The 72,089-nt window shown below is 36.6% G+C and overlaps 1 protein-coding gene across 1 annotated transcript; it reads right to left on the bottom strand.

Annotated features, from left to right (window-relative positions):
- Positions 1–37,546: 37,546 nt before the first annotated feature.
- Positions 37,547–45,719, bottom strand: LOC149198434 (cysteine-rich receptor-like protein kinase 10). Its single transcript, XM_089400296.1, has 6 exons — positions 44,768–45,719; positions 44,401–44,540; positions 44,106–44,316; positions 38,674–38,908; positions 38,281–38,431; positions 37,547–37,941 (listed from the first exon to the last, which is right to left on the bottom strand). Exons 1-6 carry the CDS (start codon positions 45,717–45,719, stop codon positions 37,564–37,566), a joined length of 2,067 nt encoding a protein of 688 aa, XP_089256422.1. The 3' UTR covers positions 37,547–37,563.
- Between the last annotated feature and the right edge of the window lie 26,370 nt (positions 45,720–72,089).

Genomic DNA, 72,089 nt, shown 5'->3' with positions numbered 1-72,089 from the left:
CCTCACACTTGAGGATTGTGGCATTACCACATACTCGACCATCATGATCAACTTGTGTCTGCGGGGTGTATGCGCTAGAACCAGCTCAAAGAGCTCAGGCTCCTTTAAGGATGTAGTTAAAGGTAAGGAAAAAGCACAAACCAAACCAACAACACTACCTGAGCTACTAGGGCCCTGCATTGCAAAACAAAAATCTAAGAATCTTGCTCTCACCATCGCAATGCCTGAGGTAAAAGACTTGTACACAAATCTCTATTCCAAATGAGTTATATTCAGATTTAATGGGTTTTGGCCTAAATTAGATGTTTTGCACCAATGGATATATGATGCCTGGTCACCAAATTGTGAAATATACTTATGCCCCAAAGGGTTTTTTATAGTCAGATTCAGAATAGTATAGGAAAGAGAACATATCCTCAATAAGGGACCATGGTTCTGGGGCAATGTAGGACTCTTCATGATGCCTTGGTTTCCAGAATTCGGCGCCAACACGATGGTTATAAGATATTAAAAATCTCATTAGATTATAGAACATATTAATAAATAATTTCACGATATACTATACATTTTAAGTAATTTCAAAATAACAAAGAAAAATCATAAAATTCATTTGCGATATTATAATTAACCATTGGGTATACAACAATTATCAAAACATATTAATTAAGCTAAATCAAGAGCCTCAATATAACATCCACAAATTCATTAATAAACTTATGTTGCATGGGATTATATATATTTGAGATATGTGATTGGAGTTGAGACTATGGTGTATTAATCAAAGTATATATAATATAAATCAATTGCGTGACTGTTATGTGAACATTAAAATAATCTATATATGCTGAACATTAAAATCCATATGGTTTTTTATGAAAAAAATATGAATAGATAAATATATTAATGGAGAAAATGTATGCTTTATAGCCCAAATAGTACATCAATCTATTTCTTTTTCTATGTTAGGTTATAAGATATTAAAAAATCTCATTACATTATAGCACATATTAATAAATAACTTCACGATATACTGTTCATTTTAAGCAACTTCAAAGTAATAAAGAAAATTCATAAAATTCATTTGCAACATGATAATTAACTGTTGGATACACAACAATTATCGAAATGTATTAATTAAGATAAATCAAGAGCCTCAATATAACATTCACAAATTCATTAATAAACTTATGCCGCATGGGATTATATATATTTGAGATATGTGATAAGAGTCGAGATTATGGTGTATTAGTCTGAGTTGTATTTAGTGAGACTTTTTGGAAGCTTTTCCAGTCTAATTTCTCTAAAATACAATAGGAATTTATTGAAGTCACAAGCGTGATAGGTAAACCCTGCACAATCACAATTCCCTAGGAGTTTTTCAGGGTGTTGAATCCATATATGTAGTCAAAAAACTAGTTTAAATAACACAAATCAAGAGTTTACCTCAAATTTTTCGGTTGGATTTCGCCACCGGAAGTCCAAAAAGTCACACTAAAGACAACTCTATATGTATTAGTCAAAGTGCATATAATATAAATCAATTGTGTGAATGTTATGTGAACATTAAAATAGTTTATATATGCTAAACATTACAATCCTTTGTAAATGTTATGTGTTAATTGTATCAAATTTTTTCACAGTAATATTCAAATGCTTTACGTATAAAGAGAAAAAAATTAAGTTGAAGTATTTGGTTGTGATAAATTCATCCTAACTTTGGATTTATCAAGTATTTGAAGAGATCAAATCCCTCTACCTACAAAATTTTCCTTAATTTTGAAGTTTGAAATTAAGATGAACCTTGACATTATATATATACAAAATGTGAAAAGAGATTAACCTTTAAAAAAATTACATATCACGAATATTATTAAAATATTTTTAAATAATAATAATGATAATAATATTCCCTTGGGTTTAATATTATTCTATTGGGTTTATAATCCCTCGGGTTTAAAATAATAATAATAATAGTAATAATAATCCTTTGGGTTTAATATTATTCTTGGGTTTATTATTCCCTTAGGTTTAATAGCAATCATGGTCAACTATGGTTGAATGTCGCATTGTGACAAGGATTGTATCAATATGAAAATCAACCATGGTCAACCACGTTCATTTAAGTGTTTATAATATTTATCTTAAGATTTATATACTTTGGGTTTATAATATTAGTCCCTTAGGTTTAATATTATTCCCTTGGTTCATAGTCTCTTGGGGTTTTAATATTAATCCCTTGGGTTTATTATTCACTTTAGTTTATAATACCAATCTCTTGGGTTTATAATATCAATCATGGTCAATCATTGTCAACAATGGTTAATCATGGTCAATGATGGTCAAATGTTGCATTGTGACAAAAATTGCCTTGATTTGAAAATCATGGACAATTATGAACAATCATAGTCAACCATGGTCAGTCATGGTTGATCATGGTCAACCATGTTTTATAGAATCAAACATGGTCATCCATGGCTGATCGTGGGCAACCATGGTCAAACATCGCATTGTGACAAAAATTGTCTCGATATGAAAAACGTCCATGGTAAACCATGGTTCAACATCACATTGTGACTAAGATTGTCTCGATATGAAAATCATCCATGGTCAACCATGGTCCAAAGTTGCATTGTGACAAGGATTGTCTTAATATGAAAATCAACCATGGTCAACCATATTTATTTTAGTGTTTATAATATTTATCCTAGGGTTTATATAACTTAGGTTTATGATATTAGTCCCCTCAGTTTAATATTATTCCCTTGGGTTCATAATCCCTTGGAGTTGTATTATTAATCCCTTGGGTTTATAATATCAATCCCTTGACTTTAATCATAGCCAACCATTGTCAGCCATGGTCGAATGTCGCATTGTGACAAAGATTGTCTCAATATGAAAATCAACCATGGTCAACCATGTTTATTTTAGTGTTTATAATATTTGTCGTAGGGTTTATATACCTTGGCTTTATAATATTAGTCCCTTGGATTTAATATTATTCCCTTAGGTTCATAATCCCTTGGGGTTTTCATATTAATTCTTTAGGTTTATTATTCTCTTTGGTTTATAATATCAGTCCCTTGGGTTTATTATTCTCTTAGGTTTATAATATCAATCATGGTCAACTGTTGTCATTCATAGCCAACCATGGTCAACCATCATTGAATGTCGCATTGTGACAAGGATTGCATCAATATGAAAATCAACCATGTTTATTTTAGTGTTTATAATATTTATCTTAGGGTTTATATACCTTGGGTTAATAATATTAGTCCCTTGGACTTAATATTATTCCCTTGGTTTCATAATAACTTGGGGTTTTAGTATTAATCCCTTGGGTTTATTATTCCCTTCGGTTTATAATATCAATCCCTTGAGTTTATTATTCCCTTGGGTTTATAATATCAATCATGGTTAATCATGGTCAATCATAATCAACCATGGTTAACCATGCTCAACCATGGTTAACCATGCTCAACCATGGTCAATTGTTCCATTGTGACAAAATTTGTTTCCATGTGAAAATCATGGAAAATCATGGACAATCATGGTCAAGCATGGTCAGCCATGGTTGATCATGGTCAACCATGTTTTATAGAATCAATCCCTTGGGTTTATTATTGCCTTAGGTTTATAATATCAATCATGGTCGAGCATCATTAATCATAGCCAACCATGGTCAACCATGGTCTAATGTCGTATTGTGACAAGGATTATCTCAATATAAAAATCAACCATGGTCAACCATGTTTATTTTAGTGTTTATAATATTTATCTTATGGTTTATATACCTTTGGTTTATAATACTAGTCCCTTGGGGTTTTGGCATTAATCCCTTAGGTTTTTTATTCTCTTTGGTTTATAATATCAATAGCTTGGGTTTATTATTCTCTTAGGTTTCTAGTATCAATCATGGTCAATTATCGTCAATCATAGCCAATCATGGTCAACCATCATCGAATGTCGCATTGTGATAAGGATTGTGTCAATATGAAAATCAACCATGGTCAACCATGTTTATTTTAGTGTTTATAATATTTATCTTAGGGTTTATATACCTTGGGTTCATAATATTATTCCCTTGGGTTTAATATTATTCCGTTGGTTTCATAATCACTTGGGGTTTTAATATTAATCCCTTGGGTTTATTATTCCCTTCGGTTTATAATATCAATCCCTTGATTTTATTATTCCCTTGGGTTTGTAATATCAATCATGGTCAATCATGGCCAATCATAGTCAACCATGGTTAACCATGGTTAACCGTGGTTAATTGTCGCATTGTGACAAAATTTGTCTCCATGTGAAAATCATGGAAAATCATGGTCAAGCATGGTCAGCCATGGTTGATCACGGTCAACCATGTTTTATAGAATCAATCCCTTGGGTTTATTATTCCCATAGGTTTATAATAAAATCATGGTGAACCATCATTAATCATAGCCAACCATGGGCAACAATGGTCAACCATGGTCTAATGTCGCATTGCGACAGTGATTATCTCAATATAAAAATCAACCATGGTCAACCATGTTTATTTTAGTGCTTATAATATTTATCTTAGGGTTTATATACCTTGGGTTTATAATATTAGTCCCTTTGGGTTTTGGCATTAATCCCTTAGGTTTATTATTATCTTTGGCTTATAATATCAATTGCTTGGGTTTATTGCTATCTTAGGTTTCTAATATCAATCATGGTCAATTATCATTAATCATAGCCAACCATGGTCAACCATCATCAAATGTCGCATTGTAACAAGGATTGTGTCAATATAAAAATCAACCATGGTCAACCATGTTTATTTTAGTGTTTATAATATTTATCTTATGGTTTATATACCTTGGGATTATAATATTAGTCCCTTGGGTTTAATATTATTCGCTTGGTTTCATAATCTCTCGGGGTTTTAGTATTAATCCATTGGGTTTATTATTCCCTTTAGTTTTTAATACCATTCCCTTAGGTTTGATATTCCCTTGGTTTTATAGTATCAATCATGGTCAATAATAGTAAAGCATGGTTAACCATGCTCAACCATGGTCAAATGTCGCATTGTGACAAAAATTGTCTCTGTGTGAAAATCATGGACAATCATGGGAAATCATGGTCAACCATGGTCAGTCATGGTTGATCATGGTCAACCGTGGTCAATAATGGTCAATCATGGTCGAATGTTGCACTGTGACAAAGATTGTCTCGATATGAAAAACATCCATGTTCAACCATGGTCCAACATTGCATTGTGACAAAGATTGTCTCGATATGAAAAACATTCATGGTCAACTATGGTCCATCGTCACATTGTGATAAGGATTTTCTTAATATGAAAAGCAACCATGTTTAGTCCCATGGTTTATAATTTTCAATATTAATCCCTTGGTTTATATTTTTCAAGGGACAGAACCATGGTTGACCATGATCAACCATGGTCAATCATAGCCAACCATGGTCAAATTTCCTATTGTGACAAAAAATGTTTCCATGTGAAAATAATGGAAAATCATGGTCAACCATGGTCAACCATGGTGAATCATGGTCGAACATCGCATTGTGACAAAGATTGTGTTGATATGAGAAACATCCATGGTCAACCATGGTCCAATGTTGCATTGTCACAATGATTGTCTCTATATAGAAAAAATCCATGGTCATTCATGGTCAACCATGGTCCATCATCACATTGTGATATAGATTGTCTCAATATGAAAGTCAACCATGGTCAACCATGTTTATTTTAGTGTTTATAATATTTATCTTAGGGTTTCATACCTTAGGTTTATAATATTAGTCCCTTGGGTTTAATATTATTCTCTTGGATTCATAATCCCTTGGGTTTATTATTCCCTTGAGTTTATAATATCAATCCCTTGGGTTTATTATTCCCTTGAGTTTATAATATCAATCATGGTCAAACGTCGCATTGTGACAAAGGTTGTCTTTATATGAAAAACAATAATGATCAACCATGGTCCAACGTTGCATTTTGACAAAGATTGTCTTGATATGAAAAATCCATGGTCAACCATGGTCCAACATCACATTGTGATAAGGATTGTCTCAACATGATAATCAACCATGGTCAACCATGTTTATTTTAGTGTTTATAATATTTATCTTAGGGTTTATATACCTTAGATTTATAATATTAGTCCCCTCGGTTTAGTATTATTCCCTTGGGTTCATAATCCTTAGGTTTATTACTCGCTTGTGTTTATAATATCAATTCCTTGGGTTTATAATATCAATCATGGTACCCGAATGCGGGTGAAATCCAAGATCATTAATGGCAACCCAACGGACCGCCGACGCTTAGACCTGCCAGACGGTGGGTAGTGCTTTGTTCCATGCTTACCTCAGATGAACGTAGGCCAGCCTGCACGCAGCATTAAATGGCCCCTCAAGTCGAGATTCAGATGCAGTTGGAAATAATATGGAGCCTCTCGACCCCTCTGTTTATCCTCCTTCCCTCAGCATCTGTCCGCCTCAGGCTGGAAATTCATGCAGCAGAACTACCACCGGGAGCCGATGTTGGCTTCTTTGCTGTATTGACCTTGGAAATGGGCACCATTACTCCCATTCCAGGCATTTCCCTTTGAAACCTGCACAGGAGCCCTCTGTTCACAACCTGTTCTCCTTCCCAGCCTCTTGTCCAGCTGAATTACATTCCAACCACACTGATATGGTCTGTCACCGCATGAGGAGTCGCAAAGGAGGCACCCGTGGTGGCAGTGCTCACCCACAAGCAATGCAGAGTTTTGTTCCTGCCTCTCCCCCTCATTCCCATGAGAATTCGCCGCTTCCCAGTTCACCTCACAGACACTATCCCCATACGCATAGTGGACGGGGGCAAGGGCAGGCCTCAATGGCTGCGCACAGTGATTTCCGGCTCCACACTGCAATTTCTCCTCTACATCCCAACTCTGTCCCTCACTTGACCCAGTTCAGGTTCCAGAGTAGCCTGAACAAGCCCATCATTACTACCAATGTGACCATAGTTTTCTCTAAAGAAAATGAGCAGAACAGTGCTCAGGTGAGAAATTTTGAAGCACCTTCTCAGGAGGAGAGAAATCAGGAAGTGGGTCATGATTCTGAGAAATGTCCGAAGGATGATAGCCGGGGAGTTAGGCATGGCTGTCTGCATGGTGAAGGCATTCACGCTGGTGACATTCAGCAAACTAGTGGCAGCTCAGCCAGAGCTTCAATTACGATGGAATTAGTTGGCAGTTCGAGCGGCATCCAGCATGCAAGGGAGCCTCCAGGTGGCGTAGCGAAAGGTGACGTGGCGGAGGAGGATGAAGACTGGGACCAGTATGCTTGCCTCATTATCGAGGAGACACTTGACCAAGATGATAACAAATGACGCCAAGTGTCATCCATTGCCACCCACACGCTAACTCAGAGTTCTGCTGCTGACAGGTTTGATCCAGTCACTTGTTGTTTTTGTTGTTTGTATGAATGATAAGTGGGTTTGTCATTTTGCAGTCGCATCAGGTGGTGCTGTGTTGAATCTTCTTCTGGTTTTTGCCTTAAAACATGGGTCCAGGTCTTATGTATGGTTTTCCTTTGGTGACGGTCTTGGGATATATGTATGGTCTTTTTGCCATGTCAAACTGGTTTCCCCAAATCTGGGGCAGTTTAGACCTTCTTGATGAACTTCAGTGACAACGGTTGAGGTGGGGCCTCTTTGTAATTATATTTTTGTTTTATTAATAGAATTAGCCTTACATAGAAAAAAAAATATCAATCATGGTGAATTATGGTCTAACGTTGCATTGTTATAAGGGTTGTCTCTATATGAAAATCAACCATGGTCAACCATGTTTATTTTAGTTTTTGCAACATTTATCTTGGGGTTTATATACCTCGAGTTTATAAGATTAGTGCCCTGGGTTTAATATTATTCCCTTGGGTTTATAATATCAATCCCTTGGGTTTATAATATAAATCATGGTCAACCATCATCAATCATAGCCAACCATAATCAACCATGGTCAAATGTTGTATTGTGACAAAGATTGTCTCAATATGAAAATCAACCATGGTCAGGCATGGTTCAATGTCGCATTGTGACAAATATTGTCTCGTTTAAAGTATTTATCTTAAGGTTTATATACCTTGAGTTTATAATATTAATCCATTAGGTTTAATATTACTCCCTTGGGTTTATAATGCCTTGGGTTTTTAGTATTAATCCCTTAGTTTTATTATTTCCTTGGGTTTATTAAATTGTGTTTAATTATTTTTTATAATATTTTCTTACGTGTGCTATTATTTATTTCTAAAACCATTTTATATTGTTATTCATTAATTTATATTTATTTATTATTATATGATATTATTAATATGTAATATTACTATTATCCAATTTTAAGGTCACAGCCAAGCCAGACACCAAATTAGGGAGACCCCCTTGTTTGTGGGACAAGGGACCCACCTCCGCACATCGATTTGACTGCTAAGTCTACGAAGGCATACATACTCTACCCCCTCTGGTTTTTAACTTATGACCTATTAGGAGTAAACTCATGCTCTTAACTATTAGGCCCACTCAAGCTGTATAATAATATTATATAATATTATTAAGAATAATATTATATAATATTATTAAGAATAATATTATAAATAATAGTATTAAATATAATATTGCATTATTAATAGTATTGATATTGGTTGATATAAGCCTATCAATGTTTATCAACCACATTTATATTAATATAAATGTGGTTGTGCTAGTAATAGCAAGAGCCATGTGGTGGCAATGCTACTGCTTTTGCCTTTTTGTACATTGCCACCATGAAGAATTTGTTGTATGGAAGCTCAAGCTAAGACTTAGACCCTTAAAGGAGTGCAGGAACCCCTACTCCCTACAACACTGCTACTGCCACAATGAACTCAAGCTCTTTGCCTCAACATATGGAATTGATAGAGCCCAAAAGCTTGTCCATCCAATGCAAAAATTCTTGCAAATAAAGAAATTCATAGAGAAGCAACTTCTTTAGAGAATGTTTCCTCTAACCAACATAGAAGTGAAGTGCAGAAAGCTCGTGGGAAAGGCCAAAAAATAGAAAAAGCAAAGAAGTAAACAACTACAAGGGAAAGAAACAATTGGTTCCTCATATTCCCAAACTAAAATAACAACAGACTATGATGGAGTCAAAGGGAAATGAATGTTTAGAGTCAGTCTTGCATTTAAAATTATGGGGCAAGAGTAATGATTGTTGTCATTTGGGCATGTCTACATAGGAGCAACATTAACTTCAAACAATTAGTTAAACCATTAACACATCCCACCTGAAACCATAAATGCCTAGAATTGTTTGCATGTTGAGCGCTAAGACATGATGGGGGAATGAGACGCCTTTAACACTTATCATCTCACGAGATGAAATAAATCATATTTACTATAACTTTTAATCACAATATAATTTTATTATTTAGGTTGAATGGTTTATAAATTATTTTAATATATTATTATAAATGAAATTTAAATAAATATATGAAAAAATTCAATTACATTTTTAAATAAGTGATTATATTAAGATAAATATAATCCTATTTTTTTATATTTTTGAAATAATAATTATCTAATAATTTAATTTTAACTAATATTAATTTTACTATTTTTATTAATTATAAATAATATACTACTTATATTTAAAATATGGCTATCAATATAATTTCATTAATTAACTTGAATGGTCAATATTTCATTTGAATTGTCTATAAGTTATTTTATATTAATTAAGTTTAATGGTCAATATTTCATTTGAATTGTCTATAAGTTATTTTAATATTTTATAATAAATGAAATATAGCAAAAGTATATAAAAAATTCAATCAAATGTTTCTAATAAGAAAATTATGATATTTAGTTTTGATATTTTCTAAATAATTAGTATTTGATGATTCGATGTTATTTGATTATTTTTATTTAATTATATATAATATAAAAAGTTATTAGAGTTTTAATTTTATAATCTTTATTTATTAATCATTAAAATTTGTATGAGATACAGTAATATATGAATTTTAGACTTAGATTTGTTTTCGATACACTAATATATATTTATTATTAGATGTATGTTATATATTATTAGATGTATGTTAGAAGGTTTCAAATTAATAACTTTTTTACTAAATTTTATGGAACATGTGTTTATCTAGGAGATGATAGATCACTTCAAGTTCAAGGACATGGAGTAATAGGTGTGATGTTACCTAATAGAAAAGAGAGACATATCCATGATGTGATGTATGTTCCTCGTATAAAAAAAGAATTTAATTTATGTTTTTATTATTGATGATCAAGATCTAAAGGTGGAATTTGTCAAATCACAGTGTGTTGCTAAAGGTATCTAGGATCGCTATAAGGTTATTGCCACAGGTACCAGAGTTGGAGGCTTGCATTAGCATCTACAACAATGTCAACAGAAAAGTTATGGCATCAAAGGTATGGGCATTTAAATCACAATGATTTAATGTTACTTCAAAGAAAAACAATGGTTGAAGGTTCTTGTTATGAAGAATAATCATGTTGAATGTGAAGCATGTGTACTTGGCAAGCAACATAGGCAGGAATTTCCTATACATGAAGAAAAAAGGCAAAGGGAAATAATTGAATTAATTTATACTGATGTATGTGGACCTACGCAAACTAGATCTCTTGGAGGAGCATTGTACTTTCTTGTTTTTGCTAATGACAGATCTAGATACACTTGGATCTATTTCATAAGAAAGAAAACGTGATGTTTTTGAATACTTTAAGGAATTCAAAAACATGGTGGAAAAACAAATTGGGAAATACATCAAAATTCTTAGATCTGATCAGGGGGGAGAATACAAATCAAGAGATTTTAATCAATATTGCAAAAGTCATGGGATTCTAAAACAATTTATTGTGTCTCATACACCTTAGAAAAATGGAGTTACTGAGAGGAAAAATAGAACACTAGTGGAATGTGCATGAAGTATGCTTCAAGGTAAAAATATCTCTGATAGTTTTTGGGATGAAGCCATTGATACTGTTGTTTATTTGAAACATAGGAGTCCAACCAAAATTTTAGATCTAAAAACACCTTTTGAAGCATTTTATGGATATACACCAAAAGTGAGCCATTTAAGAGTTTTTGGATGCAAGGCATTTGCAAATATTCCAAAAGATGAAAGAAGAAAACTTGATGCAAAATCAATTAAGTGCAGATTCATTGGTTATTGTGATGATCAAAAGGCATACAAGTTGTTTGAGGAATCGCAGATTGAGTAATTTTGAAAATAATCTAGTTACATAGTGAACATTACAGTAATTTTGAGTTACATAGGAAACATTACAGTAATTTTGAAAGTAATCTAGTTACATAGAAAACATTACACCAAGCTACCAGGGAGCTAATAGGGAGAAAACATTACACCAAGCTACTAGGGAGCTAATAGGGAGTAGACCTGTCATAACTTGAGAATTGAAACTGGAAAAGAAAAATAATTTATGACACTCAAGGTACGGTGGAGAGGATGGCACTTTGACAAGTGCACAATTAATGGTTACAGTGGTATATTAAAGTAATATTATTATAATTTGAGAATTAAAATTGAATAAGAAATATAACAACAATTTGCCATACTCACATAACAAAAGTAGTGTAGGGAGAATGACAAGAATCACTCCCACCACTCACAAAAGCTTGATAACACACTTAACTAGTGTAAAACGCACACACTTAACTATTACAATTGAATACTAAAGTAATATTATTACAGATTATGCACATCCGTATCTCTGAAGCCACTTACTTCATGACATTGAAAGACATACCATTTTTAAGGCCGAGAGATTGCAAGATGCACGTTATCAGCGTTTGATGGAGGAGCATGACATGCAGCAGATGATGGGAAAGGAATACTGGCATATTGTGAAACCCTAGAGCCACAACTGGTGTACTTGCTATTTTCATAAACATGAGATCTCACAAAAGCAGGCTGTGTGGGATCCGGTAATGTTACAAGATGATATGAAAGCATCAAATTGATTCGAGACATTGATGGACGAAGTGATGAGTCAACTTGTGTACATAAAAGTCCAATATGAATGCATCTCAATGCTTCCTCCACGTTGCATGTTCCAATGGTCATAGTGACTTCATATTTGAGAAAGATGTTGCCATCGATGGTCATAGTGACATTGATAAGGCAAGGAAGTTCATAGAGAAAATTCAATTGATACATGATACAGTGTAGGAACAGCTTGAGAAAAGTCAAAGTAGCTATAAGCGAAGGCCTGACAAACATGGGTTGATCATAAATTTCAAGTTGGTGATGAAGTTTGGTTATATATTAGCAAAGAGATACTTCAAGGGGAAGGTAAAAAGCTTAAGCCAATCCATTATGGTCCTTTTAAAATTCTGGAAAAGACTGGTAACAATGCATTTAAGCCTGATTTTCCTCCTTGTATTAAAATATACTCTGTTGTTAATGTTGAGAATTTGAGATTGTTTGAGCCTCCTTTTACTGATGATCAAGGAGAGAATGTTCAGTTGCCATCAAGAGATGATTTTTCACCAGAATATCTAGATGAGCTTCAACAAGATCTCATACTTCATAAAAGAATCAGAACTTCAAAGAGAGGGGATGTCGAATACCTTAGAGTGGGACTCAATGGACAAAATCCTTCTCAAGCCAAATGGTTACAGACTCAGAAGGTGAGGAAATTGTACCCTCACTTACTGAACAATTGAGAGTATCTTTTGGGGTCCAAAAGGCTTCTAGTGGGGAGGAATGATCAGGTGCTCAGTATTTAGCTCAAAAATCAAAGTTCTCGGAATGGCTTGAAATTTGAATGACCACATCCATATTGGAAATGATCCTAACGCAACTCATTTCGTCGAAAACTGGGTTCATATGATAAACTTATTGTGTTCTGATCACTTTGCTAAATAGGGGAAATTTAAAAAAAAAAAATGCCCAATCACTGCACAGACAGCAGTCCGTACTAGTGACGTGGCAGGTGACTAGGCATGGTCAACAGTGGTCAACAAGGAATGATAGGTGGACAAGTGGCATCGTTTGATTGGGTTGTACAGGCGATGTGTTGACGCATTTCTCTTGCTTTATTTATGGACCAATGGAAGAATGCCATGTGGCACCTCCCAAAGGCATTGACAATCGACACAATGGAGAAAAATATATTGGTGGAGATTGGGGTCGAACCCATGACCTCCGGCCTACCGTTCACGCAACTTTACCAACTTCTCTACACCGTGGTTCTTACCATATCAATTCGCCACATTAATTTGAAGCTAAATGGTTATTAGGTTGGCGGTTAGGCGAGGGCAAACCTGTAGGCTAGCCCTTCCCCTTGTGAACGCATTGTTATGAAATGCAAACGGTTGTATTCTACCGCGGTGGACAGTTCACCATACTCCAAATGTTTACCACATGTGAACGCAAGGGTTGTAACATAAAATGGTTAGCACGATGGACAGGTCACAAACCTACGACAGTAAGTGCTAGCCATCTTTGAAAATGGTTGTGTTAATGTTACGGTCAATCTTCGGACAAACCATTACCACGAGAGATATTGCAACGCTAACTCCACATGTGAATAGGCCAATATAACCACTGGATGTTACGGTTGTAGTTAATGCTAATTGTGGGATTTATGTTAACTAGTCCAGTTTTAAATTTAATTATTTACAATTTAGTCTGGCGGAGGATTTGGTGGTGCCCCCCAAATTCTGGCCTACCTCGAGATTTAGCAGGGCTAACTGGAGATATTCCAGAATTAGAGGAGAAATTGTAGGAAAAGTATGTATGAGTCATAGAGAAGGAAATTTTCGACCATGTGGACATTTTGAACACATTGCTGCAAGTATCAGGAACAATAGAGCTTTGTAAAACAACATTTTTCCATATTGAGCTAATACAGAGGCCCAAGCCATGGAAGTTGGACCAAGGAGATGTAGCCCAGGAGGGGTGAACTCCTTCATTAAAACACTGTGTTAAAGTGTCTCTTTAATGGTTTGTTTTACTTTGAATGTCTGATGTTTAGTATTTGTGTTTGAATCTATTTTTCTCATGAATTTCATTTTAAACTTAAGGAAATTTACCTGTTTACATGCACAAACAACTAAGGAAACCCCAGTACAAGAAGCAATAAGAAAGCACATGTTTAGAAATCTGTAATTGTTATTAACACAACAAAACTAATCATAAAAAAATAGATCAATATGTTATTGTATGGGTTATCCGAAAATTTTCATTTACAAGCCATATTCAACATATTCTGTAACTAATATATTTCTAATTTTCCCTAAATGCATTCATTTTACCTTGTGGTTAATTATTAATGGTTTCTTATATTTATAATGATTAAATGACTTTTTAATATAGTTTTATCAATGACAGTTTAATAATGTGGTTATGTGACCAAGGAGCATGTTCCACTACGAAAATATCTATCTTTGTATCAGTTCAGTAGTTCGGTACTTAATCCTCCGCTTGCACGAATGAAGGGAAAAAATTCAAAATTATAAAATATGTTTTTCTTTTCTCCAGAAGAGTAAATTATGTTCTAAATGGGCCTCATATGTTGTTACAAGCCTTGGAATATACCCATCTCACACGTGTGGGATCCTAGCAAATTATTTATGCTACAACCACAAATAGGTAACATTGTTTAAACTTCCATGTTCTGCCTCGATTTTCATGCATATGGTGGTGAATATAAAGAATATGGAAAATGGGTTTTTGTAGAACATAAAAATTTACTTGGATACCAAATAATTTATAAAAATTTGATATGATTTGAAATTTACAGCTGGTTCTTTGAAGCCAATTTGTAAAAAAATTCTACAAAACTGAGATTGGAAAAAGTATCTAAACAGTCAACTTCACGCACAATTTCTGAGGTCATGGAATTTGTTAACACCCAGGTTGTTCCCTATGACTCCCAAGGGAATACGGCCGGGGTAACCACTAACCAATCTTTGGATCACAGTTTCTAGCCAAACTGTAATTAGAGAGGGCTCTCTCTTTATGATTTGTCACTGTTATGATGGTGTTTTAGGCTAGGTATTATGCTCAGGTTTTGGTTTATGTTTTGGTTGAAGGATTTCTTTCAGGGCTTAAGATGTAGTGTTTAGAGAGTAATATATCATTGGGCAATGGAGTCTGGAGATGTGAAATGCTTTGAAATGCAGGATTGGTGGTGTTCAAACTGCAGGGCCGATTGTGTATCTCAGACAAACAAATTTAGCTTGAATGGTGAGGCATGTCAGCTAACAGAAAGCAATTAAGAATTCTCTATTAAGCTGGTGAGGTGAAAGTGAAACACGTTGCACAGGAGCAAACTTGAATTCCTGAGACAAAGGTCACTGTGAAAGATGTATTCTGAAAGTGCAGCAATTAAGAATTACACTTATCAAGATTACAGCTGAAGAAAACATTCATTAACAACACAGATTGAACTCAGGGTATTTCTTGAATAAATCCTGAAAGTTATTCTTTTTCCTTGTTGCTAAATATTCAGAAATTAGAAACATATATGGATTTTAACAAATCAAAAATACATAACAGAGAGAGTTACAGAGACTTATTGTATTGTGTAATACACAGGAATCCAGCAGTTTTCAACAGACACCAAAACGCATTCAACACTTCAGAAATCCGAGAAATTCCATCACTTTCTTTATTAAACTTCTGAAAGGATTACAGCATAAGAACTTCTTCAGGAGAAATCAAAAACAACCCTTGCAAACTCATGCGAATGGGACTTTATAGGAATGCTTATACAAAATATCTCAGGCATTGAGTCATCTTGAGAGAGAAATATCTTCATTACTTCGTACAGAAAGTAGAAAAGAAGTTATTACAGCTTTGAATGCAGCATAACTGCTCTTTAAGTCTGTCAGAGGATATTTTGACCCTTGGAGGTCAGTGAGTCGGTTGAACCGCTTTGCTTTAATGCTGGAAAATGTGCCTTTAAGTTTGCTGCGCTGTATTTTCTCGGCTCTGCCACCCGTGGTTTCCTACTTTTGCTTCGTTGGCCGAAATTTCTGCTGAGTTGGCTCAGCTCTAATCTTTAATGCATGCTGATTTTGTTAAACTGTGCTTTACATAACAATTCATATTTTAAAAACAAACTTTGGTGAATGACTCACTGTCTATAAAAATTTTTGTATTGTATTTGTCCACCAGTCTTGTGTAGGGAGTTGATGCCTGAGAATTTCATCCATAGTCTCCTCTGCCTCTGTATACTTGTAAAAATTGGGAGCCACCTCAAACAGGTGATTGATCTCATTCATTATAAAAAATAGACTTTCTACCTTGTTGTAGATAGTCTGTCCTGTAGCTGGCCCTGTTTCTTCTGAGTTGCTGGGCTTCTCATTGATTTCGTTTGTGGCAAATGCATTCACTCTTTTGGCATACTGCTCATGAATGAGCAGTCTCCCTGCGCTGTTCAGTAAGCTAGGGAGTCCTCTGTTTTGCAGCACCAGGAATTTATCCATGAATCTTTTTACCTCGGTCTGCATGTCCTGGGTTCTTCTTTCCAATGTCTGCACCAAATTTCTCAATGTGAGAACCCTTTTGATCAACTGAATGGTATCAGTTCTATTGGGAATTCCCATGTTTGCCAGCTGAGTACTTGTTCTATTATTCAGCACATTGATCATCCTGGTGGCAACTTCAGGCATGTTGCCTAGAGCAGCCCTTGACTTGTGAATTTCAGCTTGTGCTTTTGGGATGAGCTCTAGCTGCTCATGGATTGTCTCTATATACTGCCATTGGTCAGTAATAGATTGGCCAATGTTGGCCCATAGCATTGCCTTAAGCCCAGCTATAACTTTATCTAATTTGAGCTCATTTTCTAGCTCTTTTATCCTGTCTTTGAGGGATTTCACCTCCCTGCCCTTCTCTGCCACCGCTTGCTTGGATTTATCATATCTGTCATTCACCCTGGCCAATTTATCCCTGGTCTCATTCAACTCTGCCATTTGAGCTTCCAGGGCTTGAATCTCATTTTTTAGCTTTTGCATGTCCAAGCTAGGGGCCTGCTCTGTTGGTGGAGGTGCTGAAGCAGGTGGTGCAGCTTGATCAGTCTGTTGGGGGGGAGGAACAGTAGTTGGGGCAGCTTCCTCAAGGTTTATGCTTTGAGGAGGAGGCCGAGAGGTCTGCCCTTCTTCTCTTTGTTTCAAGGCTGCCTGTAGTGCTGTTTTTGCAGCCTCTGATTCTCCCAGCTTTTCCTGAGTTTGGATTAGCTGCTTATACAGAGATATCAACAAGGTTGTGGCCTGTTGATCATGTCTTTGTTGGGCAACATCATCTGTTTGAGGGTGAATTGTGGCTGGGAGTTTGATCTTTCTCCTCAAGGCTGCCATGTCTGCATCCCTCAATTTTAATATCTCTTGTATGCCCTTGATATCTTTGGGATCATGCCCCATCTCTATGATGATGTCCTCTAAGGACCTTATTCTGTTGTCCTTTGCCTGGGATGATGCTCTCTCCAACTCTAGCTGAGAGGCTGTATTGTTAAGGCTATTTTGTAGCCTGTAGTTATCCAATGTTTGGTCTGCCAAGGAAGCATAGACCATCTCACCCGTTTGCTTATGCAATTCTATCTTATCCATTGGGTGGATATCCTTGGCAAGGACTTCCAGGTTAGTCCTCAAGTAGTCAGAGGCAGATTGGGGCTGCACTGCTGTTGGCATAAAATGACTCATGATCATTTTGCCTTCCTGCACATCGTATGCAGACATGAGTCTTTGTTGATTGGTGGGAGCCATGTTTAACAGATGGTTATACAACTGTATCTTGATGGGCTCATTTCTCCTCTTAATGTCGATGAACTACTGTTTAATGCTGGGTCCACCTTCTCTTTGCTGATTTGAGGAACTTACTTCTCCTCCCATTGCTCTATCCTGTTCCTGTTGAAAGGAACTTGCTGATGCTTCCCTGTTGGGTGGGACCATACCAAAAGACTGTCCTATTGGCATTTCTTCCTCTGAGAAGGGATTGATTCTCTGTCTTTTCTCCCCATGAGATGCTGATGTTGTAAGGGGAGTCTCTCTGTCCCTTTTCCTGCTTCTATCCTCCTTTTGTGGAGTTTGGAGGATTGATGCCTCAGCTGAAGTTTCTTGCCTTGGAGGCACAGTTTGTTCAGTGGATTTAGGGGCTTCCACTATTTTCTCTTGCTGGACAGGTTGTTCCTGCCTTTGTTCTTCCTATTGTTGCTGTTCTTCTTGTTGCTGCCCTTCTCCCTGCTGCTCCATTTCTTCTTGTTGCTGCATTAGGGTTTCCATTTGCTCTTCAGTCATAGGAGGTGGCTGTTCCACCTGCTTTTCTTTGCCTTTGTTGGCTGTCTGTGGAGTATTCATGGCAGCTTGCTGATGTGTTGTTGAGGATGAGGCAGCTGCTCCAAGTTGTCTTTTATATGAGAGGGGGACCTGTCCACAAGTTTCTAAGTCAGCTTCTTTTTGAATTTTTCTAGCCTCTCTTTCTAGCAGCTCTTCACTAGTGATTTCCTCTTCTAGGGTGCCCTCTTCCTAGCTCAATGCATTGGCATACTGCTCAATCTCAGGCTGCCTTACATGTGAATAGGTACCCAATTTGTATCTTATCCTCCTGAGGGAAACAAAATGATTGGGGTCATAGGGTATCCACTCAAAGCTAGTTTGCAGTTTGAGGGCCTCTAGGATACTGTTTGCCTCTTTCCATCCCTCCTCTTTTTTGTTATATAGGAAAGGGCCCAGCTGGCTCCTTACCTTCAACTATGCTTTCTTGTTCTTACTTTGGAAGTGGAGGTAGTCGGCATTCCCAAATTGCCTGAAGTATTCGAGGGCAAAAAGCCTCATGGGGACATACCTTGGCAGCCTAAAAGGCTTCAACTCACATCCATATACTCTAATGACTGTGTGGTCTTGGTAAAAGTACCAATTACCAATGCTGTAGGTTTTGTTTAGATGGAGAATTCTCCTCATGTCATCAGTTAACCTTGGAGGAGGAACACCATACAATAATGTCATAGCTAGATGTATGAATAAGTCTATGAACTCACAGTATGTGTATGGTGACACAGAGGTGCAATGAAAAACAGAGGTCCAAAACACAACTGACCTTGGATTCCCCTGGGCATTAACTTGTTTCAGGGGAATGAAGAAGCTGCCTGGTTGATTAAACAAGAATAGATGGTAAATGTAGGAAGTATATCTGAACAGTCTTTCCCTTTGCAGATTCATCAGCTGGTCATGGATCCTATCTGCAATATATGTGGCATAGTCATAATGTACAGCTGGAGGCTTTCCAGGAGAGAATATAGACAGCATTGCCATTATAATTTCATCCACATCCTCCATTCCCTTGAACCCTAGGACATAGCTGATCAAATCCACTAGCATTCTGCCCAATTCATTTAAGTAGGCATATCCAATAGGAGGAGTTCTGATGGCTTCAGAGCCTGGTTGTACAAACAACTGGTTGATTTTGATGATCTGGTCATTTGACAACTTATTCCCCTTCTTTATCAAGTTCTGCATGTAGAGAGGGGTCAATGGTTTTGCAGTGTGGAAATGCAGCATCTCATTTATGCTCTCTGGGGTGATATGGAACAGAATTGAGCCTGTAGGGCTGAGGACAGCTCTTTGGCATGGATCATAGCACTCCTGGCATCTGTGGATCAACTCTGGCATAGGATTTACCTGGGGGAGGTTGTAGATGGGCAAGTTTGAGTCCCAAATCCCTAGGATATCAGCTCCACTAAGGTGCTGGGCTTTCAATTCATTTAGCAACTGAATATTGTATTTGGAGCCTAATGGAAACCAATCCAACATTTGATAATCCATATCTCCCAGAGCTTTCCATTCTAACTCCCTATGAGGGGCATTGAGAGGCTTGATGTTCAGTGCAATTGGAGTTTCCATGGTCTATTGAGCTTCTGTCTTGCAGGTGAACTGGTTGAAATAGGCAGAACAACACAGAGGTGATTACTTGCAATGAAAGTGTGAATTTCAGGGACCAGAGGGTGAAGTGGGTACACAGCACTTGAAATACTATTTGAATTACGAATAAGACCAATGTCTGGTCTCACTTTGTCTTCTGTGGTAGGTTTTTTAATGGATTGACCAATTGTCTCACGATTGCGCGAGCAGTTTACAGTTTTTGATAAGAACTCGGGAAATCAAGGCTCAGCTCGTGGTTTTCGAGCTTGCAGTTGGGAATAGAGGCTTTGCAGAGGGAATTTGCCAGTAAAATGATGAGTTTTAGTGTCCTTTGACCCTTCTGAGTAATTTACAGACAATTCAGGCGTATGGAGGATAAATGATGAGAAATACCTGGTAAACAGTGAGCAGTGGTCGTAAATGTGGGCAGGATTGGTGCTCTGGAGGTCTCCAGGCCGATTCCAGCGGGGTGGCGCAGTTTTGGACGTAACAGACCATGCAGCGGAAACAATAGCGAATGAGCGAGAAAGTATGTAAAACGTGATTTTTGGCCAAAATATCGACCTTTTGGCAATTTGGCGCTTTTTCTCGGATGACGTCAGCATGACATCATAGGGAGGGGTCAAGCTCGGATGACGTCAGCATGACGTCATCGGGTGAGGTGGCGAGCTGCTATTGGTCCACGGGGATGATGCGGTGGCAGACATGTTGGCACAGGGGTGGACAAGAGTACTGATGTGATGGCAGGGTGGCGATGACGTGGGTCTGACGTGGGACCAGCGAACCGGGCGGTAAGTGCCATAGCGGTTACGGTTAAGTGCCATAGTGGTTACGGTTTCTCAGAGCGGTTACGATACGGCCCTGGTTTTATCAGAGGCCGCTCCGAGAGACCCGAGAGGGTGACGCGTGGCCGCGCAATGACGTATCCCTTCGTCATTTTCTCGGGCGCTAATCATCTGCCGTGGGGGCCGCTCCGATATCAATGAGGGCCGTCGGATCCCATGGGTCCGATCCGACGGTAGACGGGAGGGCGATGTGATCGGTGGATACGGAAGCGGGCGGAGGAATAAACAAATATTTCTTTTGGGACACGTGCTCAGCGGGAAAGGTTTAGATATGGTATTTTTCAATGTTTTTCAATATATTTCGAAAAATCAAATATATGCGTCAACTTTGGTTAAGCGACAAAAGTGGGTTTTTTGGGTTTTTTCATAATTTCAAAGGGGTTATGGGTAGGAGGGGTTTTTATAGGGTTTTTCTTTGCAAATGAAGGTTTAATGAGTGGAATGACTTGAAACAAGGGAGAGAGATGAGGTATAGGTTCATCAAAGTGACTAGATGTCATTTTGATTCCTTTTTAGAGAACATATGGCTATAATGCCAAGGGGAGGGATATTTATACAAAATTTGGGGTTTATACACCATGGTGTTAATACTAGTAGGGGAGAAGTAATATAGGGGATTTACATAGTAAAGTTAGAGTTAATATGGGGGGAAGATGTGAATGAGGGGGGAAAATCACTAAGTTTATTTGAAACTTACTTAGTTTAGGGAGTAGATCAAAATGAAAAGAGTTTAAACAAGAAATGTGGCTTCTAAAAAGATTAAGAACCACCATGAAACCATAATCTCTTCCATGAATCTCAGCCGATGAGGGAGTGTTAGTAATGAAATGGAGAGGGGAGGAAGGGAGGTTAGACATGCTTCCTGCTTGCTGCAACTTGATGAAGAATGACACCTTCTCAATTCATTGATTTTGCTTTGGTAAACAAAGTTAGCACACATGCAACTGATAAGAAATGGCCCTTCTGCAACCCCAACTGCCTACCCATCTATTTGCCTAGCACTTTTTATTTCTTCTTGGAGGGTGCACTTGGACTTGCAGACCCTTACTTGCCTTTTCTTTTCTTTGGCTTTTCTTTTGTTTTTCTATCTACTTCTACCCTTATTTCTTCCAAGGTCCCAGATTAAGCTGTTGGGAGCCTTTTTTCTCTACCTAAACTACTTGTCTGCCAAGATTAAACAGTTTGGACAAACTCCTTTCTCTATTCTACAACTAAAAATTTAAAACATGACATGGTCCAGATTAGACTGTTGGACCATCCATCAAAATTTGAGTCCTTACCAAGCTATAAGCACAGATTGGATTCTCTTGGAAATATGTGATCTTTGAATCATCAAAGCAGAGCATATTTGGACCTTTTCATAGCCAATCATGAAATATGAAACCTATTGGTATAGGTAGCTAACAGAATTGAATAAGGAAATTTCAAGAGAATTTTTTGTTGAAATATAATAAGTTACGCTCCATAGAAACAACTCCCCAAAATACATCATGGTCGAGAAGATATGGTTAGTTCTTTAACGCCAATTTGTATAAAATTACACAAAAATTAGAGTTCGGAGATTTTCCTCTAAAGTTGTAAATTCGTTTCTTGAGTTTAGGTCATTGGATCTTATCCTTCCTAAATGGATTTTATGTATAAATAAAGCCTCAAATGAAAGAATAAATGAGGTTGTTCATTATTGTAATAGAGGAGATCAATGATTAGTTTTTGGAGGGATTTAGAGAGCTGATTTGTAATAGGGTTTTTGACTTGAATAAAGAATTGATGGTTGCTAAATTGTGGTACATCTTCTTAGCTTGATCTGAGATTTTCTTAGCAAAACTAACCTCCTAGAAGGGCCCCTTAGTGTGGGTAAATGTTTCTATGCCTCAAGTGTTTTGTAAATTAGTCTTACATCTAGAAATTTAGTTTTATTTTGCAAAGAATTTATGTTAGATAAAACTTAGATCTATTCACTTTCACGCTTTCAATTTAGTTTGTAGTACTTCTCTTTAGGTTTAAGAAGTGAATTGCATTCCATTGATTCTTCTTTGTGTAGGATTAAGATCTTGTTTTCAACATTTGATTTCATATTTTATTTGATGTTTCTTTTCAATTTTTCATTAAATTTGTATTTCACATAGTGTTAGGTTTATTGCTCCATTTTCAGATCTGTTAAGTAGAATGCATTATGACCAAATTCAAAATGATTTTTCTTAGGCTTAAGAGTCAAACAAATTCAAATTGGTTTCTTAACACATTTTAATATTCAGAATTTCAACCTACAAAATTTTTTTACTTAATTCAGTACTTATTCAGAATTTCAAATTCCAGCCTTTATGTACTTAATTCGATATTAGGTTCTCTACTAGAACATGGTATTAAAGAATATGTAATTTGCAGTTTAGGATTCTTTAATTGATTAGAGATTTACAACTACTTGGTAAAATATTCCTACAATGAATAAGAACCTATAATTATCTCTAATCCTATTTAAATTTTATTTTTGATAGTTTTTTAATGCATTTCTTGTAGCTTATTGTCTTGTTTTCTTTACTTGTCTCGCACGCTTTTTCTTATAGTTGTTTGCATTTAATTTTTTGCAATTTACTTTTCTGCAACATGTTTAATGGGTTTTCATCACTATAGGATTACAACCATTGAAGTCTCAAGACCTAATAAGCTACATATATAAAAAAACACATCAAAATTTTTAGTGAAATATTATGGTTCAAAACCTGATAAGCATTAGAGTCCTACAGTCCAATGACAAGTGATAATCCTTAGTGAATAGTTCTTTCTACTGTTAATTGTTAATCCTGCATTTATTGTGCTTACATATCTAAGTCTCATAATCATGTATTCAATGATTAAATGTAGGAATTAGAATACATATAATTCCACCACAAATATGTCCTAATTCCCCACATTTGTAACGTTGAACTTGGTAGCCTTTGCCTCGACCATGTCCTCTTGAGAAAGGCCTTATTCCTCTTTATTCACCTCCTCTTGATGGTTGTCTGCTTGAACTACCTTCGCCTTCCTTTGGATGCTGAATTTTCTCCCAGTAGCGATTTTCCCTCTTCCCCTTACACGATTCATCCCTCTATTCCTTTGGCTTTTCTTTCTAGCAAATTTTTCCTATGCCCTCAAGGCAAATTGGTAAGTATCTTGTATAGTTCTAGGTGAAAATAGGCTAAACTCATCTCGAATCCCGAACCGTAGCCCATTGATATATCTAGAAACATTTTCAAGTGTTTCCTCAATGTATCCTACTCTAATAGCCACCTTGTAAAATTCTTCAGTATACTCTTTAACAATGAATGACCTTTGTTTCAAGTTTTGCATTTTCTTGAATAAAGACAACTAGTAATCTTTGGGAAAAAATTCACCTTTCAGATTCACCACCATTATGCTACAGCTTTTGATCTTGGATTTGTCATTTCAATCTAGTAATAAAAAACTTCACATGTGTCTTCATCTACCTCCTCATGCTCAAAATTCTTATCTAAAGCATTGATCCAATCTATTAATTCTTATGGTTCCAAGATGCCACTATAGGTAGGTATCTTCATTCTAGGCATCAAAATAGCCCCAATCATTGACCTCATTGATAAGGTGCTAAAAAAATAGCTCAAAATCAAAAGTTATAGAATCAGTGTGGAAGTAGGACGACCGCGTAGTGCTCGTCATCCTGAATCCGATGCAAATTGTTTCACGTGAAATAGACACCATATGATCCCAGAACCATGTTCTGTTCACTATCCCAAACAAGCAATTTTTAAAAAACAATTGACCACCCAGTTAGCAATCTGCACTACTGATGCAATGTTGACTAGGCAGGTGTAAGTGGTAGGTTGAATAGTCAACATTTTTTGGTGAATCACAATGTGCCAAGTGGCATGTTCCTATGGGTGGAATTTTGCGTAACTTTATTGGGTGGTTGATGGCCAACCATGGGCTGACATGTGGCCCAACCAGAGGCCGCCACATGGCAGTCCTAGAGGCCACCAAATTTTTTGGTTGAGTATGGGTGGAGGCGGCGAGGCTCGAACCCATGACCTCCCAACACAATTCTAATGCCTCTGTCAATACACCATTGCAAAGTTTCTTAACTATATGGAACTTGGGTTATCTTTAATATTACGTGTGTGTCGTTTGGGGTTATGGCCAGCCCATGGGGGGGCGACCCTTGGTTGCACTACCAACACATGACCACCAGCAGAGAGCAATGAGGGGGCCCGACCATCGGGGGGTGGGTCGTTGGCCTTAGCTCGAGGAACATGCCCCCCCACGTGGTCACAATTTTTGGAATTTAGGCGTTAGTAGTCACTTAAAGTGTCTGATAATTTTGATCGATTTTCGGCGAAATTGTCGCTCCATTAGCGCATTTTGGGGAAAAATTGTAGGATGGTGCCAAATTTTGGGAAATTTTCGGTGCGATTAGTATAATATTGGTAAAGACCATAACTTCTTCAGTTTTTTTACCAAATCAGGAGTAGAAAGAGGCTACAAAGGCATTTTTGGGCATTCTGGAGCCATTGGAACATGTTTTAGATCTTTGTGATCATTGTAAGTTAATGTATTCACACTTTTGAGCATAATAAAGAGGTCCAAGCCATTGGAAGCTGGACCAAGGAGACATAGCCCAGGAGGCGTGAACTCCTTCATCATGTGCTATTGTGATACTATTTATGGTGATGTTTATGTCCGTTATATGTTGTTGTTCAGTCATTTGTTTATGTTAATTTGCACATAAAAAATACATAAAAACACTCAAAAACCCATGTTTAAACTTGCAAATAATTTCTTAAATCCTTAAGAATATTTAATATAACCTGGAAAGGAATTTTAGCATAGAAAACTATTTTTCCCAATCTAATCAAGTTTGGTATCAGAGCTCTTAGTTTTATTTGTGCAAGAAGGATTTAACTGTTTTCAATTGAATGTCATGGTTACAAGGTTAAAATGGAAGAGAGGAGAAGGGAATCTGGCTGAAAGCCCTGAATTTGGGTCAAGGGGAAGGAGGGAAAGGTTGCCACAATCTCCACCATTAGTTCTTCTTCAAGTTGCAGTGGAGACTCCAGTGAGCATGTCTCATGAAGGAGAGCCTACAAACATGACAGAGGATGAGAAGGTATTCATGAAGGCTTTCTTTGATATGATAGAGATGGTGAAGGTCCTCTATGAAGAGTGGAATACCGGACTGCAGGGTGAAAGCTCAAACCTCCCAAAGGAGAAGGTTCTTCAGGAGGAGGTAACGAAAATGGAGGTAAAGCTCCACCCTCTCCACCATCTTCTTCATCTCCTTCTTCACAAGCATCTTCACCCTCTTCCACTAACACAACCCTTACTCATACTCATCAACATATCTCAAAAGGAACTAGTAAATCACCCTTATTAAAAATTGATGTTAAATTTGAACTGCCCATGTATAATGGTGAAGTGAATGCAGAGAAGCTTGACAATTGGGTTCATCAGTTGGAGGTCTATTGCAGAATTCAAAACCTTCAAGAGGATGAGATAAAGATTCAATTAGCTTCCTCAAGGCTGGAGGGTGCAACACTAGTATGGTGGGAATCAAAGACACAAGAGGAGATAAAGAAACATGGTAAGATCTCAATTTTTGTTGGAATATGTAATTCCTACTTGTCTAAGTTGTGATTCTTTCTAACTAGAGAAGTCTGTTCCTAACTATGTTCCTAGATTTGTGTGTGGTTGAGATATTCTTTCAACCAACAAATTGTGTGTCCAAGATAGTTTTCCTATCATGAGACAACACTCCTGTATATATGTAATATCATATTTGCTTAATGAAATGGAAGATAGTTTACACTATTGGTTTTTATCAATTTCTTGGTCTAATTTCATTGTTGCAATTAAAAGACAATTCTACCCTCTAACTTATATGTAGAAAGCCATCATGAATTGGCAGAGCTTTAAACAACTTAAAGGTCAAAATGTGCAAGATTATGCCAAAGAATTCAGAAAAAAAAATGTCTCTAATGTTATGTATATATTTGCAATCATAAGACACATTGTTAAAGTACATAGAGGGATTACACAATTACCTTAAGCATTCTATCCTTATGTTTAATCTCAATAATTTATTCACTAGACATACAGCTAAATATTCAATTAAGCATTAACCGATAGAGACAGATGTAACGCTAAGCACTTATTTTGAAACTTTGAAAAAAGAATCACGATTCTTTTAAGTAGTAAAATAAAAACACAGCAAAAACGTTTTCCCATCGAATGAAATTGGTTGGAAATTTAGAGGTAGAAATATGTAGGGACACGTGTTTAATTTGGATTGGTCAATTATGAAAAAGCGTTACTTAAGAGTTATTTAATATTAAAAAAATACTATTATGAAAATGCATATCTTAAAAGTTATTTAATATTTTAAACATGATATGTGTAGAGGATTTTACTGGATCTATAAAACTTGTAAACACGGAGAATCATCAATATACTTTTATAATTATTTCACGCATTAACTAATATTTTATATGTATCAATGATTTAAAGATTTTCAATTTTTAAAATATTAAATTTTATATCAATTTTGATAATTTTTTTAACAAATAACACAGGAATCAAAACCAAACTAATTTAACTCAAATTCTATATCATAATATGTGTTGCTTGTCATAAATTAAAAATAACAATATCATTATAAGTAAAGAATAAATATTCAGAATAACGATAGCAAACCATAGGACAAATCAACATTGCATTATGTAAATTCTCTTTTCGACACCTTCCTGCCTATGCTCTTGAGGAATCGCAGATTGAGCAATTTTGAAAATAATCTAGTTACATAGTGAACATTATAGTAAGTTTGAGTTACATAGGAAACATTACAGTGATTTTGAAAGTAATCTAGTTACGTAGAAAACATTACACCAAGCGTAATTTTGAAAGCAATCTAGTTACATAGGAAACATTACAGTAATTTGGAAAGTAATCTAGTTACATAGAAAACATTACACCAAGCTACCAGGGAGCTAGTAGGTAGACATGTCATAACATGAGAATTGAAATTGGAAAATAAATAGGACAATAATTTATGACACTCAAAGTACGATGGAGAGGATGACAACAACCACTCCTACTGCTCATAAATGCTTTGACAAGTGCACAATTAAGTGTTACAATGGTATATTAAAGTAATATTATTATAGTTTGAGAATTAAAATTGAATATGAAATATAACAACAATTTTCCATACTCAGATAACCAAAGTAGGGTGGAGGGAATGACAAGAATCACTCCCACCACTCACAAAAGCTTGACAACGCACTTAACTATTGTAAAACGCACACACTTAACTATTACAATTGCATACAAAAGTAATATTATTACACATTATGCACGTCTGTATCTCTAAACCCACTTATGTCACAACATTGAAAGACGTACCATTTTTAAGGCCGAGAGATTGCAAGATGCACGTTACCTGGGAACCAACTCTGTAATCGAAGCATCAACATTTGGCAGAGGAGCATGAGATGCAGCAGATGACAGGGAAGAAACATGAGATCTCAAAAAAGCAGGCTTTGTGGGAACGGGTAATATCACAGAATGAGATGAAAGCATCAATCTGATTAGAGACATCGATGGACGAAGTGATGTGTTATAGATATGATATGAAAATATATGAGAAATAGAAATAAACCCAAGAAATAACAAGATCTAAATATAGATAGAAATGATTCACTTTATTGATCAAACCCTTAAGGCAGGGCAACACCATATATTCACTCCTTAAGGAAGGAGAACACCCACAAGCCATATGCCTGTTCATACAATAATCCTTCACATCCCTCAATGTGGAGTCTCTAGCCTCTTTATAGGCCTCATACATACAATACCATGGGTCATTACCATGGTTCCCTCAATACCATCTATCTAATACCATGGGCCCATTACATTATTACTAACTACGTGTGGTCCCTTACATGATATGGGTTAACCACCTTATTTATTACTATGGCCCATTCCATTATTACATTATTCCCTTGGATACCTCCCTTTGTACCCCATGTTATCCCCCCTAGGTATATAACATGATGAGTTAGCTTGTGTACATAAAAGACCAACATGAATGCCTCTCAATGCTTCCTCCATGTTGCACATTTCAATTATGGTTGGATCAATCATATCCACAATTTTCCCTCATTTGTATAATCTCCATGCCTACATAATAATCACGAACAATCGTCACCTTGATACTTTATTGACTTTAAAAAATCGTATCAAAATATATCAGTAGTGAAATTTCTAAATTCACACTCTTCTAAATGGTTTATAGATGAACCCATGCTATTAAGTTTCAGTATTTTGGGTATAAAAAATTTGGTATTTTGGGTAATTTTTTTTGGGTGCTGCAGGGATATTTGATTTAAACATTTTTATACTTAGATATTTTTAAAAACATAATGGCCCAATTCCAGTGAAAAATGACTTTCAGAACAAAATTACATAACTTAGATAAGGTAAATAAGTTCAGTTGGACATAAAATGAGAACAATATCAAAATATCTCACCCATTCTAAAAGCGTTTGCATATCAAATGACAGATTATTATCACTGTTTTGTCTTCCTGTAATAAGTTCCAAGAGAAGAACGCCAAAGCTATAGAAATTTCCTTTTACAGATAATTGCCCCTGCATAGCATACTCTGGTGCCATATACCCGCTGCATATCCAAATTACAAAGTCGAATATTATGTAGTGAGGGAAATTTTAGGAATTGAGTGAGGATCAAGTGAAAACTATTTGCAAAGGAAATCGTATTCCTATATGCTCGAATGTTAAAACATAACAAAGCAGGTAAATACCCAAAAGCAAAATTGTCATGCGATATTGTCAATCCTCTTGAAATCAATAGCACACATTGAAACATATCCATCACTAATTGTTAACAGCTTTAGACAATGTGTAATAATCTTACTAAGTTCCAACAACTCTTGTGCTGACGTGGCTCTCATCTTCAGGAAATAGTCTTGCTAAGCTAAAGTCTGATATCTTGGGATTCATGCTATCCCTCCATCAACCACAGAGCCACCTTAAACCACAGTGCAAGGTGCAAGTTCAACAAAGAAAATCAGTTCCATTAGAGGTTGGACAAAGCAAGGCATGCTAGCTGCAATTGATGACATCGAGTTTAATGGACATTCAATTTGTGCCTCTGTAAAGAAACATGGTATTGCTGCCTCTAACTTACATTATTGGATAAATGGGTTGACTAATAAAAATCATAGAGGGCCTGTTATAGTTATGACTGAAGAGGAGGAGGCCGAGGTGGTTGAGTGGTGTAAGGAGATGGCCCAATTGGGACATGGGTTAGAGATTATACAACTTAAATCCATAGTAGCTCAAATCTATTAGGGGAGGCCAAACCCCTTCAAAGATGGGTTTCCTGGTAAATCATGGTGGAGTGGATTTAAGAAAAGGCATCTAGACCTTGTGCTACATACAGATGAGGGCCTTGATAGAGACAGGGCTTTAAATCTATGCCCTGCAATTGTGTCCAAGTTCTATAACACTCTTTCTACTGCATATGAGCAACACTCATATGCCCCAAACCATATATGGAACTGTAATGAAACAACCTTACATGCAGGAAGGAATTGTGGTATATGGGTAATTGCCAAAAGAGGGAGCAGAAATGTTCCTAAGATTTTTCCTAAGAGCAGGGAGTGGATCACTATACCTTCTTGTGTCAATTCAATTGGTTCTTCAATCCCAATATTTTACCTATTCAAAGTTAAAACACTACTAAAATACTATATACATAAATGTGAACCAAGTGCATGCATGGTAGCACATCCCCATGCATGGATGACAAAGGAACTATTCCTGAATTGGCTTTGACATTTTGTTGCATTTGTACCAGGTGATGTCTCACCTAAAAATAGACACCTACTAATTTTAGATGGCCATGGAAGCCACATGGATTTGCAGACAATTGAGGAGGCAAACAATTTTGGCATTGACCTATTAACGTTGCTGGCTCATAGCACTCACAGATTGCAACCCCTTGATGTCAGCGTGCTTGGGCCTTTCAATAATTATTTCAGGATTGAGTGAGCTTCATGGATGGCAAAGAATCTAGTGGTGGAAGTAAAGAGGTTTGAGCTAGCTGAGCTTGCAAGTAAAGCATTAAAAAGGGATCTCACACCTTCTAATATCAAGCTTGGATTTAGGAGGAATGGTATATGGCCACTTAACATTGATGCTCTCATCGATGATACTTGTTGGATCCAAGCATTTTATGTGGAATGTCAAGAAGCAGAGAACTTACAAGACCATGTTGATGCCCAAGAAGATGTTGTTGCTGCCGAAGCTATAATGTCCCTTTATGAAGGGAACTTATGTGGTGATGATAATGAACATACGAATGAGACATAGTTCAATCATGAACTAATTGTCAATGTCATGGAGGCTAACACACCCACTGAACCACATGTCAATTCTGCATGTGATATTCTATATGAGGCAGTTGATGAAGCGAATGAAAATGCAAACTTGATTTCAAATTATAATGCAACAGGATTAGACAATGAACAATTGAGCATGCCAACCCAGCTAAGCCCACCATCATGGTTGGTAGAGACCATGATGAATATTAACCCACATAATGTGTCTACCACCAATGAGGAAAGCATGGACATGCCTTCACAACCATCAGAGTTGAACACCGAACTTGTTCATTATTTTGTGGACAATGGTTCACTGGAAGAGGAGCATGTTCAGCATGAGGTACTTGAAGAAGAAAATAATGGGGGCCAATCAGTTGTACCGAAGGCTAAAAGCCAAGTGTCAGATCCTAGGGAGCATGGGGCAAATCACAGATTACTTGGTGCATTCCTAAAGCTACCAGTAGAGAGAGTGAAGTCCTCATCAAGGAACTCAACTACAGATTGTCTTCGTTTGGGGAGGAGTTCACAGTTGCTCATGTCTGAAGATTATATGAATTTATTGTTTGAGTCTGAATGTAAGAAAAAAAATGAAATTCAGGAAACTAAAAAGAGAAAGAAGGATTTGGCCAAGGACAAGAGAGTTGCAAGGATTACAGCAATAGAAACTCGAACAGAGGAAAGGATGGAAAGACAAAAAGCAAGGGAAGGTAAGGAACATCAAAAAAAATTGGAAAGGCAAGAGAGGGAGGCAAGAAAGGTTCAAGAAGTGTTATAAAGATGAGGAGGGGTGACAAACAGGGAAGTCTATGGTCCAAGCTAGTTTGAGGCAAATAGGCTGATGTCCAATATGCTCAACCACATTGCAGAGAACACACCATCATACCAAGAGTTGTTTAACATCCAAGTCCCCCGCTGTCATCCAGGGATTCTGCCCAGCTCATATACCCCTGCCAGTGTAGGTTTAAATCCTAACTGTGTTTATATGACACCTGCACCCAGTGTTGGGGTTAGTAACACAAGTGGACACTTGGGTTACTCAATGCCTCCATGACTACAGGGAGCAAATTGGAGTCAAGGATATGGTAACATTCAAGCACATCCTAATCAACCAATCTTGGGTAGTCCACCATACTTGGGTTAGGTAGGAGACTCAGCAATTCTCGACAATGCAAGAAATGGAGGCCATCAAGCATAGGGGTGGCATGAATTAATTTTTGTAACCTCGTCACAATGTGAATTTTTTAAGTATGCGTGGGGGCTATATGCAGTGACCTGTTGACAGCATAGGAGTACCAATTCGGCAGGTGGAAGTGGGGTTTAGGGTTTGTTTAGCTTGAGTATCATGCGCCTTGTTCATTGTTGCGTTCATTTCTGTTTGGGACATGTTCTTGTTTGTTCCCTCTACTGGGTAGTTGAATTTGAATTGGAATTGTGATCTAGAATTATGATGAAAGTCAACATAATAATCGCAATGCGAATTTTGTAAGGATGCAATATGTTGATTGGTTTCATAGTAAAATATAAACTATAAACTATATTGAATTGGAATTGGAATTATGATCTGGAATTATGATGAAAGTCAACATAATAATTGCAATGTGAATTTTGTAAGGATGCAATATGTTGATTGGTTTCATAGTAGAAGCTAAACTATAAACTATATTGAATTTGAATTGGAATTATGATCTGGAATTATGATGAAAGGCAACATAATAAATAAGGAAAAGAAGTGAACATGAATCAAAAGTAGTTACCAGTCAAAGGAAAGATCTTCCCAAGAGCATGTGCTTGAGAAGTGCAATAGAAACCAACCCTCTGTCTGCTCACAGAGGTAATAAACAAAAGAATCCCTTTGTTCTCACTAAAGGAAATTCAAGAGGAAATAATAGAAAGTAAAGATCAATTGAATCCAGTTTGAAACAACATTACAAAGGGAAAGAAGTAGTAATTACTTAATTTGGTAATTACTTGATGAAAGGAAACAACATAAAAAAGGAAAAGAAGTGAACATAAATCAAAAGTAGTTACCAATAAAAGATACTAATAACTAATAATAATAGAAGATACACAAATCATGCTTCAAGAAAATCTCTACAAGGCCCCAGAGCTATGATTCAAGCATAAATACTACCATACCATGGATCTACAATTGTTGAGAAAACCAAAAAAATACCTATCTCATGCGTGGCCAACTCCAAAAGCATCCTTCTAAGTAGAAGACTTGTGTTGATTTCATCGGCATAAATACTACCATACCATGGATCTACAATTGTTGAGAAAACCAAAAAAATACCCATCTCATGCATGACCAACTCCAAAAGCATCCTTCTAAGTAGAAGACTTGTATTGATCTCATCGGCATAAATACTACCATACCATGGATCTACAGTTGTTGAGAAAACCAAAAAAATACCCATCTCATGCATGGCCAACTCGAAAAGCATCCTTCTAAGTAGAAGACTTGTATTGATTTCACTGAGTAGGCAGAAGCATTGCAAACCTTGCAACATACTCAACTCTGGAGCTTTATAGAAGAGGCCACCAGAGAAAGTAATTACCACAACATTAAAAAGCAAATGTTCATTAACAACCATTTAGAACATATTATTAACTTAGCTGAATAACACAAATGCTCATTAAGAACCATTTAGAACAGATTCTTTACTGAGCTGAACGACAATCTTGGTAATTACTTGATGAAAGCCAACAACATAAAGAAGGAGAATAAGTCAACATGAATCACAAGTAGTTACCAATAGAAGATACTAATAGCCAATAATAATAGAAGATACACAAATAATGCTTCAAGACAATCTCTGCAAGTCCCCAAAGCTATGAATCAAGCATAAATGCTACCATACCATGGATCTACAGTTGTTGAGAAAACCAAAAAAATACCCATCTCATGCCTGGCCAACTCCAAACTCCAAAAGCATGTAAACAATTACCACAACAGTAAAAAGAAAATGTTCATTAACAACCACGATAAAGCAATTACCACAACAACAAAAAGCAAATGTTCATTAACAACCATTTAGAACATATTATTGACTCAGCTGTGTAACACAAATGCTCATTAAGAACCATTTAGAACAGATTCTTGACTCAGCTGAACCACATTCTTCCAAAGACTTATGCAGAGTTAAATATTTACTACAAAAATATTCTATTGGAAATAAAGAAATAGAAAGCGACCATATTCCAACCTATATTCCATTAATTCATAACCCCTACTCTGTTAAAAAAGACTTGGTCTGTTGGGCTTAGGTTTAGTGGTCGAGATGGGGCATCACCGCGATAAAGACCCAGGTTTGAACACGAGCAGACATTGAGACCCAACAAAGAGGAGTTACAAAGGTGCATGCAGAATTCATGATTATATCAAGTCAGACTTGCATTGGGAATTTGACCCAAACAGTGATAAAACTCTATAGGTGCATTTTGACAGTGTTCCCATTTTCGACCCTGCTGATGACAATGAAGGAGATGAGGGTGAGTTTGACCTTGTACTTAATTTGAAGCAAGGCGGTGGCAGGTTGGTCGTCGATTTTGAAGGCCTTCTTGTATATGATAACTACGATCACTGCAATAAATAAAAGCACAAGACATTTTTTATGCCAAGTTCATCCCATGAACATTGTACAGGCCCCAGGGAAGTAATTTTCATTCATTGTAGACCCTTAGAAGACACAAATTTTGATTATATTGATATGGCCGATGGATGTTCATGTTCGGCAAGTTGTGAATACAGAATTGAAGAAGCCCCCAGCCACAAAGAACAATGGTCAGTTCCAGGCAGCCCTGTCATTGTTCAAAGTTATGATAACTAGATCTCAGGAAAGATTATCTTTCCAGTTTTGAACAACATTCATCCCTTCATTTCCCAACAACAGAACAGTGATGCAGGAGACGTGGATTCCCTGTCTTGCCTGCTCGGCCCATATCTTGCCTCCCCAACAAAAAACAATCAGATGGCCATGGTCCAGCTAGTGGAATTAAACTACCCGGTGAAGAGAATCGCCTGCCTGGTTAATTCTCCTCGTTGAGTTCTGGATGGATAGGGTTAAGTTCAGTGTGTTAGCATGATAGGCTTTCTGCACACCCCACTGAATGTAAAACCCACTAACTGTAAAACCCATAATCCAAAACCTAAAACCCAACAAACTGAAAACCCATAAATTAGCCAAAACCCACAAAATCATTCATTACTTTCGAATTTGAGAATTGTATTTAGAGTTAATACGAACACGTTGGAGAAGCTGAGAGTGCAGGGAAAGCAGTTGGATGTCCACAACTCGACCAATTTAAATAAACTTCTTAATGCTAAGTGGAATTCCTCGAGCTCGACAACTCATGCTCATCACCGGCCCTTACCAGCATAACATTCTCGACGTCCAAAGAAGCCCCCATCCTTCAAGTCTGACTTTCGAGAAATTATAGACCCTCGGCGGAATCACCACCCTTTACCAACATCCGAAGAAGCCACTATCCATCCAGTCTAACTTTGGTTACAGTTGCAGAGAAGGATACTAGATGAATTGACGGGCATCGTATCAGTTTAGGTACTTGACACATTTGGATTATCTGAACGGGTGATGGTAACAACCAAACAACAGTTATGGAGGAGCATCATAACATATAGTTTCAGAGCTCATATGACAAGATAGAGGGACAAAAGGGCAACAAGGTGACATATTCCTCGGTCATTAGAGCCTTGGTGATGGCGGCGGCGAATACTTCAGCCAAATTTTATGTACTAACGACTTAAAACCAATGTTTAACCTTGGAAATGCATAAGAAAAAGTCCTTAAAACAAATATTTAATTTTGGAAAAGCATAAAAAAAAATTGAAATTTTTTACATAGACCAGCTAATACCAAAACGTGAATACTATATGTCACTTGTAGTGGCATAATAATAAAAACCACCTAGCTATTTCTCGACTAGAAATGCACCTAGATATTCAATTAAGCATTAACCCGTAGAGACCGATGGAAGGTTGAGCCTTTCTTTTGAAACTTTAAAGAAAGAATCACGATTCTTTTAAGTAGTAAAATAAAAACAGAAGTAGGTTAGTAGGAAACACCTAGATAGAAATATGTAGGGACGCCTGTTTAATTTGGATTGGTCAACCATGACAAAGGGTTACTTAAAAGTTATTTAATACTAATAAAAATGTGTTATTATGACAATGTATATTTTAAAAGTTATTTAATATTTTAAACATGATATTTGTAGAGGATTTTGTTGGATCTATAAAACTTGTAGACACGAGAATCATCAATATACTTTTATAATTATTTCACACAGGTTAACTAATATTTTATATGTATCAATAATTTAAAGATTTTCCATTTTTAAAATATTAAATTTTATATTAATTTTGATAAATTTTTTAAATTTTATATTAATGTTGATAAATTTTTTAACAAATAACATAGGAATCAAAACCAAACTAATTTAACTCAAATTCTATATCACAATATTTACGGTTTGTCATAAATTAAAAATCACAATATCATTATCAGTAAAGAATTAATATCAGAGTAATGATAGCAACCTATAGGATAAATCAGCATTGCATAAAACTATAAATCTAAATTTCAACCGTAGAAAGTGCCAAAAGCCAGGATTGTTTTGAAGTTTGCATTATGGTTAGTTTTCTTTGTAAATGCTCTTTTCGACACCTTCCTGATTGTGCTATTGAGGAATCGCAGATTGAGTAATTTTGAAAATAATCTAGTTACATAGTGAAATCGCAGATTGAGTAATTTTGAAAATAATCTAGTTACATAGCGAACATTACAGTAATTTTGAATTACATAGGAAACATTTAATCTAGTTACATAGCGAACATTACAGTAATTTTGAGTTACATAAGAAACATTACAGTAATTTTGAAAGTAATCTAGTTACATAGAAAACATTACACCAAGCTACCAGGGAGCTAATAGGGAGAAAACATTACACCAAGCTACCAGGGAGTTAATAGGGAGTAGACCTGTCATAACTTGAGAATTGAAACTGGAAAAGAAATAGGAAAATAATTTATGACACTCAAGGTACGGTGGAGAGGATAGCAACAACCACTCCTACTACTGATAAAAGCTTTGACAAGTGCACAATTAATTGTTACAGTGGTATATTAAAGTAATATTATTATAATTTGAGAAGTAAAATTGAATAAGAAATATAACAACAATTTGCCATACTCAGATAACAAAAGTAGGGTAGGAAGAATGACAAGAATCACTCTCCCACTCACAAAAGCTTGACAACACACTTAACTATGGTAAAACGCACACACTTAACTATGACAGTTGCATACTAAAGTAATATTATTACAGATTATGCACGTCCATATCTCTGAAGCCACTTATTTCACGACATTGAAAGACGTACCATTTTTAAGGCCGAGAGATTGCAAGGTGCGCGGTACCAACTCTGTAATCGAAGCATCGGCGTTTGACGGAGGTGCAGGAGATTGTGAAACCCCAGAGCCACAACTGGTGGACTTGCTGTTTTCAGAAACATGAGATCTCACAAAACGAGGCTGTGTGGGATCCGGTAATGTCACAAACTGCGATGAAAGCATCAAAATGATTAGAGACATTGATTGACGAAGTGATGAGTCAGCTTGTGTACATAATAGACCGACATGAACGCATCTCAATGCTTCCTCCACGTTGCACATTTCAATTATGACTGGATCAATCATATCCACAATATTCCCTCGTTTGTATAATCTCCACGCCTGCATAATAATCACGAACAAACGTCATCTTGATTCTTTATCGACTTTAAAAAATCGTATCAGAATATATCAGTAGCGAAATTTCTAAATTCACACTCTTCTAAGCGGTTTATAGATGAACCCATGCTATTAAGTTTCAGTATTTTGGGTAAAAAAAATTGGTATTTTGGGTAATTATTTTTGGGATCTTTGATTTAAACATTTTTATAATTAGATATTTTGAAAAACACACTGGCCCAATTCCAGTGAAAAATGACTTTCGGAACAAAATTACATAACACAGATAAGGTAAATAAGCTCAGTTAGACATAAAATGAGAACACTATCAGAATATCTCACCCATTCTAAAAGCGTCTGCATATCAAGTGGCAGATTATTATCAATGTTTTTTCTTCCTGTAACAAGTTCCAAGAGGAGAACGCCAAAGCTATGGACATCTGCTTTTACAGATAATTGCCCCTGCGTAGCATACTCTGGTGCCATATACCCGCTGCATATCCAAATTACAAAGTCGAAGATTATATAGTGAGGGAAATTTTAGGAATTGAGTGAGGATCAAGTGAAAACTATTTGCAAAGGAAATCGTATTCCTGTATGCTCGAATGTTAAAACATAACAAAGCAGGTAAATACCCAAAAGCAAAATTGTCAATCCTCTTGAAATCAATAGCACACATTAAAACATATCCATCACTAATTGTTAATAGCTTTAGACAATGTGTAATAATCTTACTAAGTTCCAGCAACTCTTGTGCTGACGTGGCTCTCATCTTCAGGAAATAGTCTTGCTAAGCCGAAGTATGCTATCTTAGGATTCAGATTTTCATCCAACAAAATATTGCTTGCTTTAATGTCCCGATGAATAATCCGCAGTTGAGAATCCTCGTGCAGATAGAGCAGCCCGCGAGCCACTCCCAATATAATGTTGTATCGTTTCTGCCAATCAACCTGGTTGCATTTGTTTCGATCTGTATCCATGGATGCAGTACGCTAACTAATCATCATGACCCAGATAAATATATTGGAACATTAATGCATTTTTTCAGATACAAAATAGAAATGAAGTGACTCATGTTGAAATGTTAATTTCCCCTCCTGCGTACTGTTTCCATAAAACTAGTACGCTTCCCAGCACCAATTAAAACAGCAGACACATGGACAGCAATTTTACCAAAGCAGTTTTCCCTGGAGCAGATAGAGCCATGCGATATGGATGGGCAGCTGTCTGATTGAATGTACAGGCCTGCAACAAATTAAACAAATTAATTTGACGTGAAGTTGAATCTTCATTGACGGCCAAATTTATCTGTCAAGCAATAAATGAAATTTAATGTGATTGGTAAACGTTGGTAAAAATAGTAAACAACAGGTTTTATTGCGGACATGGGGAATGTCTCACAACATCCAGAAATCTCAGAAATCAGATTTATCTGTCTGTTGCTCCATACCTTGTCTTAATTTCCAGTCTTCTCATAATAATTTTAAGTATTTCTGGTGTGTTGTTTTAATGTAATGAGCAGCAGCATAGAAACAGAGCGACAGTAGTGTTAATCTCTGCAATATAGCGCAGCAGCGCTTGAATGTGATTGTGTCCTTGAGAGAAGAGCAGAAGACGCTGCAGAGCAGAAGCAACAACGAAGGCACATCAGTGCAGAAGAGTAGACACAACAGAAGACACAGCAGTGTGGAGAAAAGTAATGAAACGCCACAGCAGAGTAGACGCAACAATGTGAAGAACAGTGTAAAGAGATGGCACAACAGTGCAGAGGAGAAGACACAACAGTGTAGAAGAGATTGAGGAGAAGACACAACAGCATAGCAGAGAGCAGAAAGGGAAAAATGCACAACAGTGCAGATATTGAAAGTAATTTGTTTTGTGATTGTTTGTTGTGAGAAAGGGTAGAAACGCAGCAACACAGTTTTTGTTGTTTGCATCTGAAATGCAAGTGAGGCACAGCAGCAGTGCAATTGTAATCAATGAAGGGGAGCACACAGTGCGTATTTTTGTTGTTAAATGTGAAAGGAATGCGCAGCAGCGCGAGAGCAATTTAAGAAGTTATTTTATGCACAGCAGTGCAGTGATAGAGAGAGTGCTAAAACAACAGTGCTGAAACACAGTGCTGAGACAGAGTTGCTGAGATAGCAATGCTGAGAGAAAGTTTTTGTAATGGAATATGCAACAGCATAAATGTATTGAAAGTTTTACACACAACAATGTAATGTTTTTCAGAAGAAGACAGAGTCTGTAATGTACAGCAGTGTAGAGCATATTGCAGCCTGAGCGCCATTGTGAAGAGCAATGTGAATGAAGATATTTTCACACACAGCAGTGTAAAATATCAGGCAGACACAGTAGTGTCAATTTGCACAGATTGAAGTGCCTCTGAAGCAGGCATGTTGGAATCCCTCTGTTAAGAGGTAGATGTTATTTGTGTGGAACAGAAGCGTTCCTTGGTGAATCTCTCTATCAAGAGGAAGATGCTCTTAAGCATAGATTGGTGAATCCCTCTGTTAAAGAGGAAGATGCTCTTAAGCATAGATTGGTGAATCCCTCTGTTAAAGAGGAAGATGCTCTTAAGCATAGATTGGTGAATCTCTCTGTTAAGAGGAATATGTTTTGTAACAGTAGTTGTGAAATCCCTCTGTGTGAGGAAGATGTTTTTTTTTGTATCAGTTGATTTACTGTTTATAAATAGAAGTTTTTTTTGTGTTGCTGTTACACCGTAAGTCAAAAATAGGCTTGACGTCAAATCACCGTTGTTGTTACACCAAGATCAGCAACTGACGAAATTACGTCGATGTTACACTGCGAACAACAACTGACAAAACTGCGTTGCTGTTACACCAGTTTCAGCGTTGTTGCAACACCATTTCCAGCAAACGAATTTTCTGTTTTATGTGCAAAAATAGAGTGCAAAAACAGAGCAATTTTTTTGTCTGTCTGTTATGGAATTTATCAGAAAATTCCAACATGGTATCAAAGCATTGTTCTGCTCTGTTGAATTGTGTTTGAAATCATTTTTAAATTCCCAACAGTGGTATCAGAGCTAGTCCAGGCTCTTTGAAGTGTCAAAGAAGCTGAAGGAAGGGTTTATTGCTGCAGCAGCTTCTCTAGCAGAGTGAAGACTCAACAAAAGGATCCAAGTATTTCTCAAGAATTTTTGTGTTGTTGTTGAAGACAGTCAGTGAATTTTTAATACACAGTCAAGAATTTGAAGCATAGCTGAGAATGCAAGGAATGGCTAGCACAAGCACTAGCGTAGGTACTTTTAATCCTCAGCTCCCATAGTTTAATGGGAAAAACTATGACTATTTGGCAATAGTTATGAGAGCTTTTCTTTTCTCAGAAGATTTATGGGAATTTGTTGAAGATGGTTTTGAAAAACCAGTAAATGATAATGAGTTTAATAGCTTAACTCAGGCAGAGAAAGAGTTGTTGAAGAACTATAAGAAGGAGGATGCTAAGGCCCTCTACTTCTTGTATCGAGCAGTGGATGAGAGTGTGTTTCCAAGGATAACAGCAGCTAAGACATCCAGAGAAGCATGGGAAACTCTCAAGACAACCTATCAAGGCATGGAGAAAGTGAAGACAACAAAACCTCAGTTCATTGAGGAGAATGCTTGTGATGAAAGCTTAGAGAAAACAGTAAATGTTAAAAACTGTTTGTCTCGTGATGAAGGTGATGAGGAGATGGCTGAAATACATCCCCAAACAATAGTGCCAATGCAAGGGCAGCAAGAGACACCCTTGAGGAGAAATGAACAAGAAGCAACAAATGAAGGTACAAATTCTTTGTTTTCTTTATCTAGTCATGTTGATGACCCTGTTTATTTAGAACATGGAGTTAAAGATAGGAAATGGACAGAACCCATGAATGGGAGAAAGGAGTTAAAGTTCCTTGAAGATCTGTTTAAAGAATATGAAGTTCAATATGTAACTCTTGCCAAGATGGCTGAGATGGGCTTCACTGCCAAAACCCTTGTCAATATGACAGAGGAAGAGATTGAAGATTTGATAAAGACCCTGGTAGAACTCTATCATATGGATCTTCTTATAGGGGAGAGATATGAAATTAAATCTCCCATGAGAGCAGAGAAGGAGTAGGTAGCAGATATTCTGACCAAACCATTGGATCAGAAAAGTTTCGAATTTTTGATGAAGTGTCTGGGTATCACTGATAACCCAGCGGTTGAAATTAAAGGGGAGTGTTGAAATGTTAATTTCCCCTGCTGCGTACTATTTCCATAAAACCAGTACGCTTCCCAGCACCAATTAAAATAGCAGACACATGGACAGCAGTTTTGCCAAAGCAGTTTTCCCTGGAGCAGATAGAGCCATGCGATATGGATGGGCAGCTGTCTGATTGAATGTACAGGCCTGCAGCAAATTAATTTGACGTGAAGTTGAATCTTCATTGACGGCCAAATTTATCTGTCAAGCAATAAATGAAATTTAATGTGATTGGTAAACGTTGGTAAAAATAGTAAACAACAGGTTTTATTGCGGACATGGGGAATGTACCGCAACATCCAGAAATCTCAGAAATCAGATTTATCTGTCTGTTGCTCCATACCTTGTCTTAATTTCCAGTCTTCTCATAATAATTTTAAGTAGTTTTTTTCTGGTGTGCTGTTTTAATGTAATGAGCAGTAGCATAGAAACAGAGCGGCACTAGTGTTAATCTTTGCAATATAGCGCAGCAGCGCTTGAATGTGATTATGTGCTTGAGAGAAGAGCAGAAGACGCTGCAGAGCAGAAGCAGCAACGGAGGCACATTAGTGCAGAAGAGTAGACACAGCAGAAGACGCAGTAGTGTGGAGAAAAGTAATGAAACACACAGTAGTGCACAGCAGAGTAGACGCAGCAGCGTGAAGAACAGTGTAAAGAGATGGCACATCAGTGCAGAGGAGAAGACACATCAGTGTAGAAGATATTGAGGAGAAGACGCAACAGCGTAGCAGAGAGCAGAAAGGGAAAAATGCATAGCAGTGCAGATATTGAAAGTAATTTGTTTTGTCATTGTTTGCTGTGAGAAAGGGTAGAAACGCAACAACACAGTTTTTGTTGTTTGCATCTGAAATGCAAGTGAGGCACAACAGCAGTGCGATTGTAATCAATGAAGGGGAGCACACAGTGCGTATTTTTGTTGTTAAATGTGAAAGGAATGCGCTGCAACACGAGAGCAATTTAAGAAGTTATTTTATGCACAGCAGTGCAGTGATAGAGAGAGTGTTGAAACACAGTGCTGAAACAACAGTGCTGAGACAGAGTTGCTGAGACAGCAATGCTGAGACAGCAGTGCTGAGACAAAGTTTTTGTAATGGAATATGCAGCAGCATAAATGTATTGAAAGTTTTACACACAGCAGTGTAATGTTTTTCAGGAGGAGACAGAGTCTGTAATGTACAGCAGTGTAGAGCATATTGCAGCCTGAGCACCATTGTGAAGAGAAATGCGAATGAAGATATTTTCACACACAGCAGTGTAAAATATCAGGCAGACACAGTAGTGTCAATTTCGACAGATTGAAGTGCCTCTAAAGAGGTAGATGTTATTTGTGTGGAACAGAAGCGTTCCTTGGTGAATCCCTCTATCAAGAGGAAGATGCTCTTAAGCATAGATTGGTGAATCCCAGATGCTCTTAAGCATATATTGGTGAATCCCTCTGTTAAAAAGGAAGATGCTCTTAAGCATAGATTGGTGAATCCCTCTGTTAAGAGGAATATGTTTTGTAACAGCAGTTGTGAAATCCCTCTGTGTGAAGAAGATGTTTTTTTTGTATCAGTTGATTTACTGTTTATAAATAGAAGTTTTTTTTGTGTTGCTGTTACACCGTAAGTCAAAAATAGGCTTGACGTCAAATCACCGTTGTTGTGACACCAAGATCAGCAACTGACGAAATTACGTTGTTGTTACATTGCGAACAGCAACTGACGAAACTGCGTTGTTGTTACACTAGTTTCAGTGTTGCTGCAACACCATTTCAAGCAAACAAATTTTTTGTTTTATGTGCAAAAAAAGAGTAAAAAAACAGAGTAAAAAACAGAGCAATTTTTTTGTCTGTCTGTTATGGAATTTATCAGAAAATTCCAACATGGTATCAGAGCATTGTTCTACTCTGTTGAATTGTGTTTGAAATCACCTGAAAATTTCCAACAACTCACCGAATAAGATTTTATCGAGGCTTTTATTGGGTAAGTATTCATAAACAAGCAACCTTTCCGATCCCTCTGCGCAACAGCCTAATAGGTTCACCAGATTTCGACGTTGAATTTTGGCTACAAGTTTAACTTCATTCATAAATTCTCTCTTTCCTTGCAAAGATCTCAAGGACAGCTTCTTCACGGCTATTTCCTTTCCATCTTCAATAGTTCCCTGAAATATTCAACCTGGTGCGGTGAGAGTAGCATATAATTTAAGATTCTATAAACTAGTAGAACCTCTCTAATTCATTGTTACCTTGTATACGGCCCCAAATCCACCTTCCCCAAGTTTATTTTTGTAATGAAAACTTTCCGTAGCAGCTATCAGTTCCTCCATGGTAAACGCAATTTGCCGATCCTGCCCGATTAGTGTGTCTTCCTCGACTTGGCCATGATCTATATAACGAAAATACACAGCTTCATCATAAATATATAGGGGCAAGCAGAAAAATTGAATCTGTTTAACTTGGATCTCACAAGCATTTCTTAGATTTCCTGAAGAGAATATATGTGAAAACCGTGTTCAAAAAATAAACTTTACCAATAGTCTAACAGAGCAAATAAAGCTGTATGATATATTGACAATGAGATATAAAGACTTGGGGGATCCTTCATGCAAATACCTTTGGAAGGATTTCGAAATATGATAGGCTTCAGTCTCCTCCTAGTTGTTAACACGCATACCAATAACAGCAGAAGCAAACCGCCAACAACACCCAAAATTATGGGTAAATTGTTTGAAGATTTGTTGTTCTGCGTACTATTACTGGATGGTGTGGTCTGATTCGGTGGTGTATCAGCAACTGGGCTATTAGGAGGTGGAGACGAAGTCGAATTAAAGAAACTATAGATTTCATAACGAACTGTGCAGCTTGCGATCAAACCCCGTGCTCCTTGCCTTCCACTGTGCTTTATAGAAATATAGTTGATTGCTTGTTGCAAACATGATGTGCAGTTGTCTATCGACATATCTCTGGTGCACTGGACCAGACCGTAAATCTTTCGAGACAAGGAGTCTGTAGTTGTTCCAGAAGCATATAATGTAGATCCAGATGTTGCTTCATCTACCAACTTGTTGAATAAGCTGTTAACAGCCTTAATAAAAACAGCAGGACTAATTGCGACATCGTATGCATTCCAAAGATACAAATTATCAGTGGTATCCAATTGTCCGAAGAAACTATAGTTCTCATAACACAAAAGGCAGAAGTCAAACCACATTAAATCGCCGCCTGCATTCCCACAATTTTGTCGAAGAGTAGTGTTTGCTTGTTGTGAACAATTGTAGCACTGGTCGGGTGTTATGTCTCCCCGACATTGCACAAGGCCATATACTTGGCCATTCTCAGAAGTGTTAAACCCTGTGTGGGACGATACTTTAATAAGCCTAGTCATGACACTATTCAAATTTCTCTCGTACCTACTGTCTGTTGTATAGTTAAAATTGTAGTGGCATTCTGAAGACTGAAGAGTAATTATCATCAAGAGAAGTGCCATTCCATAGAATAGTTGAACAGCTTGGGTCATGAGAAGTGTCGAGCACGAAACTCTGCCGTGGAGGATGTTAAGCTCCATTAGTTTATGCAAAATTGCTGCCTAAAATTATGGAATTTAAACTGCAGTCTTTCCTTAACTTATGGAAACCAACTGCAGTAGTTTCCTTAAGTTAAGGAAATCAACTACAGATAATAAATTTATTGTTAGGAGCTACTGAAGTGGTCCATTACTCCCATCTGGAGTTCTCTGCCTTGATCTGTGGGACATCTGACACATAGCTATCAGAAGCTTGATGGAAGCTTAACTATAAATTCATCTGTTTGGTCCCCAAGCTTGCATCTCAATCCCCTTCAGTTTTACACCATCTAGCTTAGATAGCAGAGCTTGGAAGTGCCTTTAGATTAGTTGTCTTCTTTTCTTTTTGCATGCGTAGCTGGAGAGTGGTGTTTCAGAAGGAAATTGCATCATCAGTTTCACTAATGGCTGGAGGTAACTCGTATCCCTGGGCATTAAGTTTCAGTGATTCTTTTCAGTTCTTTCCGCATGTAGAATCGCTGTTTAAGTTTATAAAATTTCTAACATTTGGTATCAGAGCCCCTTTACCTCTGCCTTGCTGTGTGTTAGCCAAGAAACGAATTCCTCTCTTAAAATATTTGTATTTCGGCTGGGCTTTATTCTTGCCTATTTCTTGAACAGCCGGCCTCCTTGAGAAATTGGTTTTTGGTTTTGGGGATTTATTTTTTTCTCAGCCCATTCTTATAGACTCTTGCTGAGATTATAGATACGATGGCATCGTCTCCTCCACAGTCTCGGTGTCAGTCGCCTCCATACCCGAGCGATTCGAAGCTCTCGGATTCCAAATTTACAGCTCAGCAGAATTGGATATGCCAAATCATTTGATGCGTCCTTTGCTGTTTATATTTTATTGGTTTTGGTGACTTGTCAGCTGCCAACAGGTTAGGTAATAAGGTGAATAGACCCCTCACCCAACTCATGAAAAATCCGGGTTCAACCCATTTGCCAGTGACGTGTAATGGAGCAAAATGTCGTTTATGTTCACGTGATAGGGTCCGGTGGGTAGTAAGGCCTTGATTTTTCAGAAACTTAGGATGATTCATCCTCGCGCTTATCATAAAGTATGTGGAATATAGTTTATGTTTTTGTTTTATTGAATATAGTCGTGAATGGGTTTTATATTTTCTTTAAGATAAAAGTAATAAGTATGTGGAATATATTTTATGTTTTTATGTAAACCGTTATGGGTAATACCATGTATTATATATTTTGATACCATGTAAACCATGTAACCCGTAAACCATGTAAACCATGGGTAATACCATGTAAACCGTTATGGGTAATACCATATTAAACAAATACGTGGCATGGTATATATTTTGATTATGTTTTTTTTATGGTTTGGTTATGTATATAAAACCTAAACAATGAAATCCATATATTGTTTAACATAAACTCGCACTAATTTTATATTATGTGAGCAGCTGTCTCTTTATAACGATTGTTAAGATTCAGTAATTTATATGGACCATGCTTGAGTTCATCAACAGATAATTTATATTTATGTGTCTCTTTATTACAGTTGTGCATATTCCATCGTTTATGCCTTTCTGTTCAGAAACCGATATTATGTGTTTATGCACATATGGGGTTCAACTTGTTAGCCTAGGTTCATAATGAAGAGCAGGTAAAATAAAATTTTATAATGAGGAACATGTAAACTTCTTATATGTGTCGGAGTCGCTCCAAGCCGTACGATGTTTACAGATTAAGTTCATGCTCAAGACATTAATTATATGTTTGGGAATCATGGTAATTTATATTATGTAGTATAATAATTTAAGAGATTGTATGGTGCTGACTGTGTTATAAGGAGTTTATTGATACGGTTGACTACCATCTGACAATAAGAGAGACCTGAGTTTAGGGTGTTCATGACACAGATAAATGCATATTAAAGGACATGTCTTCCTATTGTGCATGCTAAACCATCAATGGTACAATTCATAGCATTACGTATCTAACAAAATGTTGGTCTTAATGGTTTTGAAGCGTTAAAGATGGTGTGATTCATAGCACTGGATATCTAGAATGAATATATATATATATATATATATATATATATATTCTGAAAGAAATGTTTGTGAAGTCTATTCCTTTTAATATGAGTCATGTTAAAGGAAATAGTTTATACATTCTTAAATATTTGAATATTTCACTATTTGAATATTTGAAATAATTTAGTCTTTGAATATTTCAAATTTGCAGTTTTATTTCCAAATTGTTTAGAGCCCATTTTATAATTAATTTAAGAATTAGTCTTAAATAAATTATGGGACAGTTAGACTAAGGAATGTAAATTTGATTTTGCTGGAAAAATATTACAGTTATATGGAGTTTATTAAAATGTCATTTTGACTTACTCCTTTCAGTAAACATTATTTTTCTCTCTGGTTAAGTTTTGTTTATGCAACAAAATAATGTCTAGTGATCCATATGATTTTAATTAATTAGAGAATAGCCACAGCATCTTTAATTAAATAAAATTATATATTGATTGGCAAGATCACATAAAGATTATTTAGACATTAAATTGTAATTAATTACACTGAATATAATAAATTTTATCCCACAGGAATTTTTATTATATTTATGTGATTAATTAGGATAAAATTTCATAACCTACCCACAGGAGTTATGAATTAATAAGTTTTATCATAAAGTTTTATTGAATCTATTTGAATTGAAAATTTAGCCCACAGGCAATTTTCATGTCATTTGATTCAATTCTTTTTAGCATCATCATAAAGTTTTATTGAGTCTGTTTGAATTGAAAATTTAGCCCACAGGAAATTTTCATGTCATTTGATTCAATTCTTTTTAGCATGTTTTACATTGGTAAAACATGAAAGTTCATAAAGTTTTATTGAGTCTGTTTGAATTGAAAATTTAGCCCACAGGCAATTTTCATGTCATTTGATTCAATTCTTTTTTAGCATGTTTTACATTGGTAAAACATGAAAGTTCATAAAGTTTTATTGAGTCTGTTTGAATTGAAAATTTAGCCCACAGGCAATTTTCATGTCATTTGATTCAATTCTTTTTTGCATGATTTACATTGGTAAAACATGAAAGTTCATAAAGTTTTATTGAGTCTGTTTGAATTGAAAATTTAGCCCACAGGCAATTTTCATGTCATTTGATTCAATTCTTTTTAGCATGTTTTACATTGGCAAAACATGAAAGTTCATAAAGTTTTATTGAGTCTGTTTGAATTGAAAATTTAGCCCACAGGCAATTTTCATGTCATTTGATTCAATTCTTTTTTGCATGATTTACATTGGTAAAACATGAAAGTTCATAAAGTTTTATTGAGTCTGTTTGAATTGAAAATTTAGCCCACGGGCAATTTTCATGTGATTTGATTCAATTCTTTTTAGCATGTTTTACATTGGCAAAACATGAAAGTTCATAAAGTTTTATTGAGTCTGTTTGAATTGAAAATTTAGCCCACGGGCAATTTTCATGTCATTTGATTCAATTCTTTTTAGCATGTTTTACATTGGCAAAACATGAAAGTTCATAAAGTTTTATTGAGTCTGTTTGAATTGAAAATTTAGCCCACGAGCAATTTTCATGTCATTTGATTCAATTCTTTTTTGCATGATTTACATTGGTAAAACATGAAAGTTCATAAAGTTTTATTGAGTCTGTTTGAATTGAAAATTTAGCCCACAGGCAATTTTCATGTCATTTGATTCAATTCTTTTTTGCATGATTTACATTGGTAAAACATGAAAGTTATTAAGCCTCAATTTTAACATAAGCATGTAATCCTTTATTTTGATGCAGCAATACAACCTGCAAATTTCTCTGAAATTCGTTGTGACATTCCCGAACTTAAGGGAGATAACTACAAGATTTGGAAGGAGAGGATTCTCCTTCATTTAGGGTGGATGGACATAGATTATGCTATCAGGAAAGATGAACCATTGGCACTCACTAATACCAGCACTGCAGTGGACGTCGCGCTTTATGAACGATGGGAGCGATCCAATCGTCTAAGCATGATGTTCATTAAGACTAAAATTTCAGCTGGTATTCGAGGTTCTGTTGATCAGCATGACAAGGTCCGAGACTTGTTGAAGGCCATTGATGAACAATTCGTTTCTTCAGACAAGGCACTAGCAAGCACCCTAATCATGAAGTTCTCATCCCTGAGGCTCACCAGTGTGAAAGGTGTGCGCGAGCACATCAAGCAGATGAGGGACACTGTGGCTCAATTGAAGAAACTCGAGGTTGAAATATCGGAGTCCTTCCTAGTGCACTACATCCTGAACACCCTTCCGCACCAATATGGACCTTTCAAAATCTCATACAACACACATAAGGATAAATGGTCAATTAATGAACTCATGACTATGTGTGTTCAAGAGGAAGAGAGACTAGTGATGGAACTGGGAGAGAGTGCAATGCTGGCAACGCGTGGAAAGGGCAAATCTCAAGCCAATCGGAAAGGGAAAGGTAAAGCACCTCCCCAAGCTGATATCAAGAAGGTTTCCAAGTGTTTTTTCTGTAAGAAGAAGGGACACATGAAGAAGGAATGCGCCAAATATCAGAAATGGCTTGCAGACAAAGGGTTTGCAGAACCTAAGGAAGCCAGTGGGAAGTGAGCAAAGCATCTTATCAGGAAACAAGATGGGCTCGCATGTGGAAGCTATAGGAACATGTTATTTAGCTTTAAGTAGTGGTTTTGTTTTGAAGTTAGAAAAGACCTTTTATGTTCCAAGTTTTTCTAGAAACTTGATCTCAGTTTCAAGGCTTGTACCTTTTGGATATTCCTTAAACTTTTCAGAAAAGAATTTTTCAGTCTATTCTATAAATCTGATTATGTTGGGAATGGTATTTTGTCTAATGGTCTTTACTGCATTAATTTACAAAACAATGTCACATATGATTCAATGCATGTTCACACTGGCACTAAAGGATGATGGTTATTAACACTTCTTCATTATAACACTTCGTCATTAATGATTGACAACACTTCTTCATTAATAACACTTCGTCATTAATGATTGACAACACTTCTTCATTAATAACACATCTTCATTGATTCCCCTCTAGTCATGGTGAGCAATTGGTTTGCAAGCTCAAGAAGTCATTATATGGTTTAAAACAAGCATCCTGCCAATGGTATTTGAAATTCCATAATGTAATTTCTTCTTTTGGTTGTGTAGAAAACATTATGGATCAATGTATATACCTGAAGGTTAGTGGGAGTAAAATTTGTTTTCTTGTTTTATATGTGGATGACCTTTTTGCTAGCAACCAATGATAAGGGTTTGCTACATGAGGTGAGACAATGCCTCTCTAAAAGTTTTGATATGAAGGATATAGGTGAGGCATCTTATGTCATTGGCATTAAGATCCATAGAGACAGATTTCGAGGCATCTTGGGTCTGTCACAGGAAACCTATATTAATAAAATTCTAGAGAGATTTCGGATGAAGGATTGTTCACCAAGTGTAGCTCCCATTGGGAATGTTGGGACGATGTCAGAGTGATCCAGGTTTAGACCACTGGAGAGCTGCAAAGAAAGTAATGAGGTACCTTCAAGGGACCAAAGACTACATGCTTATGTATATCCTGTTTGAGGCTGCTTTACATGGTGTATGGCTTAAGAATTTCATTTCTGGGCTTAGAATTATGGATTCTATCTCTAAGCCATTGAAAATATATTGTGATAATTCAGCTGCTGGTTTTATGGCTAAAAAAGTGGGAGTCAAAATAAACACATCGACATTAAGTATTTAGCTATAAGGGAACGTGTTAAAGAAAATAAAGTGGTCATGGAGCACGTCAGCACTGAGTTAATGATCGCTGATCCTTTGACTAAGGGCATGCCACCGTTTAAATTCAAGGATCATGTATTGAATATGGGACTTGGTTCCATTATGCAGTTTTTCATTGTATGGACAATGTTAATGAAATTTTTAATTATTGTGATGTTTTTTCTCATATTTATGTGCACCTTAAGTTGATTTGAGAAAATTCATTTAAGAAGGACCAAGAATAAACATAGGGTTTATTCATTAAGAAATTGTTGCCACATAAATTATAATAAGAATAAATACATAGTAATGCATGGAAGATAATACTCGTCATAAGAGGACTTATCGCCATGATTCATGTATCTATTACTTAATACAGATTATCAATGGTTTTTAAGTTGAGACATTAAGTTTGGAAGTATGGACCAAGTGGGAGAATGTTAAGCTCCATTAGTTTATGCAAAATTGCTGCCTAAAATTATGGAATTTAAACTGCAGTCTTTCCTTAACTTATGGAAACCAACTACAGTAGTTTCCTTAAGTTAAGGAAATCAACTACAACTAATAAATTTATTGTTAGGAGCTACTGAAGTGGTCCATTACTCCCATCTGGAGTTCTCTGCCTTGATCTGTGGGACATCTGACACATAGCTATCAGAAGCTTGATGGAAGCTTAGCTATAAATTCATCTGTTTGGTCCCCAAGCTTGCATCTCAATCCCCTTCAGTTTTACACCATCTAGCTGAGATAGCAGAGCTTGGAAGTGCCTTCAGATTAGTTGTCTTCTTTCCTTTTTGCATGCGCAGCTGGAGCGTGGTGTTTCAGAAGGAAATTGCATCATCAGTTTCACCAATGGCTGGAGGTAACTCGTATCCCTGGGCATTAAGTTTCAGTGATTCTTTTCAGTTCTTTCCGCATGTAGAATCGATGTTTAAGTTTATAAAATTTCTAACAGAGGATTGTCATGGCCAATGGAGAATGGAGAACCTACAATGCTCGAAATTCTGATTTTCTCTACACACATAGACGCATAGACCATGTTTTTAAGTTTCCCATGCATTTAAAGATTCTACGCTACTAAGAGTCAATGAAAGCAGGTCAAATGAGAAAGTATACCTGTAGTCTTCGTTGTCGGTGGAAGAAATGTTAATATATATTGTTTAATTCGTTCTAGTGGTGGAATTTTTTTTTTTATTTAATTCCAGTCTCTTTTTTTCTTCTAGGGGTGGACAAAAATATTTTATTTAATTCCGGTCTCTTTTTTTCTTACAGTGGTGGAAAAAATATTTTATTTAATTCTGCTCTCTGTATTTTTTTATCTAGTGGTGGAAAAAAATATTTTATTTAATCTTTCTTGGCTTCCTGTGCGGACTAAATATCGAGGGTTTCGATGTCTCTGCTAGTTTCTTTTCTTCTTCTGGTTGAATGTAAAAATGTCATTTTATGTGTAACCGCGTTGAATGGAAAAAATGTGATGGGAGGGGTCTACGTAGCATCTCCCACTGAAGAGAGTGCACGTCATAATTGGGATCTACCGACCATCTCCCACTGAAGAGAGTGCACATCATAATTTGTGGCAGCCGCGGCTGGCATCCACTTGTATTTTTTTCCCTTTCAAAAAATGCTAAAATTAATTATAGTAAAAACAAGTTATTTAATAGTTAAAATATGTATTAAATTTATAAAAATAAATAATAGATTTAAGAAAATAAAAAATATATATTTTTACAAATTTTAATAATAAAAAATTTCATTTATAAAAATATAAATTTTAATATAATAATTAAAAATTGAAAATAGATGAATGTTATGAATCACATCATTTCACATAAAAATAAATATGTCGATATAATATTTAAAAAAATAAAAGATTATTTAAAAATATTAAAAATTAAATCAAATGTGTCAAAATGTTCAAATCTCAGAATTCTATCAAAATCTCCCGACTAAAAAACGGATTAAAAAATCCGAAATTACACGCCCAAAACAAAAACAAAGAAAGTTGTAATGAACTGAAAAGTAAGGTAGACTTTTCCAAACAATCTTCAAATATTCGTGTGAATACCAAAGAATCTTCAAAATAGTCAAATCGTGGTTTCCCATTACACACGCGAAACATATATTTCCTGTATTCATGAGTCATTCATGTGCTTAAATACAATAAAATAGGGAGAATTCTCATAGTCCTGCTCCCTCAAGAAGGGCCTATGTGCTGGCAATTCATAAAATTGGTGACAAGTCATAGTCATTACTATGACTAAATTAATTAAATTCGGTTTGATAATAGTTTATTAAATGGCACTTTTTTGGTTGGGTTCGACGAAAAAGAAAACCTTGTAGTCAAGCTTTGATATTATTAAAGATTAAAAAAATTAGGAAAAAATAAATAAAATTGTTGATATATATATATATATATATATAGATATATATATAATGTTAGTAGATTTTTTTAATAGACAAATAGAGTAGTCTAAGTATAATTTTATCTTTAAAATAAAGATTTTTTGGCATATTTTTGGAAAAAAAATGGTTGAAATTTTTAGAAATCTAGGTTACACTTGTTAAACTATAAAATTTTAGGTGCCCTAGGGTGTTTGAGAATGTTGAATCTATTTCTACCTTTAAACTCTCGATTGGAACACTTACAAATCAAGATTTTGCAAAGTAAAAAATATTTGATTCTGATAAAAAAGTCATTGCCTAGGCAAAATTATTGCCTCACTACAGAGCACCATAGAAGAATATGTCTTCATGTATAGAAGAGCAATCCAAAAGTTATGTTGGTAGTGTAGAAATAAGGGATAAAAATGTGTTGAATGAGTGCAAGAAAACCACTCCCAAAAGTTGAACTAGAGAAATGTATAAAAACGGATGAAAATCTACATTGGATGAGTGTAGAAACATGGGTCAAAACTATGTTGGCTTGAAATAGATAACGGAAGATTTTAAATTGTTTTTAAGATATAGATGAAAGCTTCTAACTTAGTGACTTGTGTAAAACTATAATATATAGAAGCATAAAACAATTTCAAAATCTAAACTACGATTAAAAATGTCAAAGGGAAAACTGACACACCATAATTAGGGAAGAACATTTGGAAATTTTCCCTAGTGGAATTCCCAATCTATTTGTAATACCCCTACCTGATTATATTATCTTACATTATTTTATTAGCCTACCTATTGGGTGATTGACTTTTTGTGCTTGATTCGAATAAGTATAATTAGTATATGTACGAGGTATGCTTATGCTAGTTACATACCCACACCTTGCATGAATACATTAGTATTTGTTGGACACCTAATCCACTAAGGGTTGGTGTGGAAGGTGAAGACCACTTGTTATGTGAAGACCAAGGAACACAAAGAGATGTATAAATGTACATTATTGTGAATAATAAATGCAATGAATGTTCTATCTTATATTTTGCCTTCTCCATGTGTGTTTAACATGGTATCAAAGCCACGATGTGTGGCCTTCTCCATGGGTTTCTCAACCACTAATTGCATAGTCTTCTTCCTCATTGTGCATTTATGCACTAGGTTGTTTTCCCTGCCATTCTCTTCCAACTTTGTCAACCCTAACGCTTGTCTACTATTGAAGCCAAACAACTGCGAACGTTTTGAAACATAGGGTTGTTCTGGTTTTTCCTAGAAAGTCCATCAAAAGGATGAAACATATGCACACTTGACCATTTCATTTCTTTGCATACCCATCTTTTGGTTAAGGAAGCACTCCTCTCTCTCACTAAAATCATTGGCAACACTCTTTCTAACGTCTCTAGCATCGTATGAGTATCTTTTTTTATCATTCCACTCCCTTCTTCGACATTGTGTTCAACATTTTCAAAGAATAGATCGTGGATTCGTGAAGTATTTGTTGTGACCTATGAGTTATTTTTTGTTGATATTGTTAAACCATTATGTACCAGACCTCATAGCTCAGGCTTGGAACCTGACAAGGGATTCTTCGTAGGTCAGGGTTATCCTCCATCGTCTTTTCCTTCCATGTTTATAGAAGGATTTCTCAGTCAGGGATGTCGGCGAGTCCCTTTTCCAGTTGATAGAGGGATTTCTCAACTAATTTGTTTGTATTTCAAAAATATATTAGACATATTTCCTTGTCAATAACCTGTTAGCACTCTATGAGATCTTTGCCTTTAGCCTCATCTCGCACCCCATATCGTTGTTCCTCCAATCTCTGGCCCCATTTGTTGGCAAGTGTTGTTAAGCACAATAGAGTGCAAGGATCATTTGAGGTTTGTACATCAAATAATTTTCCACCATTTTGAGAAACCTTCTTACTAAGTGGCTCATTTTTCAAAGTTTTCCATTGATTCTAAGTGCATTGTAGTGAGCAACCATAAAATTTTTCACCGACCCCCGTCGAATGGATTTGATTTCCCATTAAAGGTTACTAATCAATTGAAAAGGAATTCAATTAATCTCGTGTGAGTTACTTCTATGGAGAAAACAATTCATTGTTAAACAATAGTGATGAATCCAAAGATAAGCAGTTAACATTTTCCATAATACTGGTGAACCTACAGTGACAACAAAAAAGGCATCCTTCTGAACTTGTTTTTGTTAAGAAAAATCCTCTATTTGAGGTTGAAATAGTCACCCATCAACAATCACCAAGTAATAAAGTCAATAAAGTTGAGGATGATCCCCATCAATTACCCATTTCAAGAGAAGATTTGCATGCAGATGCAGAAACTCAGCCTGCACTTCCCAAGCGCATCACCAGAACTTGGGAAGAGCTTGTCAGCAAAAAGAACATAAAATGTCTTGGATATGATAAGGAGGCATCCTTTCCTACTCCAGACTACTCAAAGCCAATCAAATTTCAAAGTGTTGGGTTTCTTTATGGCACTTCATCTTCACCTATTTCAGATCTTGATCCTCCAAAGTAGCCACAGATTGTTAAATGCCAACATTGTGACTGAGTTGGCTATATGAAATATCATTTATTTGATCTTCACCCGTGAAAGTATTGTGGCCAATGCACTCATTATTCAAATAGATGCTTCAAAAAAAATCCTCGTGCAAGAATAAAGATTCACCATATATGGATCACTTCTTGGTAATGGGATCACTTCTTAGCAATGGGATTCAAATCAATTGAGTTTTCTCCATCTCACCTTGTATCTGAAAGGGGGGAAAATGATGGTCATCTACAAGTTTCAAAGCCACGTCAAGCGAGCCTAAGTCACAACCTAAACTTGATGCCTGAGCGTACAACTAGAGACAACCATATCTAGATTCAAAGTTGTAGCCAGAGACACAGAAGCCTCTAAGAATTCCTTTGGTTAGTGGCCTTCCTTAAACTGTAGAAAGTTTTAGACCTCCCATTTTTCCAGGTTGAAGGTCCCCCTCTTCAAAGAATTAAGGATCACTTCCTCTAGCAAAAGACTTCAACTTCTTGCCAGATTAGGAAGAGTTCTAGGAATCACACTAGAGTTTTCAAAAATAACTATCGTAATAATTGTCTTTAATTTAATCAAAATTCAAAGTAAAATAATGTAAATCAAAAGTAAAAAAGAAGAGGTAGTAATGAAAAGAAAACTGAATTATCATTTTTTATCATCATTGGGCTAAATAAAGAAGCCATAGACAATGTTTCTTGCCTTAATTTTTTCTAGCAAGCGACTGTAGTTTCCATTATTAACTTTAAAATATAATTACTTTACAAAATAAATTGAACCTCAATCTATGATATACCTCATCCAATACAAGACAATTTGATTAACAGTTCATTTCATAACCATCCATCTAGGGTCTTTATGTAAAAAGAAATATCCAAAAAAAAGTGAAAATAAGAAAATCCTAGGCTTTGTAGTTTGTATGCGTAGGTGGAAAAGAGAGGGAAGTTGAATACACAAACTAAAGGGTAAGGGATAATGGTTTAAACTTCAAAATAGGGCTAAGTGTTACAAATCTAAAAATGAAAGCTAATAGAGTTATAGGTTTAGTTGGAAATGTATATTAATCTAATTCCAAAGATCAACAGCTGGTATGCCTACAGGGTAGAGAAAAAGGAATTTTAGGGCATATCTCTTCTCGAACGGCTTGAATTGACTACTATAGTGATGTGAATTCTAATAAAATCTAAATTACAAGTTAGCATGCGTGCAGAAGTGTTGTTTCTGTACTAAAAATATCCTTTTATTAGGACCGTAGTGCCTTATCTAAATCTAGTAGACTTATCAACAAATTCAATCACTAAAGTCTCATGTAATAACAATGACGCAATTAGTTATCCAAACTCCAATTTTTTCTTAGGTACATCACTTGTTAGATCAATTTTAAGACAGAATAGTGAAGGACATGAAACACTTGTATATTTCTAAAAGTTAGTTCAAGTGCTTCCACGAGAAGCATTACAATTGTGTTGTGTTTATCCTAGGCTACTAATAGAAGAGGTGACCCCAAGTAGAAACTCCTAGAATGATAGTACTAGGATTACAACCTTTTGGGAAGTTATACAAGACATTAGTTTTAAAATGTATTAGTTGTAGACAAAAATATAATCAACATATATCCATGAAAAAACAATTCAAAAATTTTAGATTATATTATATTAAGAGGATTGGTTAATTTTAATTAATTGCCTTAAATAGTAAATTAAATACATCAATGGTATATAATACTAAATATTAATAAGGTTCTAAAGATTGATCAACATAAAACTAAGAAGATAAAACAACATATCAGTTATGTTGAATTAAAATATAATCCCATAAACTTCAAACCTACTAAGAGGAAAAAATAACTACAAGAAACTTCTATGAGGAAAGAAGAATTGCAAATGTTATCTTTTATTTTAATGCTATACTCACTCTAGATATATGAGCCATATATCCACATAGTCTTTAAGAGTGGTTCATACCTACAGAAAAAGGCTCATTTCAAAGACTAGAAAATCTTGGCATTTTCTTTAAATTGAAAAAGTTGTAACAAGAATATTAGCACCCCTCTTAGCCAGATGAACAATCAAATTTTGATACCTAGGCTTCTTTATTAGGTTTATAATGTTAATGAATTTAAATGGATATATGACCTAGCTAAAACATTTAATCCATGGCAAAATAATATATGTACCTGGTATTCAATTTTAAGGAGATTCGAGGCAAAAAACAAAACAAATAAATGAAGTGTCCTTGCTTGCTTATAGTAGAAAATTATAGTTATTTTGGGCCTCAAAAGGGCCTCACTACCCTAAGAAAAGCCATTATTGTAGAATGTGAATACAAAAGAGGAAAGAACAAACCCAAATGTGCACCAACAACGTTTCTTCATTGAGATTCAGACTCTCAACCATGAGGGACTGAAAGATGAGCAAGAGGTGTCCATATTACTGCCCATATTTTCCCCCTCTTACAAAATTTCAATATAGTGCAAGAATAACTAAGACTCAAAACCCATCCCAACTCAGTAGTATGCCTAAATGACAATACCTTACACCTATTGATTGCATTTGAGTGAAACATATATTTCCCATTAAATCCACTACAATGAGTCTAAGAAGAATATAAGTGGGTTGTATTCAAGTCGTATAGAAGGAAGGAGATGGGATGTTAATCTGTATCTGAATAAGTAATTTCCTAAGGTTTAGCCACCGAAAACCCTACCACAATAGTTGCATTGAATAACTAGTCTATCAAACTTGTTGTTGGTTCTCAATTTGTTCCTGATAGGAACTTCTCAAGAACGCATTTGTCTAGGATTTAAAAAAATCTCACTTTAGGTGCCTCAAGCTAGCCTCCTGTACACCACAGGGGGTATTTCATGCCTACAATTATATGAAGAAATTCTAATTACTAAGCGTTGATGAATGATATACCTCACACATCAAAGATACAATGAATAGAAGAAATAAATAAAAGTAAAATAGCCATAGAATAAACATAAATATTTAAGACACAAATGTTAGCTTAATGATAAAAGGGAAATAACGTTACAACACGTACAACTTCTCTTTCTTTCTCAAGCCAATGCCACAATAGCTAGCGAACTAAGATCCATTTATGTCATAAACACAATAATATCATGCACACTATAAAGAAAACAAAATGCAACAGTTTCAAAGTATGTCAAGTAAAAGATCACTTCTCCGCCCTAGAGGCAAGCTCATGGAACTTAAACCTTCGATCAAATACTCAATATTTTAATCACTTGATTTGATAATAAATACCAGAGAACCAAGCAATTGAATAAAATATATGCCACAAACTATGAAACAAGTCAAACATTGAACACATTGAAGAGAGATTCCATACAGGTTGGAAGAGTCCATCATCAGGGTAATGAGATCTGTATTTTGAGAAGAGAGAGCCAAGAAAATTGTGAACCTATTAATAGAAGGATGGAGAGATAACTAAGGGGAGGTGAGGTCGGCTAGATTTCCATGTATTTAAAGATAAATTAATTAAATTAATTTTAATTTTGATTTTAAATTTTATTTTAGCTAAAAACTAAATTAAAAATAACATTAATCTGACCTAAATTAAAAATAAAACTAAAAATTAATTTTACCTAAGTTAATTTAACCGAAATTAATCTAAATTAAATTATTTATTTAACCTAAATTGATTTAATCTAAATTAATTTAACCTAAAATAATTTACTTTAACGGTCATTGTGCGATTACAACAATGTACTCAATATGAGTTTATCCTATCGTTTTTTGCGGCGGAGCTTTGCTAGGGTTCGAGACAGTTCGGCGGCCTCGGCCCTCTGCGGCTGAACCGGCTTCCTCCCCGTGTCCGCTACTCTCTGTAGCGCTGCGTCTTCTGCTGGGTGCATTTCTGAGCAGCGTAGATTGTTTTCTTGGAGTTGAAAGGGCGCTGGGGTATCTGAGATCCCAGGTTGTGCTCCTGTGTGGCAGTCATGGGTGATCCTGGGGGTGGGGAATCCTCTCCCACCCCTCCACTATCCTCTGAAGAAGCCTTCCGGCGATTATTAACGCAAAAAGGAAAGAAACGCCCTGCCCCAGATATCCCAAAATTCATTAAAAAACTCGAGGAAGTGCCTGAGATAGCCCTGCAAGAAGATCAGCCGATCAAAATTGCTCTTGCCCTTGCTGATAGAGGATTGGTCGGGAAATTCATGGGGCGTTGGCCCTCTACTAAAACCACGGATGATTGGATTCAACGCAACTGGAGGCCTCAGCTGAAGAACAGTGTGATCTGTTATCCGGTAGGGAGAGGTTTCTTCATTTTCGAGTTCACCACCAAAGAAGACCGGGATCTGGTTTTCAGGAATGGACCGTATTTCATGGGAAACCAGGGTCTGTACCTCAATAAATGGACCCCGGACTTTGATCCCTCAGTAGATGTTCCGAAGGAAGTTCCAGTCTGGGTTAGGCTCCCCAACCTTCCGATCCACTGCTGGAGCTATCAGTCATTGCAAAAGATTGGGAACGGTCTGGGCAGATTCATTGACAAAGCAGACACTAAAGGCCAATACACTTGTGCAAGAATCTGTGTGGAGGTTGACTTAGAGGCTGGGCTTCCCGAAGCGATTAAAATCACAGTGGGAGAATGGCATCACTATCAAAAGCTGGACTACGAACAACTTCCGTTCAAGTGCAGAACATGTCATGAACACGGACACTTCCAACGGAATTGCCCCAAATCCCAAGCCGGGACTAAGGAAGACGAGGAGGGATGGAAAGAAATCAAAAGAGGAAAGGCTATCCCAAGACCAACAGAAAAGAAAAATTCTGGTTCAGGGGAGAAGCCGAAGTCCAATCTGAAGAACAATGAAGATCCAAAAGTGGGAACCTCCTCTGGAGGGAACGCAGAAACCATCGAGACTCAAGAAGCACCTGAAAACTCAATGAAGGAAGCAAAAGAAACGGGTACTGAAACAATCACCCCCCCAGCCTCAGGAGGCATTGAAGGAAATAAAGATAATGAAGATCACATAAGCCTGGCCTCCGAATCGGATGAAGACTCAGAAGGAAGAACCGATGAGTCAGACAGCTCTCAAGTCACTCCTATCAAGTCAACCAGGGGTCGAAAATCCAAGAAGAAACTAAGAGAGGAGAAAACCTATAGGGATGTTCTCCAAGGATCCCAAAAAACTCTCAAGGGAATGATGAATACAAGGTCTGGGCGCAAGCATGGCTCGGCTCCAAAAGGAGCCACATTCCCCCAAGCCAATAAATAATGAAGTACGTCTCCTGGAATTGCAGAGGATTAGGCAGCAAGCTAAAAGAAGATGCCCTCAAAGATATAGTCAGAATGTACTCGCCTGAAATCCTACTAATCCAGGAGACAAAGATGGAGGAAAATTTCCTCCTTAATGCCAGCAAATCCTTCTGGCGAAAAGGTATTGGTTGTGCTGTCAGTGCAAGAGGCGCCTCCGGTGGAATCGCTACCTTCTGGGACAGCACTATCTATGACCTGATTCAAAAAGAGAACTCCACCCACTGGATATTCACGAAGCTCCTCCACAAAGACTCCGGTCATCAAGTAAGTTTGTTCAATATTTATGCTCCTGTTCTTCCTTCTGAGAAAAAACTATGCTGGGACTCAATTTCGTCCTATCTCTCGCTGAACAACCCTGAAAACATTATCATAGCTGGGGATATGAATGTTACTCTTGCTGCAAATGAGAAAAGGGGAGGGTCCCCGGTCAGGGACCCAACAAGAGAATGGGTTGAAGATCTCATATTGGGATGGGATCTAGAGGATATCAAGCCCTCATCTGGGAAGTTCACATGGTCCAACAAAAGGGTGGGTCCAAATCATATCGCAGCTCGGTTAGATCGTTTTCTGGTTCAATCCTCTTTCCTGACCTGTGGTCTCATGGCTTCGTCCAAAATTTTGCCAAACAGCACATCGGATCACAAACCCATTATTCTTGAGCTTTCCACGGAGGAAAATCTTGGGCCCATTCCCTTCAGATTCAGCTCATTATGGCTTCAGCATGAGGGGTTCCAAGAGATGGTGTCTGAACCCTGGAATAGACCGGTTCAAGGTTCCCCCTTCTATGTATGGGAAGAAAAGCTGAGGAGGCTCAAAAGAAGACTCAAGGACTGGGCAAGAACGCTGAAATCCCCCTCCTCCAACAGAAAGGCGGCCCTGGACAATCTAGCTATCCATCAAATGTCTTTGGAAAATACTGAAGTCACCCAAGACCTTCTTCAGAGAGAAATTGACCTGCAAAAAGATTTTCACAAAGCAAGCAGGGAAGAAGAAGAATTCTGGCGGCAGAAATCCAGAGCTCTCTGGTTACAAGCTGGGGACAAAAATACCAGCTTTTTCCACAAGCAAGCTGAAGCCCGCAAGCAATTCAAATCAGTTAAAGAAATTCACCAACAAGATGTGGTGGTCAAAGACTTCGAAGAAATAAAGCGGGCAGCTCACACTTACTTCAAAGATCTTTACTCAGCCCCGGATGAACCACCATTGGATCCTCAGGTCTATCCGATGAATTTGATCCCTCATTGTGTCCAAGATCCTACCAACGCTATGCTGACGGCTCCGATCAGCATGAATGAGCTCAGAAATGCCTTGGATAGTATGGAACCGGACAAAGCTCCGGGTCCGGATGGGTTCCCTGTTAGATTCTATCTTTCCTGTTGGGACATAATCAAATCTGACCTTCTGAGAATGGTTAAGAAATCCCAATCTTGTGCAAAGATCGGAGGCGGCATCAATTCAGCGTTTCTGGCCTTGATACCAAAGGAGAAAGGAGCAGCTAATTTCAGCAGATTCAGGCCAATCTCGTTGTGTAACTCCAGCTACAAGCTTATAACCAAAATTATAGCCAACCGCCTCAAAAAAATCCTACCTGCCATTATTCCTGAAAATCAAGGTGGTTTCATCAAAGGGAGGAAAATTCTTGATAATATAGTGCTGGTGCAAGAAGCTGTTCATTCAAGCTATCATCGAAAGGAGAAAGGTATGGTGATTAAGCTTGACCTCGCAAATGCATTTGATAGGGTAAAGCATGAATTCCTGTTTAAGGTTATGGAGAAAATGGGCTTTTCTCCAGCTATCATTAACTGGATAAAAGCCTGCATTGCCTCTCCTTGGATTGCGCCTTTAGTAAATGGGCGACCTTCAGAATTCTTCCAAGCCTCTAGGGGCCTCAGACAAGGTTGCCCTTTGTCCCCGCTTCTTTACGCGATCCAAGCCTCAGTTCTCAGCTTTCAACTGGACCATAACCTCCAGACTCAAATCCTTCCTGGACTCCGAATGGTTCATCAGGTCAAAGACATAAATCATGCTCAATTTGCCGATGATACACTTTTGTTGGGTGGGGCAAGCATAAACTCTGCAAAATCCTTCAAGAAGGAGCTGGACAGCTACAGAGAAGTCTCGGGCAGCAAGATCAATTATACAAAAAGCACAGTCTATAGCTGGAATTGCTCGGTCAAGGAACTATCTGATATTGCAAGGATTCTCCAAATGGAAGGGTCCTGGGACTGGGACTCCTTCAAATACCTGGGGATCCCTATCTTCAGGACCATTTCCAAAGTTGCCCATTGGATGCCCTTGCTGGACAAGATCAAAAACAGAATTCATGCCTGGGGAGCTTCATGGCTGAATAACGCGGGGAAGATCATTTTGATGAAAGCGGTCCTCTCAAGTCTTCCGTTATATCAGCACTCTATCCTCCTGGCCCCTAAAACCTTCATCAACAAGATGGAAGTTCTTCTCAGGCGCTTCCTGTGGGAAGGGGGGAAAAACAACGAAAGAAGGCTGCACCTTGTTAAATGGGATACTATTAAAAAACCATTAATGGAAGGAGGATTACAAATCCGCGATCTGGCTACTCAAAATCTGGCCTTGGGAACCAAGCTGCTCTGGGACATTGTCTCTGGGAAAATTAGTTGGAGCAAGAAGGTCCTGTGGAGAAAATATTTCCATGGGAAGCGCCTCAGATGTCTGGATCATCCGCCTCGCTCCACCAAAGGTTCTCCTGTCTTTAATCTCTGCATCAAAGCTTGGGAACATTTTAGTCATAAACTGTATTGGATTCCAGGTAATGGGCGAAAAATAAGAATTTGGGATGATCCTATTCTAGGTGACCAACCGTTGAATCAGGAGGAAGAAATCTCCAATATCAGAGACTGGCTTCAAGATCGCAACCTGAACACTCTTTGGGATATCTCCTCTTGGTCGGAGGATGGTCTCTGGGAAAGCTGGCATTTGGGGGAGGTCCCTCAGTGGCTGGAGGGTGAAGCCTCTGTTCTATTGGATAAGCTACAAGGGAAAGCCCCTGTAAAAGCTTCAGCAAAAGACAAACGAGGGTGGGGATCTATCACAGGCTCGTATTCTGCTGCTGAAGGATACAAAAGCATCATGGCCATCCCGAATGTTCCCCCAAACCCGGCTCAATGGCATTTTATTTGGGATTCCCCCTCTCTTCCCAAAATTGATTTCTTCTGCTGGACATTAGCCCACAATAGTATTCTCACTCGAGATAATCTCCGTAGGCGCGGAATGGAAGGACCATCCTGGTGTAATCTGTGTAAGTCAGAGGAAGAAACAGCTGATCACTTGTTCTTAACATGCCCTTTTGCATTAGAAGTCTGGAGGGGAGTCCTCATGCTAAATGCTGATAATTTCGAGCTCCCCAGGAACATCCAAAACCTTTTCCAGTCCTGGAGCAAATTGTCGCCGTATGGTCTCTCCAAAAATATCCTCCTCAAAAACTGCTGGCTCTGGATCCCCAAGTTCGTTTGTTGGAAGCTGTGGCTGGAAAGGAATAACAAACTTTTTAGAAATGAAAGCTGCAATCCGCTCAAAGTCATCACCAAAATTAAAGCTCTTTTAGGAGAAACTCTGGATGCCAACACTGCCAAAAAATCTGGGAAAGCCCTGAATAGAGAAGAGGAACTCTGGCTGAATGGTTTGGTCCCAAATCATAAAGATTGTGCTACCATCGCTATCAACGTTCCCTCTAATTGGGAAATCAGGCTGGAGGAGCAAGAGTTCATTAAATGGAGGTCGGCTCTGAATGAGCATTGCCTGTTTTTTGATGGGGCCTCCAAAGGCAACCCCGGTTTCGCAGGAGGAGGCGGAGTTCTATTGTGTCCGGATGGCTCTGAGAAGTTAAGGTTTGCTTGGGGATTAGGCAAGGAATCCAACAACAGAGCGGAGGCTCTGGCTCTGTGGCAGGGGCTCTCACAAGCGATCAAAGGCAACGTCCGTTCCATTTCAGTCTTCGGGGACTCCAGAATTATTATCCAGGCTCTGCATTCCAAAAAGAATCCTTCTCAGCTCCACTTATCAACCATCCTCAGGAGAATCAGATTTATTTTGCCCAAATTCCACAAGATCTCCTTCTATCACATCCTTAGGAATTTAAACTCCCAAGCAGATATGGAAGCCAACCAAGGCGTTTTGCGAAGCAAATGTTCGCTGTCAGTTAACCAGGTTGATTGTTTCTGCAACATCCCCTAAAAAGAGCTCGCTGGATTTCTGCTGCTGATTTGTCGCCCTACGTTTTTTCTCTGTTGTAAGGGCATCCAAAGGATTAATAAGAAGAACAATTATTGAGGAGTTCTGGGACTGGCGAATCCGACTGCGGCTATGGAGAGAGCTATTGCCTCCGGGCCCATTCAGCATCCAGCGAACGGCTACAAATCCGAAAGGGCAGCGCTATTGGATCCGTTGATTTCTAACAGTGTTGTGTAATAGCTAGAGAAACAAGTCCTCGGTTATTCTCCAGGAAAGCGTTGTATACACCAATTGCCTTATTGCTCGCGCTTGATAATAAAATTAACCGTTTTTGTCTAAAAAAAAAAAATAATTTACTTTAACCTAAATTAAATTAAATTAATTTAATTTTTAACCTAAAAAAAAAAATAATTGAACCTAAAATACTTTACTTTAACCTAAATTAATATACCTAAATTAAATAAATTAATTTAATTATTAACCTAAATAAAAATTAATTGAACCTAAATTAATTTTAATTAGGTTAAATTAATCTAACCTAATAAATTTTTGTTTTAATCTAAGTTAAATTAGTTTACCTAAATTAAAAATAAAATTCAAATTAATTTAACCTGAATTAAATTAATTTAAACTAAACTAAATTAAATTACTTTGACCTAAGTTAAGTTAAATTAATTTAATTAATTAATTAATTAATTAATTAAATTAATTTTAAATTTAGTTTAAATTTTGTTTTAATTAGTTAATTAATTTATATATCTATCTATCTATATATATATATATATATATATATATATATATATATATATATATATATATATATATATATATAATTTTAATTTTAATTAAATTTGATTTTTATATTAAAAGCATGAGCTGTGAATGCTATCTCAGGGAGGAATTTGTAAAAATTAAAGTTACTTTACTTTATTTAGTAAGGGTTTCCAGGTATTACTAAGTTTCAGACCATCATCCCTATTCATATTGTTAGAGGATTTTTCAATTTCAATTGCTTCTTTAATTCTTCTTTTTAAATAGTGGTCTTCCTTATGGATTAATTTAGCTTGTTCCATACATATATAGTGAGAGGAGGAACAAGCGTGTTCTGCTAGACCTGATTTATCAGACCTATTTCTAGTAATATCACTAATGTGCTCTTTTAGTCTTACTCCAAAGGATCTGCCTGTTTCCCCTATATAAACTTTACCGCATGAACATGGAATCGAATAAACGCCTTTGTGATTTTTAGGGTCAATTGCATCTTTAGCAGATTCAAGCATGTTTTTTATGGTGTTAGGGGGTGTGAAAGCTACCATGATGCTGTGCTTAGCGAGAACTTTGGCAATTTTATCTGTGGTACCTTTGATATAGGGAAGGGAAATTCTAGGGTTTTCAAACGATTTTCTTTTAATTTGTTTACTGGTTAAGGAATCTTTAATTATTTTGCGGATGGTGTGATGTTGATAGCCATTGTTTACAAAAACTTTATGGAGATGGACAAGTTCTTCATCTATCAAAAAGGGAATTTACCTAAGACGTAAGAGTTATATCATTCAATTAACCATAGATCCATGTATCAAGTACGTTCTAATCCATAAACATTAAAAATTACTTCTTTTATCAACAACCCCTTATTAATGAGAAGCATGGTCTTAAATAGAGTTCTAAAAATAACTATCTAATAATTGTCTTTAATTTAATCAACATTCAAAGTAAAATAACATAAATTAAAGTAAATAAAATTTTGCGAGCACCTTCGTGACTTGGAATCTTTTCCCCTTTTTGACATGGCAGTAGGGGATTGTCCTTAGGATTTGTGCATTCTTTCCATTGGCATCTAAGGCATGACCAATGCCACCTCATCCCAATCTTTTTGTTGATCAGTAACTGTTTTCATTGTCTGGACTGGCTAAACTACCCAAGTGTTAGAAGAAACTTGCTCCAAGATAGCATTTCATCTCACCTGCTTCTTTACCTTTGCAATTTTGTCCCAATAGGCTGGTGCTAACCAGGGTATATTCTTGTGCTTTTTTATTGCAACTGTTAGCTTTGTCCTGATCTAGTAGCAAGTTGTAGGGAGGTTTTGGATTAACTTCTTTATCCCAGACAATATTCGGAAGTCCCTACACAAAGCGTTGATAACTAGGTGGGTTGAAATATCCTTTTCACTATGTATTGACAAATAACCATTATCTTGTTCAATAGCCTTCACTTTTTTGCATAGTTCTTCATTCGATATCAACCAGTTATCATTTCCCCAAAAGGAAGGAACTCCAAACCTACCCAAATAATTCCAGTCATTTTTGAAATTTTCAATTTCTTTAGTAACTTTCTCAAACTCGTCCTTTGCTATGAACTTTCCGTAATTGTTTTTAAGTGGTGTTCTTCCTTTGTTGTGAACTCATCCTTCAAGATTTCTAACTCAACATGTTTATCACTAAGTTCCTTCTCCTTGGCTTGTAAGGATGCTTGCATCTCTTATAACTGATTTTTTTATCTATTCTTGTATTTCGTAGGCCTATATCAAAATATGAGCATCATAATCACTGATATTCTCTATAGCCTACATTTTTTCTTTTTCTTTTTCATTTAATAGCTTTTTAAAGGGCCCAATTTCCTTGGGCTTCCTGACTTATCGAATTACCATATCTTCCAATTCCTTGATTCTGTTCTCAAAGCTACTCATGTGATACGCAGCTATTCAAAAACCTTTTTCCATCATAGCTTACATTTTTCTATTGCCGAATGTGGAATTCAGTAATCGTCTAGTGATGATTTCCCCTGCCTATATATGCCAATTTACCATGTCCAAATCATATAATTTACTTAAATTAAATTTTCTTTTGTTCACTTCTAGATGCAGCACTATAAGATTAAGCGTGTTTGTTTCAAAATTTGTAGAAGAAATAAACCTATCCCCAACATTAGGGGCCATCTCTTTCGATATTATTCCCTCCAGTATATGGTCTTGTTGCAGCAGAAACATTAATTATGTGCACAATGTGTGTGTCAAGTTCCCTTCAATAAAACTGTGCCTCACATTTAATGCTCACATGCAAGAGTCTTTCAGATGAGTTTCATCGATAGTTTATTGCATTTCTCTGTTTAATTATTGGATAGTTTTCTCAAATGCTTTAGTATCCACATCACCTTCTCTTTATTTTACACAGTGAATGTTCCTCCCAAATCTAAAACATCATATTTTCTTTTTATAACTAGAGAAAGTGTGGTTTCCCGAGGCTACGGAGGTTATTTTTGTAGAACACAAACTTCAATAGGTACCAAATTATGCCTCTATGTTTACTTATCACCTGTTGGTACTTGACTCTATTCTGTAGCTATATGCATCATTACTTGAACGTGGCCACAAGGTGGGGAGAGAGTGTTCACTAACTTTTCCATCTTTGGTCCTGCTTTCATGCGTGCAGGCTAATAGCCTTCCTTGTTTCCTTAATCCAGAAATTATTTCTAGAGGGTCATAATGCCAACATTCATCATGCATCAATCCAAATGATAAAATTTCCTTTTAAATTACATCTATTATTTGTATTTTTAGCAATGAGTGGTTGAATAGAGTATGGATAAGTAAATAATGCTCCTTTCTTCTTTGATGCAAAGTGTGATTCATTAAATGCTATCCTTTGTCATAACACTTTATAAGCGACTATCAATGGAGTAAACCAACTTTCTACGCTTTCGTCTGTGGTAAGTCTGAAAATTCTCCTCTACTCGAAAATTCTATCAGAGGCTTCTCCAATGAATTGATCTTTCAAGTAAAAGGAAAAATGATTAACGTATTGAGTACAAGAATTAGGGAGACATCTTGGGTAAACTATGTTTTTCCATAGATAAACTTCCTTCTCAATTCCACTTTCATATTTAACATTCGTGAGGATCTTAGTAGAAAAAAATAACCAGGGTAGTTAAAGAAGACTAAATGAACAAGATATGTACAATGGAAGCAATTTTTAAATGGGATAGTAGTTTTTAGGTCAACTATAACAGCTTTGGTTATATATTTTGGGAAGTTGATCATCAGTCTGTCGGGATTCAGAGTAATAAGATGAGTTGCTAGGAAAATGGATTCATGAATTTTAAGTCATCAGCTAAGACCAAAATATTAGAAAAAAGAAATGTTAAGGCCTGGTAAAAGGGTTTCAATGAGTTAGTATGAAGAGGGAATTCCAAATTTAAGCTTGGTTCAGGGTTTTGGAGTAATCATTTGATAAATTATGCCTTATCTTCCTCAGCCAATGTGATAAATTCCTAGTCCAACCCTTTATTAGTGATATATATTCCACAGGCTAGTATCCCTAACATTTTGGACATAATGTCCTCATTAATTCTGAGAAATTCCTATTAGTTTATGGGAGAGGTGGTAGTTTGAACTCTAGAGTCAAAATATTTAGCAAGCAAGATAATTGAATCTAGGTCAGAATATACAGGCAGGACTACAACGGCTAAACCCCCAAATATCTTAAGACATTGATATTCTTGAGAGCTATGAGATGGGAAATTTAGGTTTCTCATTAAAGTAATGACATCTGTAATGTAGTTTAGGTATCTCTGGTACCAGATAATTCGTTGATAAGCATTTCTTTGAATGGTTCTTCAAGAATTTCTCTCTTTCTTCAAAGTTAGATAGACGAAGAACTATTAAATGAGCTAGAATGCTGAAAGAGAACTTACCTGATGAGGATGATAATGGGTTGAGATCAAATTTCTCATTTGAACATAAATTGCGCCTATTACAATGTTCGATAGCAAGCAAGATAATTGAATCTGGGTCAAAATATACAGGCAGGACTACAATGGCTAAACCCCCAAATATCTTAAGGCATTGATATTCTTGAGAGCTATGAGATGGGGAATTTAGGTTTCTCATTAAAGTAATGTCATCTGTAATGTAGTTTGGGTATCTCTGATACCAGATAATTCGTTGATAAGCGTTTCTTTGAATGGTTCTTCAAGAATTTCTCTCTTTCTTCAGAGTTAGATAGACAAAGAACTATTAAATGAGCTAGAATGGTGAAAGAGAACTTACTTCATGAGGATGATAATGGGTTGAGATCAAATTTCTCATCTGAATATAAATTGCGCCTATTACATTTTTTGAGCTACACAGTGATATGCAGGAGAAAAACACAGATGCAAGGGGGAAAACAATGAAAAGTTGAAGGAGGAGAGTGTTAATTAGGGTAGGAAAATGCTTAATGATAGTTGGACAAGTGTCACATCTTGATTGATTAGCTTAGGAATCATGGATGGGTACCATCCATTGAGCACGGTAGATGGGTTAAAGTTCATATAAGTTTAGGCTTGATAGTCGTTGATCATCCTAAAATGCATGGTTGAGATTTCATCGGGTGTAAGAGATGCATTAATGTGCTCGCATATTTATGCCTGATTAAGCAATCTGACCATTTGATGAAATTTAGATGGAAGGTCGCGATGCATCGAGAATTGATTGAATGTCTAATGTCCTTATCGCTAAACGCCCGATGATGAAATCAATATTGTTGGGTGGGTTAGAAATGATATGATCACTAAGAAGGAGGAGAAGGGTTATACTCATCGGGGAAAAGAGTGCAATTAAAACATATTTAGGTTATGGCCCAAGGAATAACTGTGGGTCTTTGATCTCTTCGTGGATCACAATTAGATTTGAAGATTTCCTGTCCACTATCTATGTTTCGTCTATATAAGAATGGGTCGCAAAAGATTATAATATGAATTAATCTATTGCAAGGGTGTATTAAGATTTTAAAACTTAAGAGGTCGGGAGGGTTTCGTGATAACACTTGCTCAATATTTTGAGCCAATCATTCCATCAATGTCCCGCAGAATTCCTCCCAAACACACAATGCAATAGTTAAAAGAACATCTACATTACCATTAGACTTGCCATAATTCTGAGAAAGATTGTCAATCATGGTTAAATGTCGCATTGTGTCAAAGATTTTCTTGATATGGTGTTATATACCTAGGGGGGATAATATGGGGTACAAACGGAGGTACCCAAGGTAATAATGTAATAATGGGATGGGCCATAGTAATAAATAAGGTGGTTAACCCATATCATGTAAGGGACCACAAGTAGTTAGTAATAATGTAATGGGCCCATGGTATTAGTTCGATGGTATGAGGGAACCATGGTAATGACCCATGGTATTGTATGT

Source organism: Pinus tabuliformis, chromosome 2_1, assembly GCF_031772625.1.
Source record: "Pinus tabuliformis cultivar Carrire ecotype Pingquan chromosome 2_1, CPIR1, whole genome shotgun sequence".
Lineage (NCBI taxonomy): Eukaryota > Viridiplantae > Streptophyta > Pinopsida > Pinales > Pinaceae > Pinus > Pinus tabuliformis.
This window is presented reverse-complemented; position numbering and strand designations above follow the sequence as displayed.

Bases quoted from the DNA above. Each gene is read 5' to 3' on its own strand.
- LOC149198434 (XM_089400296.1), bottom strand. From the start codon at position 45,719: ATGGAGCTTAACATCCTCCACGGCAGAGTTTCGTGCTCGACACTTCTC. The intron at 44,541-44,767 runs GTATTTGCATGA...TTCGTTATATAG, and splicing joins ATTTCGAAATCCTTCCAAAG to ATCATGGCCAAGTCGAGGAA. The intron at 44,317-44,400 runs GTAACAATGAAT...TGAATATTTCAG, and splicing joins GATTTGGGGCCGTATACAAG to GGAACTATTGAAGATGGAAA.